Below are 70906 nucleotides of genomic sequence, written 5' to 3'. Positions count from 1 at the left end.
GAAGGCATTTTGAACGTGTTTGCTGTTGCTTCTCTAGTTCTTTTAATTGTGATGTTTAGGGTGTCAATTTTAGATCTTTTCTGCTTTCTCTTGTGGGCATTTAGTGCTATAAATTTCCCTCTACACACTGCTTTAAATGTGTCCCAGAGATTCTGGTATGTTGTGTCTTTGTTCTCATTGGTTTCAGAGAACATCTTTATTTCTGCCTTCATTTCGTTATGTATCCAATAGTCATTCAGGAGCAGCTTGTTCAGTTTCCATGTAGTTGAGCAGTTTTGAGTGAGTTTCTTTTTTTTTTTGAGACGGAGTCTCGCTCTGTCACCCAGGCTGGAGTGCAGTGGCCGGATCTCAGCTCACTGCAAACTCCGCCTCCCGAGTTTACGCCATTCTCCTGCCTCAGCCTCCCGAGTAGCTGGGACTACAGGCGCCCACCACCTCGCCCGGCTAGATTTTTGTATTTTTTAGTAGAGACGGGGTTTCACCGTGTTAGCCAGGATGGTCTTGATCTGCTGACCTCGTGATCCGCCCGTCTCGGCCTCCCAAAGTGCTGGGATTACAGGCTTGAGCCACCGCGCCCGGCCTTGAGTGAGTTTCTTAATCCTGAGTTCTAGTTTGATTGCACTGTGGTTTGAGAGACAGTTTGTTATAATTTCCATTCTTTTACATTTGCTGAGGAGTGCTTTACTTCCAACTATGTGGTCAGTTTTGGAATAAGTGTGATGTGATGCTGAGAAGAATGTATATTCTGTTGATTTGGGGTGGAGAGTGCTGTAGATGTCTATTAGGTCCATTTGGTGCAGAGCTGAGTTCAATTCCTGGATATCCTTGTTAACTTTCTGTCTCGTTGATCTGTCTAATGTTGACAGTGGGGTGTTAAAGTCTCCCATTATTATTGTGTGGGAGTCTAAGTCTCTTTGTAGGTCTCTAAGGATTTGCTCTTTGAATCTGGGTACTCCTGTATTGGGGCATATATATTTAGTATAGTTAGCTCTTCTTGTTGAATTGATCCCTTTACCATTATGTAATGGCTTTCTTTGTCTCTTTTGATCTTTGATGATTTAAAGCCAGTTTTATCAGAGACCAGGATTGCAACCCCTGCTTTTTTTTTTTTTTTGTTTTCCATTTGCTTGGTAGATCTTCATCCCTTTATTTTGAGCCTATGTGTGTCTCTGCATGTGAGATGGATCTCCTGAATACAGCACACTGATGGGTCTTGACTATATCCAATTTGCCAGTCTGTGTCTTTTAGTTGGGCCATTTAGCCCATTTACATTTAAGGTTAATATTGTTATGTGTGAATTTGATCCTGTCTTTACGATGTTAGCTGGTTATTTTGCTCATTAGTTGATGCAGTTTCTTCCTAGCATCGATGGTCTTTACAATTTGGCATGGTTTTGCAGTGGCTGGTACCAGCTGTTCCTTTCCCTGTTTAGTGCTTCCTTCAGGAGCTCTTGTAAGGCAGGCCTGGTGGTGACAAAATCTCTCAGCATTTGTCTGTAAAGGATTTTATTTCTCTTTCACATATGAACCTTAGTTTGGCTGGATGTGAAATTCTTGGTTTAAATTTCTTTTCTTTAAGAATGTTGAATATTGGCCCCCACTCTCTTCTGGCTTGTAGAGTTTCTGCTGAGAGATCCGCTGTTAATCTGATGGGCTTCCCTTTGTGGGTAACCCGACCTTTCTCTCTGCCTGCCCTTAACATTTTTTCCTTCATTTCAACTTTGGTGAATCTGACAATTATGTGTCTTGGAGTTGCTCTTCTCGAGGAGTATCTTTGTGGTGTTCTCTGTATTTCCTGAACTTGAATGTTGGCCTGCCTCACTAGGTTGGGGAAGTTCTGGATAATACCCTAAGAGTGTCTTCCAACTTGGTTCCATTCTCCCTGTCACTTTCAGGTACACCAATCAGATTTGGTCTTTTCACATAGTCCCATATTTCTTGGAGGCTTTGTTCATTTCTTTTTACTCTTTTTTCTCTAAACTTCTCTTCTCGCTTCATTTCATTCATTTGATCTTCAATCACTGATACCCTTTCTTCCACTTGATCATATCAGCTACTAAAGCCTGTGCATGTGTCACGTAGTTCTTGTGCTATGGTTTTCAGCTCCATCAGATCATTTAAAGACTTCTCTACACTGTTTATTCTAGTTAGCCATTTATCTAATCTTTTTTCAAGGTTTTTAGCTTCTTTGTGATGGGTTCAAACATCCTCCTTTAGCTCAGAGAATTTTGTTATTACCGATTGTCTGAAGCCTTCTCTCACCTCGTCAAAGTCATTCTCTGTCCGGGTTTCTTCTGTTGCTGGTGAGGAGCTGTGTTCCTTTGTAGGAGAAGAGGCACTCTGATTTTTAGAATTTTCAGCTTTTCTGCTCTGGTTTCTCCCCATCTTTGTGGTTTTATCTACCTTTGGTCTTTGATGATGGTAACATACAGATGGGGTTTTGGTGTGGATGTCCTTTCTGTTTGTTTGTTTTCCTTGTAACAGTCAGGACCCTCAGCTACAGGTCTGTTGGAGTTTGCTGGAAGTCCACTCCAGGCCCTGTTTGCCTGGGTATCACCAGCGGACGCTGCAGAACAGCAAATATTGCAGAACGGCAAATATTGTTGCCTGATCCTGTCTCTGGAAGCTTTGTCTCAGGGGGCACCTGGCCGTATGAGGTGTCAGTCAGCCTCTACTGGGAGGTGTCTCCCAGTTAGGCTACCTGGGGGTCAGGGACCCACTTGAGGCAGTCTGTCCATTTTCAGATCTCAAACTCCGTGCTGGGAGAACCACTACTCTCTTCAAAGCTGTCAGACAGGGACGTTTAAGTCTGCAGAAGTTTCTGCTGCCTTTTGTTCAGCTATGCCCTGCCCCCAGAGGTAGAGTCTACAGAGGCAGGCAGGCCTTGAGCTGCGTTGGGCTCCACCCAGTTCGAGCTTCCCGGTTGCTTTGTTTACCTACTCAAGCCTCAGCAATGGCGGATGTCCCTCCCCCAGCCTCGCTGCCACCTGGCAGTTCGATCTCAGACTGCTGTGCTAGCAGTGAGCGAGGCTCCGTGGGTGTGGGACCCTCCAAGCCAGGCGTGGGATATAATCTCCTGGTGTGCCATTTGCTAAAGCCTTTGGAAAAGCGCGGTATTAGGGTCAGAGTGTCCCAATTTTCCAGGTACCGTCTGTCATGGCTTCCCTTTGCTAGAAAAGGGAATTCCCAACCCCTTGCACTTCCTGGGTGAGGTGATGCCCCGCCCTGCTCCATGGGCTGCACCCACTGTCTTACAAGCCCCAGTGAGATGAACCCAGTACCTCAGTTGGAAATGCAGAAATCACCTGTCTTCTGCATTACTCATGCTGGAAGCTGCAGACTGGAGCTGTTCCTATTCGGCCATCTTGGAACCTCTGTCTGGCATTTTCCAAGTATAAAGTAACCTACCAGTGTTGACCTGGGATATACATGAATGGTAAGGGGATACATCAAAATACTGGATTTCAAATGTTTCCTCTTTTATGGGATTTATAAAAGAATTGAATATATTTGAGAATAAAGTTTTATTTCATATATTAATTTGTCTCCAGTTATTATCAGATCCACTCCAAATGTCCACCAGGAATTGGGTTCCAGAAAGTAAAAATAACAATAATTTAAAAGGACTATAATGAAACATGAAAATCATTGGCTTTAGCCATATATATAACAAATTAGTAAAATCCTAATTTTACTAATTAAATTTTACTAAAATTGTGGAGATTTTTCCTGTATGTTAATTATGTGGTTATTTATATTAAAAGGCTACATTCAGAGTTAGCATTGAAAAAAGTAGCAACATGGAATAGGTGTTATTTTCAACATACTCCTAGAAATAAGAAGCATATCTCTAATCGTTTGTTTCTCAGAGGAATGATGAAGTGGAATTCCATTTTAGAATACACAGAGACAAAATTACTGCCTTTGATTTGGGGAAAATATAAAAAGAGTCACTTGAAATTCCAATTTTCAGCACCAGGCGCGGTGGCTCACACCTGTAATCCCAGCACTTTGGGGAGGCTGAGGCAGGCAGATCACGAGGTCAGGAATTCGAGACCAACCTGGCCAACATGGTGAAACCTCCTCTCTACTAAAAATACAAAAATTAGCCGGGCATGGTGGCATGCACCTGTAATCCCAGCTACTTCGGAGGCTGAGGTGGGAGAATCACTTGAACTCGGGAGGAGGAGGTTGCAGTGAGCTGAGATCATGCCACTGAACTCCATCTTGGGCAACATCTCAGCGTGGTGGAATAGGGAGGAAAGTAATTCTAACTTTCAGGTTTTTTGAAGTAAAGTCCTATCCAAAAGCTAAAGGTAAAATCAGGCAGCTTTTGTAAATTAAAGGGCTTTCAGCTGTGACCAGTAAATTGACAGCTGTTACGAAGATTCCCTAGTTAAATTTAGAAAGTAGAGTTATTTTTCATGAATCTTGTGGAAACTCAAGTGAAAAATCTGTTTATCTTATTCTGTAAAATCTCTAACTTGATATTAGGTAATTGGATAAAATTGTAGAATTTTAAAAGACTGGTCAAATTGTCCAAGTTTTCATATCTTTTCACTAGCAAAACTTTAGATAATTTAACATACATTAGTGCTCAAAACCATTTTTCTTTCACACTGTTGTATTAGATACCAAAGAGCACTTAGCTATATCAACTAGAATATATAGATAATTAATATGTTTAGAGATAACCAGAGATTTGAAAAGTTGTAAATACCATAAGATAATCAGCAAAAACAGTGGAACTAAAAATTCCCAGTTGGCTCTGCCTGATGCCAGTCTATACTGGTCAAAGGAGAGATAATATGTGTGACTCAGAAACTCAATATAACAAGTAATTTCTCTCTTAAAAAAGAGATCTCAACCAGTAATATCTATATATGGGCTTAAGTACTGCTTTTTCAGTATTGACCATTGTTACTTATTGTCAAATACATATGTGGCATGTAGTAGTAACACGTTTTAACATGTGGGCAGAACAATGACCTAAAATGTCCTGTTGTCATCTGGATCCTGTGATGTGTTGTACATGACAAAGGGAAGTAAGGCTGCAGATGCAAGTAAGATTATTAATTAGCCGACTTTAAGATTAGGACCTTATCCTGGATTATCTGGCTGGGCTCAATCTAATTACATGAGTCCTTAAAAGTGGTAGAGGAGGCAGAAGAGAGAACCAGAGAAATGGCACTGTGAGAACTCAACACACTCCTGCTGGTTTTGAAGACAGAACAAGGGACCGAGAGCCAGTGGACAGCCCCCAGAAGCTGGAAAAGGTGGGAAACGGGCTCCTAGAGCCTCCAGAAGGAATGCAGCTTTGCTGAAACCCTGATTTTAGTCTACTGAGATCTGTGTCAGACTTCTTTTTTTGAGACAGAGTCTTGCTCTGTCACTCAGGCTCGAGTACAGTGGCACAATCTTGGCTCACTGCAACCTCCACCTCCCGGGTTCAAGTCATTCTCCTGCCTCAGCCTCCTAAGTAGCTGGGATTACAGGCGTTCGCCACCATACTCAGCTAATTGGGTTTTTTTGTTGTTGTTGTTTTGTTTGTTTGTTTTTTGTGAGATGGAGTCTCACTCTGATGCCCAGGTTGGAGTGCAGTGGCATGATCTTGGCTCGTTGCAACCTCGGCCTCCCGGGTTCAAGCGATTCTCCTGCCTCAGCCTCCTGAGTAGCTAGGATGTAATTATGGGCATGCACCACCACATCCATTTAATTTTTGTATTTTTAGTAGAGATGGGGTTTTGCCATGTTGGCCAGGCTGGTCTCAAACTCCTGAGGTGATCCACCTGCCTTGGCCTCCCAAAGTGCTAGTATACAGGCGTGAGCCATTGTGCCCAGCCTTTTTTTTTTTTTTTTTTTTTTTCGTAGAAATGGGGTTTCACCACATTGACTAGGCTGGTTTCAAACTCCTGACCTCAAGTGATCCACCTGCCTCAGACTCCCAAAGTGCTAGGATTACAGGCATGAGCCACTATGCCCAGCTTGGCTCATCTTTAATATCTGCTATTTAAGAATGCAGGCTCTGAAGGGCTTTCTTTAAAGCTTTACCGCACAGGCCTAGAGTGAAGCATTTATCACGGTGTTTGGCACAGTCAAGGTTTGCTGCTGCTGCTGGTAGTGCTGTCATCTAGCAGTGTGTCATGATGCACCTTTGTTAGTAACCTTACCCTGACTTCGTTGTAATAATCTGTCGTTTTACTTCATTCTACTTTCTTAATTTATTTTTATTCCTCTTCTATTGATGTCTGTAACCTGCCTCAGTATTTATTAGAATAAGGCAGGCCATAGGTCGGCTTGCTAGTCAGGGGACACTTGATTGCAAATGACAGAAACGTAAACTAGCAAAAGTACAAGAAAATGGAAATGAACTTACACAGTTGAATACTCCAGAAATGTATTCAGGTGAAGCTGGATATGCTTTCTTCTGGGTTGGCATCGGGCTCTTCACACATGAGGGCAAAGATGGCCACTAACAGGTTTATCTAGGTTTATCTAATTTATGTAATTCTTTGAGTTACTAATTCTAGAAAAAAATCTTGTAACTCCAGCAAAACCCCGGGGAGGACTCTGATTAGGCAAGCCTAGATGATGGGCCTGGGCTCCACAAACACCCATGAAGTGAAGGGTGGCCAGAGAACAGGAAACCTGATTCTCCAGAGAGAAGCAGAATAAGCAGGAGGCATTTTTCCCTTGTTTTATAATACAAAGGCTTTGTTATACAGACTTTAATTATGTTTGCATACATAAACATATGCAGATATATATGTATACACACAAAATTTAGAAACACATTCACAGTAAGGTCACTAGCTTTGACTTTCTAAAATGCTGCCAACACTGTCAGATGCTTCAGATGTGAAGGATTCATTGATGCCTCTCTCAAACACACGCATATTATCCTGAGTAATTAGGAATGGTTCCAGCGCTCACTAAGAATTACTGGGAAGTAGGGGCACAGGCAATGTTAAGAGTTGGGTATATGACTGCTTATTTGACCTTTTTATTTAGCAATAGCTTTATTGCTAATATGTTAGGTATATATGATCTTTTCATTTAGTCTAAAATATAGTCTATATGAGTCTTAAGTCTAAAATAGTTTTAGACTTACAGAAAAGTTGCAAAAAATACCATAGGAAGTTAATGTCTGCCCTTCATTGTGCTTCCCCTAATGTTAACAACTCCTGTAACCATAGTAAAATTATCAAAACTAGGAAATTAACATTGGTGCAATACTATTAACCACAAATCTTACTCATTTTTACCAATTTTCTTCCTAATATTCTTTTTCTGTTTTAGGATCCAATCTAGTAGCCCACTTGCATTTAGTTGTTGTGTTTTCTTCATCCTCCATCCTTCATCTGTGACAGTTCCTCAGTGTTTTCTTGAGTTTCATGACTATTGGCATGGTAGTGAATTGTTTTATCTTGACATTTGATGAGTATTAATTGATTATTTTGTATCTTCATTTGGATTTATCTGATGTTTTCTCATTAGATTGAGCTATACATTTTTATGAGTACCACGGAAATAACGTCTCTCTTAGTACATCATACCTGGGGATAGTATCTTTTACAGGTCATGTTATCCTTGATCACTTTGTTAAGGTGACTTCTGCTGGGTTCCTGCACTATGAGGTTAATGGTTTTCCTTTGTAATTGAGGGAGCTCTTTGAGAGTATACAAATACACTGCTCCTGAAACATTTGCTCACTGGTTCTAGTATTCATCAGATCTTGGCTGAAACAGTTATTCTTGTGGTGTTTGCTTAATGATGATTTTGTATGTCTCTCATCCCTTCTATATTTATTACTTGGAATTTTTCTGTAAGGAGGAGCCACACCTTCTCTGTTTATTCAGTGTTTTATATCGGTATGCACTTGATGTTTATTTTGTTCTGTGCATTACAATACTATTCTTTTCTTACTTCGTTGCTCACATTTTTCCAGCATTAGCCATTAGGAGCTTCTTCAGGTTGGGGTCTGTGTCCTTTTGAAAAAGCCATTCTTTTTTAAGTTCTTATTTTCTGGCATCACAGGATATTTTTGGCTCATCTTGTACATTCCCTGCCCCAGCACTGGACTCCACCACTTCAACAAGCTGTTTCCTTTTACTGGAGAGTAGTATTTAGAAACGAAGACCTGGTCAGTAGGTTTGCTTGTTGCTGCTGGAGTTGGTCTTAGGCTCTCAGTAGATATAGCTGGGAAATATGTGTGTGTGTATTAATCCAAGCAAACAGACACACCTATATTTGTCCCTGTATTTATAGCTAGTCATCAGTGCCATATATATGTGTGTGCTCATACTGATACTTTGAATTTCTGTCCCTTATTTCTACCTTATAAGAGTAGTGAGAAAACTGGCTCACATTATTCACTATTTATTTATTTATTTGATCAATCCTACTATACAGTAAAGTCATTACAGCATTGCTAAACCATGGCCCTGTGAGAAACAGATTTACTAACTGGAGTACATCGTTTGTGTACAGTTCTTTTGTCTTTTGCTCTTTTGTCTGAATGTGCTTAGGTTATGTCTTTTATTCCTGATCCACTCAGGGTGGCTATGTTACACATTTGTAATGTCGTCTCCTAGAGGCTGGGGGATCCTTCAGTCTGTATGTGTGACATTTCATGAGAATCTCATGCTGCTGCTGATCTAACAGTATGCAGACCTCAGCTTCGCTAGCTCACCTGCTGCTCACCTCCTGCTGTGAGGCCAGGTTCCTAACAGGCCATGATCTGGTACTCCTGTGGGGTTGGGGGACCCCTGCTATACATAATGTCTTCTTTCTCTGGCTGCTTTTAAGGTTTTCTCTTTATTACTGGCTTTAGGCAATTTGATCGTGATGTGCTTTCACATATTTTTCTTCATGATTCTTGTGCTTGGAGTTTGGGGATGTTCTTGGCTCATGGGTTCATAGAAACTGTTCCACATGCTGGTTTTTCACATATTTCCCACCCACCTTCCTCCGGGGCTCCAGTTACACCTTGGAGTTGCCACTTGGAGTTGCCTCATGGCTCTCTGATGCTTGGTCCTTTGATTGTTTTTAAGTTCTGGAATGTAATCGCTACATCATTTGGAAATCATTTGATCCTGTTAGTTCTTGCTTTTAAGTTTTGTTAGGCAGCACCAGAATAGCCTTTGTAATTTTTACTGACTACAGAGAGGGCCTTACCCTTCTCATTATGCTCTGATGTTCTGTGTATTTCAAGATTTTTCCACTATGGTTGGTGGGAACTGGAATTGTTCCCAGTCGGATGTGAGCTCTTAGGCTGTTTTCCCTTGGGTAGCGTCCTTAGATGTGTGGGCTGAGACTCAAGTGGGACCCTCTGTGATCTCTCAAGTGCATTCTTTGCGCAGCTCTTTCCTCTCTGGTACTACGCCTGCCAGCGTTCACTGCCTGGCTTCCCCAAACTCTCTTTGGGTTTCCTTTCTCTGTCTGTGGTCTGCAAACTCCAGGCAGTGAGCAGTTCTCGCACTCTATTTGTTACCCTGCTATCCGGGGTCCCTGCACTTCTTGTGGTCCACTGTGACAACTATTGTTTCATACATTTTGTCCAGTTTTTTAGTTTAAGATGGGAAGGTAAGCCCAGTCCCTGTAACTTCATCTTGGCTGGAAGCAGGAGTCTTATGTTAATAGTGAATTTTTAGCAGTGTTGACCAGGCTTTGATTGTTATCTTTAGCCCTACTGTATATGCAATAAAGCATTTGGCCATTTTCTAATCTCTTCCATTGTTTAACCTAATGTCCCTCTAGATTGAGGTACCCTGGGAGAGGAATGATTTTCCATGCTACCTATGACAAATTAGAAATACAGATACACTGGACTACAACTTTTGAAGAAGGGAAGCCCGTAGTAGTTGCTAAGGAATCTCTTACTTAGACCCAAGGTACAGACAGGAAAATCATTAGGAGAGAACCTGCCTGTAGGTGTGTGCCTCACTTCAGCATTCTCCAGAGAACCGTGAATTTCTAAAGCATGTGAACTTGAGAAATAGGCTTTGTCTTCTTAGGAAAATGTATCCTTAGGGAGTGTTGAGAAAATGGCGGTGACAGGGGCCTCTGGCCCTGCCTCCTTGCAGTCAAGCTTCAAAGAGAAAACGTTGGTAAGACAGACTCCTGCTGAGCCTGATGAAAGAGGCGTCCCAGTTGCCAACCAAAAACATGCAGCCAAAGTCCACAAGCTACAGTAGAAAGGGTGGCTCAAGCCAGAGAGTCCCTGGGTATGGAGGGCGAGTGATGGCTGCAGAAAGATGCAGGTTCTTCTCCCCCACTGTGACTGGCTATCGCCTAGTGCAGGATGCACGGTGGCCCTGTCCCAGGGCTGTGCTGGCATCCACCCTTCCCCACTAGCTGTGCTGCTCTCATATGGCACGGCCTCTGGCTGCCAGGCCTGTGCTTGGGCCTGCATTTCCCTTGTGCACTTCTCTCCACCCAGCCCTCAGGACTGCCTGGGCTGCATTTTGTCCAGAGTCCTTTGTCTCCTTACTTGCACTGCAGCTGAGGCAAGTGTCCCTTGTTCCGTATGGCTCCTGTATTGTGGCGCTCATGTTATTGAGAGTTTTAGAGGTCACCCCTAGATTCACCAATTGAAGGTCAGGGCTTGTTGATCTAACACTGTCTTGCACATAGGGACACAAGTGTCTGTTAAATGAAGAAAGTAGGGAGGCCAGGCCACCCAATGGAGTGTATCTCCTAGAGTTCAAGAGGGGCTAATCAAGTCAAGAGAATGTGTGCCCTCCCCCATCATCTCACCCAGACCCCTCTCAGAACACTTGGGGCCCCCGCGCAGGTGGTAGGCATGCTGGCCCTGAGTGCCCTCCCAGCCTGTGTTAGAAGAACCTGTGGATGACCTCGCTGTCAGCTGTCTCCCCTTCTCTGAGCTTACTGCAGGTGGCAGCAGCCTCTCAGCCACAGACTGTTCCCTTTCCTAGGAGGAAACGTTGGTCACTCAGCAATGCTGTGTGCTCGCAGCTTCCACCACAAAAGAGACAGCTGTGGCTGCAGCACCAGGGTGGTGATTCTTCCCCCTCCAAGGGCAATGGTGCATTCCTTAGCGCAAGTATAAATTTACTGTTGCTAAGTTATTGGAACAGGATAATACAAGAAGGAACCATTGCAAGTGAAATCCAGCCACCAGTAATGCCCTGAGAGGCCAGGCCTGTGCCTCCCAGAACCTGCTCCTCCCCAGGCTTCCCCAGCCCATCTCCAGAGCGCCCTCCTCTCACCACTTTACATAAACGAATGTACCCAAGATCCCCCATCAGTTCTCCATGCAGCTGCCAGAGTGACTGCCCCCAAAGCAAACCACGTCTCTAAGGACTCTGGCCAGGCCCTCACAGCCTCCTGCCAGGCTCTCGCTATCCATCAACAGCAAGACCCCCAGGCCATCTCAATCCCCCTAAAGAACCCTGTTCCCTCCAGCCCCACGGCTTCTGTTCACCTGCCGTGCTGTCCCCGCCTCTGCCCACCCACTCATCCTGCAGATCTGGAGCAGCATTCCAGGGCCTGGTAAGTGTGCGCCATTTTGGGTTACTACGGGTCTCGCCAGGCGCGGCGGCGAGTTTTGCCCCCAACGCTCCCAGCGCCTGCACCTGGGCGGAGAGGTAGCTACAGCTGGGAGATCTTAGCCTTTTGCAAGGCAAACACCAGGCAGGCATGCCGAGGACCTCGGAGGAGGAGGAGGGGAAGATCCCCAGGTGGAAACCAAGATGCTGCTCACGCTGAGTCGTCTAGGAGACCCTTCCTAGTTTAAAAAGTGTTTATTTGCTCGGAGAACATTTCAGGAGTCATCCCTCGGAGCCCAAGTGTGCCGCCCCCCGGGAGGGGCCTGGAGACGCCCGCGCGGCCCCCCTGCAAGGTTTTCTCAGCCCTGGGCGCCCCCAGCCCTGGCACCCACCCGGGGAGCCGCAGTGGGCCGGTCCGCGCGGCCGCCGCCTCCCACAGCGCCCGCGCCCGTCCCGCCCCCGGCGCGTCTCCTCCGGGCCGGCGCGGCGGCGGGCTCAGTCCTCAGCGGGGCGCGGGGCGAGCGGACTCGGCTTGGCACCGCTGTGCACCATGGCCCGGGCCCTGTGCCGCCTCCCGCAGCGCGGCCTCTGGCTGCTCCTGGGTGAGTAGGGCCGGGGGTCCCGGTCGAGCTCCCGTCCCCCGGCCAGCCGGTGTCCTCTAGGGGAGAGAAGGGGAGGGGCGGGGGGAGAGGGGGAGCGGACGCCGCGGGCGCACGGATCTGCTGCCCTTGAACGCGGGCTGCCCCGGTTCCAGGCTGGAGGCCCCAGGGCACAGGAGAGGCGGAGGGCGCGGACCAAGGTTGCGCTTCTCGTTGGGGAAGGGGCGGCTTTGGGGACGTCGGGGAGCGGGCGTTCTGAAAAGCTTGGGGCAAGTCAGCCCTGCACATTGGAGAACTTGTTTTCAGAAGGAAAAAAAGAACGCGGGGTTCCCCAGCCCCGCACCTCCGTTTCTCAGGCTGTGCGCCGCAGTGACCGCCAGCGCAGGCTCCCTTCCCTAGGCCGTCCCGCGTTGCAAAACCTGCAGGCAGGCACCTTGCAGAAGACGCAGTGTTCGGGAATCAGAACCACAACCCGTTTGTATGGAAATTAGTCAACACTGACAATCTGTCGCATTCAGCAGTTGCTTGTTTGCAAATCATGTCTTTTTGGGACATTTCCATCGCTTTTTTTTTTTTTTTTTCTTTTTTCTTTTGGTTTGCTTGTTAAGTTGGCACTTTTAGCTAATAGAAATTTGAAGAAGGACGGGTCCCTTGGTGAAGTGGTGGAACATGTTTGGCTTTCCACTTGGAGAGAGAAGTGGAGATTATCAACAGCCCAATGGCCACAGGAACTGGCCAGACACTCAGCAAGAAACGGTCCTGTTCACTTCCCTTGTCTGTAATGTGTTCCTAAAATGCTAACTCAAGCCCCTTCTAAGCCGCTTTGGTTATTGCATTATTCCGTGTATTTACCTCCCTTTTAACGGAAACGTAATAGGTTCCTGGCATGGGAGAACCCAGTGCCCCTGGGAAGGCCGGAGCAGTTGCTTCTGGTATGTGCGGCCTTTCCCCAGAAACAGTGATGTTGGTCAGAGGCACCTGCCGCACAAGACCCCTTGGCACTGGCACTGGGCAAGCAGTGACCACCGGCGCTGTTTTTGTAGCTGGAGGAGCAGTTCGTGCCCCAGCAAGGAGAGGGGCCAGGGCTTCTTGGGAGCCGTGGATTTCTGGTCCCTATTTGTAAACCTCTCCAAGGGGTGCCAGATCTGCCTAGAATCCTCAGAGGCCAATATAATATAATCTGAAAGCGGGTCTTGCCACTTTAGAGTTTTGGCTGAAGTTGCGTGGAAAGCAAAATCTCAGAGTAATTTTATTCTCTCCATTTGGCTTGACATGGCCTTCACTGTTTTTGTTTCCTAAGAAACAAACATTTCTTTGTTAGCAAGGCAGAGAGCTGGCTTGTGGAATATTTTTCATATAAATAACCAAATAAATAAATATTCTTTACTAGTGTCCAGAGGCTGCACCCCCTAAAGCTTGTGTAAATAAAACACTATGTCACAATCACATATAAAGACCTTACTTGTTTATCAAGAAAACTAGTCATGTTCTGCCGAAAGTCCAAAGTCCTGTAATTTTAACATTATTTTGAGTGGCCTGGCTAATGTTATATCTTGGAAGAACAGACACAACTTTATGAGGTTATCAGTAAATGAATGTCATTGGAGCCCAGCTGTAATTAGTAGAATTACTGAGCACAGGCTGTTTCCTTCCCAAGCTGCAGCACTAGCCAGATCTCCTTGGTGATGAAGATTTTGCTACCCAGAATGGCAACATGGAATTTTTTTTAAAGTACTCTAGTTTACAGGTTTGAGAACTTATCTGTGACAATTTTACAATCAAGTTATTTGTCTTAGGTAGTTATTAAGAATCTCACCATCCGGCCAGGAATGGTGGCTCACGCCTGTAATCCCAGCACTTTGGGAGGCTGAGGTGGGTGAATCACCTGAGGTGAGGAATTTGAGACCAGCCTGGCCAACATGGTGAAACCCCATCTCTACTAAAAAATACAAAAAAATTAGCCAGGCGTGGTGGCAGGCACCTGTAATCCCAGCTACTTGGGAGGCTGAGGCAGGAGAATTGCTTGAACTCGGAAGACAGAGGTTGCAGTGAGCTGAGATGCCACTGCACTCCAGCCTGAGTGTAAGAGTGAAACTCTGTCTCAGAAAAAAAAAAAAAAAACTTAGGATCCATATATAGTTCTTTTCCCTCTGAGCATCCTGTGTACTCTTCTGTTTACAGGAGACTCTACATGCATCCTTAAAGGTATATGTATAGACACCGAAAAGCTGTTTGTTAATCAGGAAAGAAGGATGCGTTAGAAGCGCCTGGTGTTTTGAGTCCATCTTCACTCAGGGAGTGCCGGCTGGTGCTGTCACACATGAACTCCGTCATCTGTCCTGGGAAACGCATGCCTGGCCTTGTCTGTCATGTGGGAGCTAGGGGTTTTTTAATGGCTGCAACATTAATTGAAATATATGACTTTATATAAATACAAGTAGAATTGGAATGACGGGGACATCACAGGAAATGCTATGTGACTGCTTCAGATGCCATGTGGTTTTAAATCTGGACACAGTTCTCATGCCAAAGTCCAAATCTGAAGGATTCTTATTTGCTAATCAACCCAGTGTGTTTGTTTACCCTCTCTGTGTGTTTAGCTGCAGGAGGAAATTTCTGGATTTTTATCTTCCTTCCATAGGCGCATGCCTGTCAGTGTGCCTATTGCCAGTCCAAGGCCAGGGCCCTTGAGAAACATTTCTATCCGCAGTGCGAATGGTAGATTCAGCTCCGGGAAGTGTTTGAGGTGGAATCTTTACTTAAGGCTAGTTGGAAAAGTCTGTCCTGATTTTTCTCCCTAGAATGCACCCATTTCTTAGCTTCTAATCGGTTACAACTGGCATCTGGCTGACTGTGTGATGCAGGTGCCATGTGTAGTGTGAATTCCAGTGGAAATGCTGAGCCCAGAGAGTGAAGCCCCTCAGGCTTGCCTGACAGTGCCCCCGCCCCCAACTCAGGCCTAGAACCCCTCTTTCCTGATGGTCCTTGTGGTATGGTGGGCTGGCCCTCAGTGGGCCCTGAGCCAGGCCTGGCCATCCAGATGGTCCCAGGGAGGAGACTGGCCGCAGGCTGGACAGTCAGTGTTCTGCTGGAACCACGGGGAAAAACTGTGTCTTTCCTCCAGGCTGGATCTGAGTGGGGCTGCCACAGTCTACCCTGTGAGCCACGGGGGAGCACCTGTCGGTGACACAGACAGAGCCCTCCTGACGCCTTTTGAGCCCCTAGATCGAGCTCATGGGGTACACATTTCCATCATGTGACCCATAACGTTTGAGATGGGTGTCTGTCCCTTGCAGGGACGGTGTCTGGTAGACAGCAGGCTCGGGGCTCCCAGAATGGCGTACGTGGGGGACTGTGGGAATCCTGCCTAACAGCCTCCTCCTCCACTGGGGACCCAGGGGGGCCTCCTGAAGGAGGAGGCGCTGCAGCCAGGAAGACAGTGGGAGCTGGGAAGGGGACAGGGAAGCCCGGGCTTTAGTGGCCCCGGTGGCTCCAGCATTTGCTGGACCATGTGTCCACTACCCCGCCCATCAGTTTCTAGGTGACAAATGAAGAGGCAGAGATGGGGCTGCCAGGGCACTGTCCAGTTCCCAGCCTGCCATACCCCCTGCTTACCTCTGACACATCCCACAGCAGACACACGAACCCCCGAGGGATGTCCTTGTCCCCAGCCCTCTCCGCTCCGGAACAGGAGGACCCCCAGCTGGGTGATGTTCCCGGAGGACCTGTTTCTCCTTGTTGAGGAGGGTGCATCAACATGGCCACCATAGGAGAGCTCCCAGCCCAAACAAAATCGTGCTCACTTCACCGAATGATGTTCTTGTGTTCAGGAAAAATATTTTTTTCCTAAGATGGTTTATTTCAGTAATTTCTGCGGCATCCAAAAGGCATCACTTTAACCATCTTTTAAATCACGGGTTCTGGGTGGCTTTCTTGGAGCAGGGTCCACGGGGACACACTAGCCAGACGTGGCTGGGGTGCAGGGCTATGGGCCTGAGTCGCAGCCCCCCAGACGTGGCAGGGGTGCAGGGCCATGGGCCTGAGTCGCAGCCCCCCAGACGTGGCAGGGTGCAGGGCCATGGGCCTGAGTCGCAGCCCCCCAGACGTGGCAGGGTGCAGGGCCATGGGCCTGAGTCGCAGCCCCCCAGACGTGGCAGGGTGCAGGGCCATGGGCCTGAGTCGCAGCCCCCCAGACGTGGCAGGGGTGCAGGGCTATGGGCCTGAGTCACAGCCCCCCAGACGTGGCAGGGTGCAGGGCTATGGGCCTGAGTCACAGCCCCCCAGACGTGGCAGGGGTGCAGGGCTATGGGCCTGAGTCGCAGCCCCCCAGACGTGGCAGGGTGCAGGGCGATGGGCCTGAGTCACAGCCCTGCCGACTCTGCGTTCTCAGCTGTCTCAGTGACTCCTCACCGTGCTTCAAGAGTGCTTCACTCCCTCCCACGTGCAGTCACACGGTGGATTTTCTGGGACCAAGAACCAGAACCCCGAAACCCCAGGCCCTGGCCGTCCACTCTGCCCTGCACCAGGGTTAGCACCACCTCCACCCCTCATAGGGGCAATGCCCAGCCTCCCAGAACCCCCACCCCACCCACCACCCCAGGGACAGGGGTGCCCCCAACAGACCCTCAGGGTATGTTGGTGTCACCCCCACACATGCCATGTTCAGGCCCCCATGCCTTGGCTCCGAGGAAGCAGCTCCTGAATTAGCTGAGAGTTCTGGAAAACCATGGGGGAAGGAGGGGAGGCAGAGTGACCTGGCCCATGGCCTGGGCCAGCTCACTCCAGGGGGTGGGGTACAGCTGGCCCAGGAAGCCCTGCCCCCGTTCTCCCAGACCACATACCCCCACACGAGTCTCAGGAAGGACTGTCTTGAGTCTGACACCACCTGGGAGGAGAAGTCAGTGTTTTGCCCAACCATGCAAGTGTTTGCCTCGTAAGGCCTGCCGCTGTCGGGTACCCTGGCCCCAGGCCGGGAGTGGAAGAGGCCTAGAAAGCACTGCCTCTTCAGCGGACGCTTGGTGACTGACACCCGGCTGGGCTCTCTCTGCAGGGATTTTCTTGCCTCTGAAGGAGACAGTTGTGAGAGGGAAGCGGGAGAGGTGGACGGATGAGGGAGTGCAGGGAAAGCACTGCACCGTTCTCCTGGAAACACCCATCTGCCACCTCACACACGTGGGACGCACAGGGTCAGGACTCACACACGTGAGACGCACGGGGTCAGGACTCACACACGTGGGACGCACGGGGTCAGGACTCTCACACACGTGGGACACATGGGGTCAGGACTTTCACACACGTGGGATACACGGGGGTCAGGACTCTCACACACGTGGGACACATGGGGTCAGGACTTTCACACACGTGGGATACACGGGGGTCAGGACTCTCACACACGTGGGATACAGAGGGTCAGGACTCTCACGTGGGATGCACAGGTCAGTACTCAGAAGGGCAGAGGCCAGGGGTGCAGAGCAGCCTGCTATGGTAGGGTGTCCTACACACAACCCAGGGCAACCCCCCAGAGGATGATCCCACACCAAATGTCCACAGTGCCAAGGCGGGGCAGCCCTGCTGCATGTCAACCATCTAGACATGTGGTGCCACTTAAATGCAGCAGGAATAAACAGGAGACCACGGAGCAGAGCCCTGAGGAGCAGCAGCAGCACAGTCAGAGGGCAGAGGGCAAGGACGGTTGTGCAGAGGCCCTGCTTTTTGGAAGTTCCTAGAAGCCTTTTTGACTGAAGCATGGTGGGGAAGAGGGGTTTGAGCTGAAGCTGGTGCTGGAGGAAGGACCCATTCTCTAAGGATTCAGATCTCATTCCTAGGGCAGTGGGAAAACCTTGAAGGACATTAAAGGGGGTGACAGGACAGAAGGTGTGGTTTAAAGGAACCCTCAGCTGTGGCCCCCAGCATGGGCAGGAGGCCAGGCAAGGATAAGAGTGGGAGGGTTGCAGGGAGTCCCAGAGGCGAAAGCGATGGACTCCAGTCCCTGGGCCTGGATGCAGGAAGTGAGCACTGAGGAATGAAGAACAGCACCTGGCAGAGCTCCTGGGGGAGCAGGAAGGGCAGGGCAGGGGAGAAGAGAGGAGAGGAGGGGAGGGGCGGGCAGGGGAGAAGAGGAGAGGAGGGCAGGGGAAGGTAGGGGAGGGGAGATGACATCGCAGGCCACAGCCAGGGCTGCCAGGAAACATGGGAGCCCCAGGCAAACTGGAATTTCAGATAAACAAGGAGTATAAGCCTGTCTCATACAGTATCGGGGACATATATCAAAAACCACCGTTTCTCTGAGATGCAGATTTCACAAGGCATCCTGTCATTTGCTGCACCTGGCAGCCCCATCCTCAGCAGCCACATGGGGTTCAGCGTTCCCCTTGGATGCTGAGGGGTGATGGTACACAGGCAGGAGTCTGTGCAAATCTAGGGCTCAGAAAGAGGTATGGCCAAGATAGGTGTTTCTGGCAGCAGCAGGGCCTGGACGATGTCAAATCCTTGCTTGGAGGGGTGGCCAGTAAGAGTGGGTGGACACAGGCCCAGGCTCCTAGTGACTGGCCAGAGAGGATGGCCAGGGAGGACAGAGAAGGAAACAGGCCCCAGGCACCACTGGGTACCTTGATGTGATTGGTGGTTGGGGGAGGCAGATGGCAGGGTCCTTTGGGTGGCTGGGGGAGGCAGATGGCAGGGTCCTTTGGGTGGCTGGGGGAGGCAGATGGCAGGGTCCTTTGGGTGGCTGGGGGAGGCAGATGGCAGGGTCCTTTGGGTGACTGGGGGAGGCAGATGGCAGGGTCCTTTGGGTGGCTGGGGGAGGCAGATGGCAGGGTCCTTTGGGTGGCTGGGGGAGGCAGATGGCAGGGTCCTTTAGGTGACTGGGGGAGGCAGATGGCAGGGTCCTTTGGGTGGCTGGGGGAGGCAGATGGCAGGGTCCTTTGGGTGGCTGGGGGAGGCAGATGGCAGGGTCCTTTGGGTGGCTGGGGGAGGCAGATGGCAGGGTCCTTTGGGTGGCTGGGGGAGGCAGATGGCAGGGTCCTTTGGGTGGCTGGGGGAGGCAGATGGCAGGGTCCTTTGGGTGGCTGGGGGAGGCAGATGGCAGGGTCCTTTGCGGAAGCGGCAGCAGCGAAAGCTGCCCTTAGGAGGCAGCGAGGAGGTGAAACCAGAGACCATGCATGCCTATGGAGGTTTCCTCCAGTGCCTTATGGTTTTAAATACGCAAACCTTTGATGCATCTGGAATTTACCTTCATTTCCTAGCAATTTTTATCAATGGCTAAATATTTGGGGGATTTTCATGGTAGTTGCACTGAAAGTATTAACTGGTCAGGGAGGGTTAAATCAAGACCACCGGCTCAAGAAACAGCGGTCTGTTTTTCCACCCCCACATCTGCATCCAGGCCCTTCCACAGAGATTTCGTTTCTCCTGCAGATGACTCATTCAGTGTCTAGGAATCTGGTGCTTTTTGGCCATGACGGTGAGTGGGATATTTTCCCCCAGTTTATTTTCTAGCTGGTCGTTGCCGGCTAGGAGGAAGCTCCCCTTCTGCGAGTTTGTTTGGTGACTGTTGTCACCCTGTGCCTATTTTTTTATTTCAGTTGTTTTGCTTCCTGCTTGGCTTTTTCAGGCTGGTCATAAGGTCGCCCGTAACCTAGGGTGGTCCTGCCGCCTCTTCACAGTTTTCTGTGTTTTGTTCTCCAGTCTTACTGTGTTGGAGAGCGACTCACTGCCGAGTAGGGGAGTGACAGCAGCTGCCTTCCTTTGCTACTGGTGATGACAATACAAGTGACCCTTGAACAAAGCAGGGGTGGGGCGCCAACCCCCGACATGGTCAGAAATTCGAGTGTAGCTCTTGACTCCCCAAAAGCTTAACTACTAATAGCCTACTATTGCGCAGAAGCCTTACTGACAACATTATCAGTCGATTAACCCATATTTTGTATGTTACAAGTATGTATACTATATTCTTTTTTTTTTTTTTTCTTTTTTTGAGACTGAGTCTCCCTCTTTTGCCCAGGCTGTAGCACAGTGATGCGATCTTGACTCACCACAACCTCTGACTCCCGGGTTCAAGCAATTTTCCTACCTCGGCCTCTCCAGTAGCTCAGATTATAGGTGCCCACTACCATGCCCAGCTAATTTTTGTATTTTTGGTGGAGGTGGGGTTTCACTATGTTGGCCAGGCTGGTCTCAAACTCCCAACCTCAAGTGATCCACTCATCTTGGCTTCCCGAAGTGCTGGGATTACAGGCGTGAGCCACTGTGCCCGGCCTATACTGTATTCTTAGAATAAAGTAAGCTAGAGAAAAGCAAGTGTTATTAAGAAAATTAGACCCAGCATGGTGGCTCACGCCTGTAATCCTTGCACTTTGGGAGGCCAAGGTGGGAGGATCGCTTGAGCCCAGGGGGTGGAGGTTGCAATGAACCAAGATCACACCACTGCAATCCAGCGTGGGCGACAGAGTGAGATCCCATCTCAAAAAGAAAAACCCACAGAAAATATATATACTTTTCATGAAGTGTAAGTGGATCATCATAAGGTCTTCATGTTGAGGAGGCCAAGAAGGAGAAGGAAGAGGAGGGGTTGGTCTTGCTGTCTCAGTGGCAGCAGAGGCAGAAGAAAAGCTTCATATAGGTGACCCACAGTTCAGAACCATGTGGTCAAGAATTAACACCTGAAACCTTCTGTCTTTCTCCTTTGGGGCCAGATGCTTTTTTTTTTTTTTTTTTTTTTTTTTTTTTTTTTTGAGACAGTGTCTCACTCTGTCGCCCAGGCTGGAGTGCAGTGGTGCAATCTCAGTTCACTGCAAGCTCTGCCTCCTGGGTTCTTGCCATTCTCCCGCCTTAGCCTCCCAAGTAACTGGGACTACAGGCACCCACCACCGCACCCAGCTAATTTTTTGTATTTTTTTTTTAGTAGAGACGGGGTTTCACTGTGTTAGCCAGGATGGTCTTGATCTCCTGACCTTGTGATCCGCCCACCTCAGCCTCCCAAAGAGCTGGGATTACAGGCATGAGCCACCGCACCCAGCCGGCCAGGTGCTTTTTCATTGTATTTTTGCAGGGGTGGGGGTGGGAGAGGGATGGAGAATGCGTCTTCTTCCCGTGTATAAAGTAAGCTTTTGTCATGTGAAGGAAGAACCGTTCGATGTAACGCAGCAACCCTCCCAGCTGGGCATTGCCTCGGTGCTGGCAGGCCGCTGGCACTGGCGAGGCTCTGACACAGGAGAAGTGGTCAGAGACTGCAAACCTACCATGTTTCTGGGATGAATGGAGTGTTCCTTCATTCCTGTGCAGCCTTTCCGCAGCCTCGGGTGTCTGTGGGCCACTGTTTGTTCTAAGTGTGGCTTCGTTCTTCCTGAGTGAGCTTGCTCTGTACTTTCCCTTAGGCGTTTTATTACCAGCATTGGGTTTTCTTCCCAAGATACGGGTTGTGGACCTTTATTCTTTCCCTGTGTGCTAGGACAGTCAAGGTGATGGAAATAAGCAGTTCCTTGAAGATCTACACCGTGGCCAGGTTCCTTTTCATGGTATAGATAATTGGCAACCTTTTCAGAATCTTTCTGGTGTTATTGGTCCCTTTGGGTTTTCCTTTTTTTTTTTTTTTTTGGACGGAGTCTCGCTCTATCGCCCAGGCTGGAGTGCAGTGGTGTGATCTCGGCTCACTGCAACCTCTACCTCCCAAGTTCAAACGATTCTCCTGCCTCAGTCTCTCAGGTAGCTGGGATTACAGGTGCCCGCCACCACGCCCAGCTAATTTTTGTATTTTTAGTAGAGATAGGGTTTCGCCATGTTGGCCAGGCTGGTCTCAAACTCCTGATCTCAGGTGATCCACCTGCCTCGGCCTCCCAAAGTGCTGGGATTACAGGCGTGAGCCACTGCTCCCGGCTGGGGTTTTCTGTGTCTTGTAGCAATGATGTTGTCTTACATTTTCCTCTGAAATTGTTCATTTTATCCAACATATCATTATGTGGACAATTATTTTTCTAATTCCCTCTACATCTGTGAACATTTGTCCTTTTCAGTGCAATTTTGTGACTTTGTATTTTCATGTTATTTCTTGATCAGAATGGACAGTGGTTAATCTGTGATTAGTCTCTTCCCCACTGATTCCTGCCCACCTCCCCCCCCCCAGAAAAACCAGTTCTTGAGTTTACTTATTCGGCACTTTTTCCTGAATGCCCAACGCATTTGTTTTTGTTCTCTCTGGCGTGGGAATGAAACGTCATCAGTTCTCTGCTTGGCAACTTGGCTGGATCCCCCGACTTTTCCTCTGCCTTGTGCTCCTTGTTATTTTCTGGATTCTCTGTGTTTGTGGTTTCTGTGTCCTCTGTAGCACGTGAATTGTTTGGAAGCAAGTTTTGACAAATCTCAGGGGCTCGGGCTTTTTGGTTTCTCTCCCGATACTCATTGCTGGTTTTATTGCACTGTGGTTGGGGCAGAACAGGAACCACAACCACAGCTTAGTGTGCATTGCGGGTTCTTTCTTGTCTTGCAAATTTTTCCTGTTGTAAATGACCCATAAGCCCATGGGAGGAGTGTGGTGTTTTTATGCATCCATCCTAGGCATCATATTAAATTTAATACTTAGGGCCTCCATATCCTTATTTTCGTCTTCCCCATCTGTGCACATTGTGGGAAAACCCTGCACTGTGTTTGTGATCCTGCCTGCTTTCCCTGGGCACATGTCGCTGTGCGTTCTGTGCAGGGGAGAAGATGGGGGATTCCATATGTGACCCTGACAGTCACAGCTTTGTAGTGACTTCTTATAGCATAACCTCTGTCCCAGTCAGGCTTTTTTAATTGCGGTAAAGTATACACAACATAAAATGTACCATCTTACCTATATTTAAGTGTACAGTTCTGTGCCACTAAGCACACTCACACTGCTGTACAACCATCGCCACTATCCATCTCCAGAACTTTTCTCATTTTGCAAAACTGAGACTTGTCCCAGTTAAACTGTAACCTCCTGCTGATTTACCACCTCCCCCAGCCCCTGGACCCACGATTCTACTTTCTGTCTGTGAATCCGACTACTCTAGGAACCTGTATAAGTGGAATCATACAGCATTTGTTCCTTTGTAACTGGCTCATTTCACTTAGCCTGATGTCCTTAAGGTTCTTCCGTGTTGTAGTGTGAGTCGGAATTTCCTTCCTTTTGAAGGCCGAGTAATATTCCACTGTTGTGGCTAGACCGCCTTGTGTTTGTGCATTCGTCCATGGACACCTGGGCTACTTCCACCTCTGGCTGCTGTGAATCAGTCTGCTGTGAACATGGGCGTGCAGATGTCTCTTTGAGACCCTGCTTCCAATTCCTTTGGGCATATGCCCAGAAGTGGGATTGCTGGATCATCAGGTGGTTCTGTGTTTAATGTTTTGAGGAACCGCCACCGCGTTTCCCTCGTGGCTGTGGCATTGTGCGTTCCCACCAGCAGTGCACAAGGCTCAGGTTCTCAGGGGCCGTGTGAGGCTGCCTCTGCCACGCTGCCGGCTCCCCGACACACGGTGGGGAAGCCAAACTTGGAGAGCCGAGCCGGCAAAGAAAACCGTCTCCACAGCCTTGGCAAAATTTGTGATTTTGTTTTCGAAGGTGGCCATTCTAACAGGAATGAAGAGCCATTCGTTACTTCATACGTGGACAGCAGCAGCTTTGTCAGGGACAACATGGTGGTTTCTCATTGTCTAGTCTTTTTCCTGTGTCATGTCCCGCCACCCATCTTTTGGATGTTCCCCTGAGTCACTTAGCTCTTTGACCTGGTTTAGCATCCGGTTTTATTGTGGGTTTTAGGGACATATTAATGTTGTTTACCAAATCCCGGCGCCTGCCCTGAGGGCCTGGTGACCGGGGCAGGCCACTTCCCGTCCCGTGCAGCTCTGATCTACAGGACGGGGCGGTATGGGAGCACCCATGTCCCAGCCTGAGGACTCTCCAGGCCTCGGTGGGGGTGGTGGCAGGGCCTGGCCCACGCGGCACCCTGATGCTGCTCACCCGCCTTTCTGGCTTCAAGGAGTAAGCTTGGAGCTCTTCTGACATCTTATTTTCCATTTTCTTTTCTTAATACTTACTGGGGCTTCCTAATTTTTCTCCAGGTCTGTATTTTCCTTGTTCTTCTCTGGTAATTTGGAAGGTAGACAGTATATTTTTAGTTCAACCTGTGTTTCATTTTATGACTTAAAAAAAAAATGAGGATTTCTTGGCTTGTCAACTTCAGAAATGAGGAGTGCCTATTGACAATGCATAGAATTTTACTGAGTGGCAGTCGTAGACAGGACCAAGGCTGGGGAGGAGGATGGAGGGTGCTGTGTGCAGTCAGGGGTCTGCCACCAGGTTCCTGAGGTTGGAGGTGAGGCTGGAGGCTGCCACAGTTATCTGAGTGAGGACTTGGAAGGGCCTGGGCATTCCCAGTAAGAGTGGGCAACACAGACGCAAGACAGGAACAAAGAACTGTGCACAGCACCCCCCTCTGGCACAAAGCAGGCACTTCGTCGGGGCACAAGAGAGGGGACGGTGGGCTGGAATGCAGTGCTTTGCTATCTTTGAGGACCAAAATCAGGTGACAGGTGGAGGAGAATCTACTTGGTGGAGCCTTTGGCGGGGTAAGCAGCTGTGTGCGTGGGAGGGGAACGGCCCGGCCCTGGCCCACGACCCCAAGGACCTTTCCTCTTCTCGCAACCGCCCCGGCACTGGATGCTCAGAGGTGTCAGCGGATGGCGGGGAGTTTCTCAGCCTGGGCTTGAGAAGTTGGAATGAGAGGGTCTTGCTGGAGGAAGGAGAGCACCTTGGGGCTTCAGCCAGCTGACCCCTAGAGAGACAGGACTTTAGACAGAGCAGGGGCAGGGAGAGGGGGAGCTCAGACAGCTGAGTGCTTTCACTCTAGAGGATGTCGTTTGACCTGGAGGGAAGCACTGGGGAGATATCCCGGCCACACAGGAAATGCCAGGCTGTGGATGACACCTCATGCAGGCACTCGCATGCCTGAAACGGACCAGGCCATGCAGGGAGCAGACGCTCACCAGGGGCAGAGGCCTCGCAACCCACCAGGGACAGATCGTGGCAACTGAAGGGGCCCTGTTCGGGAGAGCCAGACATCAGGGAGGCAGGAGCAGGTGTTTCTGTGGGCTGGGGAGCTCCGGGTTCCTCCACCACACCCCTGCCCCAACTCCTTTGGGCCCTGGGTACTTTCACCCTTTGGAACAGTCGTCCCCAAGTCTCTTGTTCCTGCCCCTGCCAGTAAGACAATCTGGACATGCTCCTCCGGAATTTGCTTATAAATTAGACCCCTGTGCCACTGCGCTATGTGTTATAAAATGTATGCAAAAACAGGCTTCTTTAAGCCCAGGAAGTCAAGGCTGCGGTGAGCCAAGAGAGTACCAGTGCACTCCAACCTGGGCAGCAGAATGACACCCTGTCTCAAAAAAAATAAAGAAAGAAAACCGCTAGATATGGTGATGGTTGTACAACTTCGTGAATCTACTAAAAATCATTGAATTGTCTGTATAAAATGGGTAAATCTGTGGTATATAAACTATACTTCAATAAAGGTGTGTTTTAGAAGAGAAAAAATATAGGCTTCTTTGAAAGGAGAGATGCTGAGAATAGTTTACTACAGTCATGACCATCTTTCCGCCCTCCTGCGATGGTATCGTCCATGTCTTAAGGACGGTAGCGGTTCTCAGCGGGGGCTTCAGGATTGAGTGTGGATCGAGCCTGCGCTTAGATGGACAATGCCAGCCCCTCAGCCCTGGAGGGCCTCGCACGGGGAGGAGAGGCAGCTTGGCAGCCTGTTCTCAGCCTGCCCTAGTGCTGCCAGAGGCACCTCGTGCTCTCTTCAGTCCATGCCCCTTCGCAAAAGTCGCCCACTCAGTGGCAGTGACGATGGCCACACACCCAGTCTCCCAGGGCCCCTGTACTGCTGGGCACTAGTGTGGAGTGGCCAGGTGACTGTCCAGGTGGTGGGACTCACGTGTGCCCAGTGAGAGCCCCCGAAGCCACTCCTGGGAAGCCTGAGGGAGGCAGACACCCTGAGGAAGCCTGCCTTCAGCCGGGGCTCCTGGCCCAGGGTCTCAGGGCCTCCACAGACACGGGTCACCCACAGCCTTTGGGGCTGCTGTTGGGGTCTCCGCAAGAGGTCACTGACCTCGTCATGCCTCCCACGTGTTCTGAGATAAGCGTGCCAGGGATTGCATCTGGGCTCTACCACTCCTGGGCTGTGTGACTCTTAACCTGTCTGAGCTCCTCTGTCCCTGCCATAAGGGTTAGTTGCGAGGATTAAATAGGCTAATAGTGGCCAGGCACCATGGCTCACACCTGTAATCCCAGAACTTTGGGAGACTGAGGTGGGACGGTGCCCAGGAGTTCAAGACCAGCCTGGGCAACGTGGCGAAACCCCATCTCTACAAAAAATAGAAAAATTAGCCGGGTGTGGTGGCATGTGCCTCTGGTCCCGGGTACTCAGGAGGCTGAGGTGGAAGGATCGCCTAAGCCCAAGGAGATCAAGACTGCAGTAAGCCATGATTGTGCTGCTGCACTCCAGCCTGGGCAACAGAGCAAGACCCTGTCTCAAAATAAATAGGCTAATGGATGTAAGGGACTTAGGCCAGGACATGGCCTGTGAGCTGAAGCTATCAGCATCCTGGACTGGCTGCTGGGAGGGAGCAGGGAGGCTTCAGGAATTTGCATGAACTTGTCCTAGAACCCGACCTGCACTCTCCGTTTAGCCACCACCCCAGCTGGGAGGAGGACAGTGATGGGGTCTGAGCTTCTCTCTCTACAAACCTAAAATACACAGCCACAGAACTGGCCTTTCCTGCCCCATGTGGCACAGAGCAAACACGGACGTCAAGTGCATTTGCTGAGTCTGAGACCCATCAGCTCTATGCCCCTTGTCTCCTTCGTCCAAACGTCTGATGAGCAGTGTCCAGGGGTCCCCTATGGGGGGCCCGGCTGCCCCGTAGTTCTGTCCCCACCCTGTCACTTTGCTTGAGGGGCCCTCCACCTTTGGGGTGCCTGCTATGTATGCTCTTTTCAGGGGCGCTGGCCTGCTGTGGAGAGGGAAGCCATTGCTCTGAACTCCCTCAAGCAACACTGAGTTCCTAACTTATGCACAGCTCGAGGAAAGGTTCCTGTCTTAACATGCCAAGTGCGGAGCGAGGAATGCAGCCGTCTACCCAGCAACCTCTGCACACGGCTTTTTAAAGACATGATTTATGAATGATTACATTTGCAGTCACACAGAGGAATGGGACCTATTTGGCCCTGAATGGTTTGTTTTAAAACTTTGGCAATTTATTCTGTTTTAAAACTTTGATGTTACCTCTCTCTCCAAGGAAAGAAACCACATCAGTCTCGTTTAAGAAAAACCCAAGCATTCTTCGCCTGTACCTAAAAAATGAAACAGGTTTCCAGATTTGCCTGAATGGCTGCCCCTGGCCTCATCCCAGCTGTGGGACTCTGGGCTCGTATAGGGCGGGAAAGAAAGGGCAGCGTTGGTCAGGGAGGGCTCTGTCCCTAAGGAGCAAGGGACAATGGGCTGGGTATGGTAGTCCCGCCCCTTGGGAGGCACAGTGGCTGTAAGAGAGGTGGGGGATGCAGCATCCAGGAGAGACCAGCCCAGAGCCAGGCCAGGGTCAAGGCCACCGGACTAGCCCTGCAGCCAGACCAGGACAGAGGGCTGCATGGGTGGTGGAAGCTAGAACTGGCTGGGCTGCAGGACAGGAAGGCCCAGTAGGTTGGGGGCAGGCAGCTGCTCTGGACAGCCCAGGGGACTGCAGGAGACTGACATGAATATGACAGAGAAGGACACCCTGTGGCCTGCAGTGAAGGGACCACTGTCATTGTTTCTGGCCCCTGCACCTGCACTCCCTTCGCCTGTTGGGGACCCCACCAGAAGGAGCAGCTCAGCCTCCCCACAGGGACTGGCTCTGCAGGGCGGTTGTGCAGACCCCACTTCCCAGACCCTCCTGGGGAGTTGGGAGCCACCAGGGTCCCTTTACCAGATCCTCCACCACTCACACCAGCCCCAGTTGGTTTCTGTTGCGTGCACCCGAGGATCCTGACTGAGGCACAGACGTGCCTGTTCATCTTCATTCATCCTAAAAGCGGCTCTTCCAGAGGAGGAGGGGAGTCCGCAGTGGTTCGTGACCCTGGCACCCAATCTGTCCACTCCACGCAGGACAGCGTGAGGCACACTTGCTTCACTCCCAGGCAGAATGGCCACTGAGAAAGCCAGATATGGCTGTCTTACTTATTTGCTGCTTCATTTGACAAATACTAATATGCAAAGCCGCTGGGTGCCAGGGAGGATGTATGCATGAGTCAGAAAGGAGTGGGAGATGAGAGGGCAGCCAAGAGGGTTCTGAGAAAAGAAAGAGACCTTCCACCAGCCCTGAGAGAGGCTCTGAGGAAATGGGCTGGGGGACAGGGTGGGGGATGGCTTCCCACAGGTAGGGTCAGCCGGGGGCCTCTTGGAGGACAGGGCAGCAGAGGAGGGCAGGTGGGACTGGGACCTGGGATTCACCAGAGAAAGGCAGTGAGCAGGGGCGGGATGCCAGGAGCAGTGAGGGGTGGGGGACAAACAGAGGGACGATTCTCCAAGTGCAGCTGTACAGGCAGACTGGAATTCCTTCCATGAGTTGACGAGTCAGTGTCTGAGCCCTCCTCAGCTCCTAGGAGCCCCGGGGCATCACTGTCCCCATTAGGTGGGCTTTCCTAGGGGACATTGTGATGGGGCAGGTGTCAGAAATAGCTGTTTCTCCAAGGCTGCCCTGACTGGGTGAAAGAAGCCCCCAGGGTGGGAGTGCATGCGCAGTGGGACCAGCCGGCCCCAGGGTGCATTCACGGTGCTGGTATGGACACGGTGGGGACACACCTGTGCTGTCAGGAAACAGCATGGCCTCAGGTGGGTACAGAGACTCCTGAGGGGTCCCTGGGGCCCCGGAGGGAGACTGTTCTGCCCTCAGCTTTCGCAGGGGCAGGTGCAGCTCCCTCTGTGGCCACAAACTCCAGTGCTAGGCGCTCACGCCAGGGGTTGAGGGTGGGTGACCCGCTGGAGTGGGGGGCGGGGGGACTCTGTCTCACTTGCCAGCAGGTCCTGTCCTGAGCTCCTCCAAGGGGCTTTTTCCAATCCCAGCCTTCCACGCAGGCCAACCGCACCCACATTCCTCCCTGGCTTCCTGGGCTAAACGTCCCTGATCCAACACACCTGGCTCTTTGGGACCCACTCATGGCCTCGGCCCAGGCCAGGGCTCAGCCTCCCTGGTCAGCACTCTGCTCTCTCTAGCAGCTGTGGGCCAGGCCAGTGCTCAGGTGTGCAGTGTGTGGGATCCGTTCACCCTGACACCAGTCACTGGGCCTGGAGTGGTGCTCTGTGACAGCACCGCCACCCCACCCCACCCCTGCATGGCCACCTGCTCGCCCTCCCTCAGGTGCACCTCCAGGGACATCAGGCCCTTCCCTGTGTTTCCCGCCTCCCACCTGGTGCCCAGACCACTTGGTCTGCTCTCTGGTCCACACCACTTCCAGCCATAGGACCTGGGGCCCGGTTCTGAACCCCAAAGCCTCAGTTCCCGCATCTGTAAACTGCCGATCGCGGCCAGATCCACTCTGAGGTGGCTGCCGGTGAAAAGCTCCGGGGCGCCCGGCACATCAGGGCAGCTCCAGTTCCTCTGCGTTCTACTCCGCAGCCCGAGGGGCCTCTCGAGCTCACAACCCTCCCTGGGCCACATGCCAGAGACTGGTACTGCAGAACCCCACCCCCAATCTGCCTGCCCAAGGGCGGCCACCTCTCCTTGGGTGGGCTCCCTGGGCCGGAGGCTGCAAGGGGCAGCTTGGTGTCCTCACTCATGAGGCCCAGGGTGGGGCCAGGTGGCAGGCTGCAGGGGCTGGATGCCCCCAGCGTCTCCCAGGGCAGCCCTGGCCTCCCAGCACCAAGCTCCTTCCAGGAATTCGGAAGGGCCAGGCCAGTAGGGGTGGGGCTGGGGGTCACCCCGGGCAGAGGATATGCAGCATGGCCTGGGGGGAAAAGGAGGGGGGTCTGGGGACGGTGGGAGGGCCAGGAGCCAAGCTGTAAACAGGGAATGCAAACCCCCTGCCACCAGCTGCCCTACAGATGGGCCAAGAAAGCTGGGCTCAGCCTGAGGAGGAAGAAGAGGCCTGGTGGGTGGGGGACCAAGGTCCATGCTCTCCCCGCCCACCCCCAGCCAGTGGCAAGCTACAGGGTAAATGAGTGAATTCTGATTCTGTGCGGGGCACCTCTGGGCAGGTCACTTTTGCTCTGCTGTATGGCTCGAGGCAGGAGGAGGGAGCACAGTTCGTGATTCCGTTTGTCAGCTCGGTTCATAGCCCGCAGATACTCAGACAGGAGATGTGCCTGCAGCTCCTGGGCTGGGGGACACAGCCCAGCCCAGCCCATGCCCAGGTGCCAGCGGAACAGGGGCAGCCAGGCCCCTCTCATGCCACCCATGCCTGGGGCAGCCCAGTGGCATTGTGGGATGGGAAGTGCCCTGGCCCAAGCTGGCATGGGCACTGAGGGCCAAGCCACCTTTAGCAGACAGGGAGGGCCTTTGCCAGGTCACAGAACGATTGATGAAGAGCATCCGCTTGGAGCCACAGTTGCTCTCTCCAGGGGTCTCTCAGAGGCCCCATTCTCGTGGAGCCTGGGCTGCGGGGAGTGGGTGGGCCGGCGGTGACGCCCCTAGGCCTCTGCTGCAGCCCGTCACCTCTTCATGGTTATGTCTATTGCAGCCCGTCACCTCTTCGTGGTCATGTCTATTGCAGCCCATCACCTCTTCATGGTCATGTCTATTGCAGCCCATCACCTCTTCGTGGCCACTGCCTGCCAGGAGGCTAACTACGGTGCCCTCCTCCGGGAGCTCTGCCTCACCCAGTTCCAGGTAGACATGGAGGCCGTCGGGGAGACGCTGTGGTGTGACTGGGGCAGGACCATCGGGTGAGTCCCATGGCCGCTGGTGGGCAGGACGCGGTTGGGGAGGGAGGGGGGCAAGCGGGGGAGGAGCGGACCACATGGGGGCCATGGAGGATGCTCTCTAGACCCCGGAAGGGTTCTTCCCCGGGGTGTGCCGGGATGAAGACAGAGGAGGGGGCCAGTGGCAGGTGGATGTGAAGAGTGGCGGTGGGAGGAGGCCACGGCCTCAATAATCTCATCTGGGTGGATGGTGGAGCCCTAAGGCAGAGGATGCGGAGGGTTCAGACTGGGCCGTGTCCAGCCAGAGATGCCCATAGCCTCTCCAATGGCAGGTGCCTGGGGAATGACTGACAGTAGGGTCTCATGCCCAGGTGGCCAGGTCTCTGACTGGAGCGTGGCTTCAGGGACATCCCTGCTGGTTCCCTCCATCCCCGTGGTCAGGCCAAAGCTGTCCTTCCCGGCCCCACCCTGTCCAGGGCTAAGAGCTTCTGGTAATGGAGCAGGCTGTCACTACCCACAGTCCCCAGCAGGATGACTTCAGCCAAACCCTTCCCCGCCTGGCCGGGTCCTCCTGCCCGGCCCTTCTTCCCACTTGAGGAACTCCCTCATTGCCTCCCTCAGCCTCCTGGGTACTGGGCCCCCATCAGCAAGCCTGGGGGTTCTCCCCAGCAGGCCCAGGCTCCTCTGCCTCCAGAGCAGGGATCAGAACTCGGCATGTCCCCAGTCGACTTTTGAGTCCTTGTTTCTGCCTCCGTGGGAGGTGCTGGGGTGTCCTGGGGCTGCAGTGGGTGAGTAGTGGGTCCACAGGGGGTGCGTGGAGCTGACGGCCACTGCCTCTGTGCCACGCGACCTTCGCATAGAGATCCGTCTGTCGGTTCACAGCGCAGCGCAAGTCCTGGTGCCCCACTGATGACAAGCGCTTTCCCCAGTGCCTGAGAGAAAGGGAGCCCTGGGGACCGGTAGGGAGGGCCGGGGCAGGGAGGAGGCCCTGGGGCGGGTCTTCACGGAGGAAAGGTTGCACCAAGGTCCCACACCAAGAGTGCATGTGGCTGTGGTGTCCCCTGAGGGTCCAGGACACACCTGGCACATGTCTGTGGGATCGAAGATCCCTGGTTGGGCTCATCACCCCTCCCCTGTGGGCTGCAGGCTGGTGTGAGCACAGGGAGAAAGCCCATGGCTGGGTAGCTCCCACTACCCCTCTGGGCCTGGGTTTGGGCCTCCCTGTACCCTGAGAGCCCCGCTGGCCACAGCCTGCCCTCTTCTCCCTTACTGAGGCTGGCAGATGAGTGGCCTCTGTTTTCTCCCGTCGGCTGTGTGCTCTCTGCCCGCTTCGTCCACCCCGGAGGACTTCTTCGGTCCCAGCAGAGTCCATGCTCAATGCACTGTTGTTGAGGCAACTCTCTACCTTGGGAGCCCAAACTTTTTAAAAAGTAGGAAGGCATGGGGTATATGCAGGTGTGCATCCTGGGATTTAAACAGCGGAAACTCCACACCCTCTGCCCCGGTTTGGGTGGGAGAGGCCAAAGTCACGGCTCCAGCCTCAAAGGGCCCTGATAAGACACAGTGAACCAGGGAGCCCACCCCACCAACCCTCTGGGGTCTCTGGGGGCCTCCCTGTGCCCTCAGCAGGGTCTCCTCACTCTCCTGTACTCAAGGCTTCTCCAAGATTTCAGGGTCTCTTTTTCTAAGCTGAAAAATGAGTTGAGCAGGGAGAGGTTGTTAAAAATCAGAACAGCCTGTTCTTTAGGCTAATTGGCTTTCTGCCACAGCTGAGTCATTTGTATTTAAATTAAGATTGCATTTTATTACTAGCCAGGGAAGGCACAGTGGGGGGCCCCTGGAGAAAAGCATTCTCCCCAGCCTGCTTTGTGGAAGTGATGGTTGATTTGTATAGATTGATTGTGAACCAGAGGCCTGGCAGAAGACAGCAGGGTAACGCACGCAATGTTCTACAAGCAGCCATGGCGGGGTGTCCTTAGAAATGGAAGCCACCACAGATGGCTTCCGACAGTGCCAGAGCGCAAAGAGGAATAATTAGCACTGAGGCCAGAGAGAGTTCGCCATCCTCGGGGGAGCCGAGTGGCAATAGCTGGAACTAGAGGAATTTTCTTTCTTTCTTTCTTTTTATTATTATTATACTTTAAGTTCTAGGGCACATGTGCACAATGTGCAGGTTTGTTACATATGTGTACATGTATGTGCACCCATAATGGGTGCAGCACACCAACATGGCACATGTATACATATGTAACAAACCTGCACATTGTACACATGTACCCTAGAACTTAAAGTATAATAATTTTTTTAAAAATCTAGCCAGGCACTGTGGCTCACACCTGTGATCCCAGCACTTTGGGAGGCCAAGGCGGGTGGATCAACTGAGGTCAGGAGTTCCAGACCAGCCTGGCCAACATGGTGAAACCCCGTCTTTACTAAAAATATAAAAATTAGCTGGGCGTGGTGGCACGTGACTGTAATCCCAGCTACTCGGGAGGCTGAGGCAGGAGAATTGCTTGAACCCAAGAGGTGGAGGTTTCAGTGACATGAGATCGTGCCACTGCACTCCAGCCTGGGCGACAGTGAGACTCCATCTCAAAAAAAAAAAAAGCTGGGCGACGTGGCGAGCATCTGTAGTCCCAGCTACTGGGGAGGCTGAGGTAGGAGAATGGCGTGAACCTGGGAGGCAGAGCTTGCAGTGAGCCGAGATAGCGCCACTGCACTTCAGCCTGGGTGACAGAGCGAGACTCCGTCTAAAAAAAAAAAATCAAGATATTTTAGGAACCAAGAAGGAAAAGTCCACATCACAACAGCATCTCAGCACATCGGCCCAGGCCTGCCAGCCCGTGGGGTCTGCATTTGGCAGAATGATGCCCCCCAGAGATGTCCATGCCTAATTCCTGGAACTGTCAGTGCGTCACTTACACAGTAAAGGGGAATGAAGTCACAGACGGAACTGGCAACACTAATCAGGTGGCTTTGAGATGGGAGAATCCGGATCATCCAGGGGGCCCAGTGCTATCACAAGGCCCCTTAAGTTGGTCCCAGGCTTGGCTATTGGAGAGCCTTTTCTGTGTCTTTTTGACATTGCCCCTGGCTTTTTTTGAGCACTTTCTTCCGGTACCACAAGATGTTCCAGGCTTATCTTATACATTTTGTGCCCCAGCCCCGAAGTTAGTCATTTCTCCAAGGAACCCTGGTTCCTTTTGTTAGAGAATGGTATCTAGAGACCAAGCCGTGTATGTGTATGTGTGGGTATACACCCACCCCAGGGATTTAGATGGAACCCACGGAACCGTATAGGTGCTAACAGAAAACATGGGTGAATCCCTATTTAAGCCACGGTATTGAGAAAGGCTGAGTAAAACAATATTGTTTCAAAAAATTGGCTTGCCTGATCGCGGGGCCCAGCGGGCCAGCAGGCTGGAGGTTCTTGGGAGGTGATGCAGGATTCCTGAGGCAGAATTTCCGAACGCGCGGGTAAGGCCTTCCCGTTGGCTGGGCGAGGCCCCACCCCCAGCATCAAGGATTATCCCCTTAAAGACAGCTGATGATAGATGTTAACCACGTCTCCCAGATACTCCCACAGTGACATCTAGATGAGTGTTTGACTGAGTCACTGGGTACTGTACTCTTGCCAAGTTGGCACATAAAGCTAATCATCACACTGGTTCCAGGGGCAGAGCTGTCTGCGCAAAGGTGTGTTCAGACAACTGGCACTGTCCCTCCTCCTACTGCCCCTTCCCATTTCTCTCATTCCTTTCACCCTCTTCCCACCCAATTCCTGTGGGCAACTTATCTCATCAGTTTCTGGTCTTTCTTTCCTGTATATCTTTTGCACAAATGAGCAGATGCCTGCATTTTTTTCTTATATCCCCTTCTTTCTTGTATAAAGGGTTGTATACTAATGACACTCCTTTGTACTTTGGTTTTTCTTCACTTAACAGCATAATCTGGAAATCTCTCCTTGTCAGTGCAGAGAGAGCCTCCTCCTTCATTTTTACAGCTGTATAGTACTCCGCCGTGCAGAGTTTTTCAGCCATTTTCCTTTTAGCCGGGGCAGAAGCCAAGCGAGCGGAGGCACTTAGGTTGTGGCCAGTATTTTCCCATTTCAGCATCAACGTGAGTGGCCTCGTGCATCCGTGTTTTCCCAGCACTGGAGCTGACTGTTCAGAGTAGATACCTGGAAGTGGAGTCGCAGGACCAGAGGTGAGACCAGGAGGAATGTGTTAGGTTTTGCAATGTCCCTCCAGAAGGCTTATGCCAGTTTGCGTTCCCACCAGCAGCGTGTGGGGTGCCCGTTTCCCCAGACCCACCAACAGACTGTGTTGTCATACAGTAGAAGTGTCGCTGTCTGATAAGTGAAAACGATGTCTCAGCGGCATGTGAATTTGCATTTCTGTACTTAGGAGCGAATCTGAGCATCTTTCATCTGTTTACAGGTCGTTCTTTTATCTTTTTGGCAAATTGTGTCTTTTCCTATTTTCTATCAGGTCCTTTTTAAAGAGTTCTTTGGGTGTGAGATGAGAGGTTAGGCCTCTGTCTCTCATGTACAGTAGATATTCTCTCCTAGTTTGTTGGGTGTCTTTCAACTTTGATTTTTGGTGTTTTTGTTGCCACACAATTTTTTTAATGTCGCCAAAACCATCCCTCTTTGATCGCCTCTGGAGTGGAGTCATAACGGAAAGCCCCTTCCTTCCCACGTTAAGGGAAAAGAGGGATTTGCCAGGTTTTCTCTATCCTGTGTGATCCCGCTGGTTCCATCCAAATCCTTGGCCCGTCGGAGTTTATTCCAGTTTATTCTTGTGTATGGTGTGAACTATGATTGAAATGTTACCTTTTTCTGGATGGGCTACCCACTTGTCCCATTTATGCAAACGTCCGTCTCTGCTCCTGGTGACCTGAGATGCCACCTTCGTCATGCACTAAGTTTCCCTGTGCACTTGGCCCGTGCCTTCTTAAATCGTCCCTTTCCCAAACCTTCCTCCTCTCACCTGAATCTCATATTGATTTATTCTCCAAACTATCAGTGAGTCCTCACCGCCTGCTGAATGTTTACCTAATTATCCCTTAACTTATTCCAAGAAACGCGTTTACTGTAGCTGGCGTTTATTACCACGTGCTGGGCTTTGTGTCGAGCACGTCACTTACATTGACTTACTCAGGTCAGCAGCAGCCTGGCGGAGGTGGAGCTGTTGTGACTGCTGCTTCACCTGCCTGGGCTCGCACAGCTGGTACCCATGGCTCCCTCCTGGTTACCAGCGGAGGTGGAGGGATGCCCTGCCTCCATATAACTGTGGCCTCCTGAGATGGGGATACCAGCCTTCAGGTGCTGCCTCCACCCTGGCAACGTCCCCACCAACCTGGTGCGGTCCATCACATTGAGACACTGCCAAGCCTGGCAGTGGGCCAAGGGCAGCCTTCCAGGGGTCTCCTATAGCAGTGAGGGTCTGGGGTTCTAGGGTGGGCACATTTGTCCAAGTGATTGGTGGAGCAGAAGAGGGCCCTGGAGAGAACACAAAGGCACAAATAGGGTGAGAGGCACTAGGCTGCCTGCAGGCAGGCCATCACCAGGTGTGGGCCATCGCCAGGTGTGGGCAGGTGGCACTGTGTCTGCTGGATGAGCGGGACCCCAAAGTGAGGCCGACCAGCAGGCAGCCAGACAGCCGGCTGCTCTCAGGGGCTGTTCCCAACCGAGCAGGGTCCCAGCTGGTCTCAAGGACTGTGAGCCAGGCAGGTGACCTGATGGGGGACGTAGGCTCTGGGAAAGGCCCTTCTCTAAGCCAAGTGCAGTTGAGGCTTGGCAGCTGGGGCAGAAGGCAAGCAAGCAAAACCAGGCAATTATTGGGGTCTGGTATCCAAAACCACGCTGACATGGAGGGCAGGGGACTCTGAAGGCAGGAGCCTCAGGCCAGAGCCGCCACATGCCTGCTGCTGCCCAAAGTCACAGCTGTCCCAGGGCCCTGGGCTGGGCCTGCAGGTATCTTGGTATATGGCAGAGGGAAGCTTCCAGACTCTTCTGAAATCAGAGATCTCATTTAACAACAGCTGTGTGTCACAGGGGACTCACCTTCCCATGAGTGACACAGACAAATGCAGCCGGCCAGCCTTTTGTGGGATACACACACAGGAGTAAGTGGGGACTGAGACATGCTCATGCCAGCTCCTGGTGCTGGCCTGGCAGGCTTGCCTCCTCTATCAAAGCAGATGGGAAGGAGGGCCCCTGTGACCCCTGCTTTACTCGGGACATTGAATAGAAGTAAAAAGTGACGGGAGGCTGAGGCAGGAGAATGGCGTAAACCCGGGAGGCGGAGCTTGCAGTGAGCTGAGATCTGGCCACTGCACTCCAGTCCGGGCGACAGAGCGAGACTCCGCCTCAAAAAAAAAAAAAAAAAAAGTAAAAAGTGAATGGAAGACTCCTCATGGCCTGGTGCAGTGGCTCTCGCCTATAATCCCAATACTTTGGGAGGCCAAGGCAGAAGAATTAGTTGAGCCCAGGAGTTTGGGAACAGCCTGGACAACAAAGTGAGACTCCATCTCTATAAAAAAAAGTAAAAATTAGTTGTACATCTTGTTGCACACCTGTAGGCCCAGCTCCCTAGGAGGCTGAGACAAGAGGATCACTCAAGCCTGGGAGGTCAAGGCTGCCGTGAGCCACGATGGCACCACTGCACTCCAGCCTGGGTGATAGAACCAGACCAGGGCCTGTCGTGGGGTAGGGGGAGGGGGGAGGGATAGCATTAGGAGAGATACCTAATGTAAATGACAAGTTGATGGGTGCAGCACACCAACATGGCACATGTATACATATGTAACAAACCTTCACATTGTGCACATGTACCCTAGAACTGAAAGTATAATTTAAAAAAAGAGAGAGACTCCTCTACACAGAGTCATTCTTGGGTCCCTGCCCTGGCTGTGGGTCTGCTTTTTTTTTTTTTTTTCTCTCATTTAGGGTTTGTAGCCACCACACTTGCCCTTGGACCTTAGGTGCCCGGTGTGGGTCTGCACGCAGGTGCTTGCTGGGCTCTGACAGCCCTTGCCCTGACCGTGACCCCACTCCTCTGCTCATCCTGTTGCTTTATTACCTGGTTGGTGGATTTTGTCAGGTTGTTTGTTGTGAGCAAGGCTTGGGGGTGATTCCTGAGCCCTCTCTAACATGTGTGGGGTGTCTTCCACTCGGCTGCATGGAACAGGTCCAAGAAAAGTGGCCGAATAAGCTCAGGGGGGCCAGGCTCCCCTGCAAGCTGGTTGGTGTGTCATTTACCAGGGGTTATCACCTTATTAAGCTGCAGCCTTGGTTTGCTGATGGAGGCATAATGTGATTTAATGTATTAACTGGGGCTGCAATCTAATTTGAGGAGGTATAGAAAACATGACAAATGTGTCATCAGGAACTCTCATTTCCAGAGACCTTCCTGTGGGTGTAGGAGAGGGAGAGAGAAGGCAGAACAGAGAAGAGAAGAATCTGGAATGTGCTGGACTCAGCTATAAAACATGGGTTTTTAGAAGGCTCACATCAGATTTCCTCACCCAAACAAGAAATGCTCGGTGGATTTAAGAAGGAAGTGGCCACGCCTATCCCACCCCACCGATACAGCTGCAGGGTCTGAGCGCCATCTTAGGCAGGGGAAAGGTGTCCTGGGGGAAGATGCCAGAGGGATGGGGCCACAGCCTGCCCTGCTAGGCATCCGAGGTCACTGGGCCCCAGAGAACCAGACTTCACTTCCATACCAGCTGGGATGCCCCCATCTGTCTGCCCTAAAGCTTCCAGTTGTAAATACTGACCATGGCAGCCTCAGGTCACCTCAGCTTCGGTTACCTGAGGCTGCCACTGTGGATCCTGCCCTGCCCTGCTGACCCCGTGCTGGGCAATGATGGGCCCTCCCCCAGCCCCAGGAGCTGCCCAGAGGATGGGGCTCCAGGCCCCTGGGAGTGGGGCTGCAGCCCGGCATGGTAATTGCAGGACAGGAGACAAATGTCTGCAGTGCCTGCTGTGGTACTGCGGCTCAGCATGGCCAGCGCCAGGCATGACATTCTGGGTCCACACGCTGTTGACTTGGGCAGGGTACACCAACACCTCGGGGTTCTTCCCAGCCTGCTGCATCTCCCTCCTGCTGCTGCCTTTGTGTCTCCTGCTAAAAGAGTCAAGTCAGGAAATTCTTCAGAACTCAGCAGCAACATGGGAACAGCTGCTTGTGTTTTGAATTTCAGCAGGAACTGAGAGGCAGGCTTCTTCTGAAATCACGAGGGCTCTCTGGACTGAGGGCATGGCGTCCTTCTGGATTCCTGCTGAGCTCGATACCCCGCGAGGTCTCAGGATGGGCTGTTCACAGAGTCCTGCCCGCCGCCTGCCCCTGCCCGGCCTGGCACTGGAGCCCCCGCACCTCCCTGAGGCCTGTCTTGCGCATCAGGAGCTCCCAGCACAGCATCTGGGGCTGCCTCGGTGCCCGCGTGGGTTTGTTCATGGAGGTGTCCGCCCTGGAACTTGCCACGTGCCCACGAGCACTGGGGCCCCTCTGTGCTCTGCTGGTGGCTGTGGTGCTGTCGTCCCTGTGTGTGCTGATGGAATAGCGTAGGCTCCACGAAAGGCCCGCAGGCGCGGACAGGACAAATGGCAGTGCCCAGCACAGCCAGGTCTCAGAGGATCCAAAGGTGAGCACTGCCCAGGCCGAGGCTGCCCTTCCTGCCCACCACCCTCCCTGCCCACCGCTACACCATCTCTCCTGCCATGCCCCTCTCTGTGTGGTCTGCACTGGGCGGGAAGCCAGTTCTTGTGAGGAAAGCCCTGGCTGGATGCCTGTTCCCCCACCCTCTGTGCCCCCTGGGTGGGAGAATCTTTCCAGGCATCTCCAGAGCACACCCCAGGAACACAGAAACCCGGCTGCTGACCCCTGACCTCCCGGGGCCTTCAGCGCTGACAGCCAGCCCAGCGGGAGGTGGAGGAGCAGGAAGAGCCCCTGGGAGCCGGGTCCTCGAAGACTCCAAGCTGTGGCTTACAGGGGAGAAGGGGGCGGAGGAGGAGAGACGGAGGTGGCTGTGCCAGGAAAGCCATCCAGCTCGCGCAGTCTGGCTCCCGTGAGGATGCCACTCCTGAGGCCTGTGCAGGCATCAGCTGGGGTGCCCGGTCCCCGTGGGGAAGGGCTGTAGACACAGCTGTCCAGAGCTGGGCAGGGCGGGGCAGTGGCTGGGGATAGGCCGGCCCTGCCCAGACCGCCCCTCGAGGGTGTCATTCCACCTTCCTCGAGTCTCCCTGGTGCGAGTGGCCGCGGTTGTGCAGGGAGCACCTTCTGCTGGTTTTCAGCACTGGGGAAATAAACCAGGGCTCAGAGTCCTTGGCAGCCGCCCCTGGAATGTGTTCAGGTCAGGGTCGCCTCACTTAACATGTGTGCTCCGTGGCGGGTTCTGACAAGGATCCCCAGAGGATCTGATGACACCTGCCTGCTGGGCAGGGGGGCTCTGGGATGGGGAGGAGGAGCCCCGTTACCCTTCTCGGAAAGCTCTGGGAGAAATGCATCTGTGAGGACCCACAGCAGAGGAGCCCTCATGCTGCGGATGCTTGGAGGCTGGGGCTGGGGCGGGCGACTGCTGGCCTCACCCCTCCACACCCAGGGACCACTGTGTCGTCCTCGGCACCTTTTTATCTGAAGTCTTCTGGCCCTGCGGGGGAGGCACAAATGGAGAGACCTTCTCCAGACCCTGGGGTGACTTAGTGCTGAGTGTGGCACTGAGCCCACCGTGACGTCTTTCCCATCAGGTGATTAACTGCCTGGTTTCACATCCTCCTGAGTTTGGGGATGAAATCAGGCCTGTGCGTCAACATGAAAGGTCAGACATGGGGTGACACTAAGCAGATCCCGGCAGTGAGTGAAAGGGTGGACAGGTGGAATGTGTCTGGTGGTGGGGGCTCGTTGCAGCTCAGCATCCATCCCCGCCTCCCCTGTGGACACTCGACTGCGGTAGCCATGCCCCCAGAAAGCCGTAGAACCATCCAGGCTGTGCAAACAGGACTTGGCTGTCCTGGGACACAGGCTAGCTTGTGCACACGGGGCTTCACTGAGCCCCGAAGGCGGCCTCCTGGGCTGCCTATGGGGAAGGGGTGGGGGTGGGGGAGAGAGGATGAAGATGTGCCCTTGTGTGCAGCACCTCTGGCTGTGGGTCCTGTGTGGGGAGGGTAGCGGGTGGAGGATGGAGCAGATGCCCCTTCCTAATGCTGACCTTCACTCCAGCCCCCAGGCTGGGCCATGGCACCTCCCAGGATCTATCCATTCATCACTCGGATGGTAGCAGATGGTAGACATCTCCCAGGCACAGGCAGGGCCAACAACATTCTCGGTCCCCTGTGGGAGGGCCTCCAGGGAGCAGTGGCACCTCGCAGCCTTCCCCGTGCATAATTCGAGGACACTGAGTGTCTTGTGGGACCTAAGCACAGGGTGCCCTTTGGGCTGCGTCCTGGGACAGGCCTTGGGTCTGAGTCCACTCTTGTTTCAGCTTCTTGTCTCAATCAAAAAATGGAACATGCACTTTCTGAAAAAGAGACTGAGTTTACCCTCAGTGCCCAGGCAGTGGAGGCCACCTCCCTCCAGGGCAGGCCACACCGGCCCGCTGTGGTTCCCTACTCCTGCTCGAGTTAAAGCCATTTCCCAGGTCTTGCTATTAGAAACTATGCAGCCAGGTGCAGTGGCTCACACCTGCAATCCCAGCACTTTGGCAGGCCAAGGTATGTGGATCGCTTGAGCCCAGGAGTTCGAGACCAGCCTGGGCAACATGGCGAAACCACGAAGCTACAGAAAATGTAAAAATTAGCTGAGTGTAATGGGCACACCTGCAGTCCTAGCTACTGAGGAGGCTGAAGTGGGAGAATTGCCTCAGCCCAGGAGGTAGAGGCTGCGGGAAGCTATGGTCATGCCACTGCATTCCAGCCCAGGTGACAGAGTGAGACCCTGTCTGAAATAAATAAATGACAACACTATAGGAACTTGTGTACATATATCCTTTGTTTTTTTTTTAGATTAATTTTGTTGTTAAACATTCCTGGGAGAAATAATTCATGTAAGTGGGCTTACTGTAGCATGTACCATGAACATTCTGTGACTTTGGGGGGTTTTCTTGAGATGGGGTCTCACTCTGCCACCCAGGCTGGAGTGCAGCGGCACAATCTCGGCTCACTGAAACCTCCGCCTCCTGGGTTCAAGCGATTCTTCTGCCTCAGCCTCCCGAGTAGCTGGGATTACAGGTGCCCGCCACCACACCTGGCTAATTTTTCGTATTTTTAGTAGAGACAAGGTTTCACTATGTTGGCCAGGCTGGCCTCAAACTCCTGATCTCGGGTGATCCACCCACCTCTGCCTCTCAAAATGCTGGGATTACAGGTGTGAGCCACCGTGCCCGGTTCAAGAACCCATTCTGTGGTTCTTGATAGATTTTTGCCAGTTGTTCCTCTAAAGAATTTTACTAGTTTATAATTCTATCAGCAACATATGAAAATGCCTATTTCCTCATAGGTTCATGAGTATTGAGTTTGCAGAGATTTCATTTTTGCAGGTCAAAAGGAGATTTCCTCTTTGGTTTTAATTTGCATGTCTTTGGCAATTAGGAAAGTTGAACTAATCTCTGACAGTTATTTGGAATTTGTGTTTTCTCAAGTGCAAGTTACGTCACCATGACCTTTCCTATTTGTCCTGTGAATCATTGTGCTTTTTTCCTTTTTTTAAGACTTTATTTTTTAGAGCAGTTTTAGGTTCACAGCAAAATTGAGAGGAAAGTACAGAGATTTCCCATATGTCCATTGGAGGTATTTTTAATCTTCTTTTACAAATTCTTTTTTTTTTCTTTTTTTTTTTTTTTTTTTTTTGAGACAGAGTCTCCCTCTCTTGCCCAGGCTGGAATGCAGTGGCACAATCTCAGCTCACTGCAACCCCTGCCTCCCGGGTTCAAGTGATTCTCCTACCTCAGCCTCCTGAGTAGCTGGAAATACAGGTACCCGCCACCACGCCCAACTAATTTTTTGTATTTTTGGTAGAGACGGGGTTTCACCATGTTGGCCAGGATGGTCTCAAACTCCTGACCTCAAGTGATTCATCCGCCTCAGCCCCCCAAGTTTACAGGCAGGAGCCACTTTGCCCGGCCACAGATTCTTGAAGAATATATATATTAACTGTTTGCCATTGTGCTCTAAATATTTTCTTGTTTCATTTGTGTTTCTTTTGATGTTCATTTTCCACATTGTAGTTAATTAGCTAATCTGTGAACACATGGATGCTCCGATTCACCCCTCATCAGTCAGTGGCCGTGTGATCTCTGCATAACCGTGACTGTCCACAGACTCCATTGTCTCAGTTGTGAGAGTCATATGCCCACAAGATTATGTTCTGTGATTTTGTAGTTGTTCTGTGTTTTGAAATGATATTTATCTTCTTAACCCAGTGGATGGACAGAAATGTATTTCCTTCCCACTCCAATTATCCTAACAGAATTTGTTAAATAATGTTGCCAACCTCCATTGTTTTGTGTTGCTTAATTTAACACATAATACCTTCCTATGTGCATTAGAGTCTATTTGAAATAAATTTTACTTACATTTTGGGGTCGTACCACGTCATTTAAATTACCACAACTTTACAATATTTCCTACAGTTGAGAAGGCCTCTCCTACCGTGTTTCATTTTCATCATATTTTACATTATGTTTTGCATGCTTTGATATATTTTCTGCCTATTTTTCCAAAAGAACTTAAGAATCATGTTGCTAAACTCCATAAAAAGTCATTGCAGCCTCGACCTCTTGGGCTCAAGCAATCCTCCCACCTCAGCTTCCCAAATAGCTGGAACTACAGGCATGTACCACGACACCCAGCTAATTTTTATTTTTTGTAGAGACGAGGTCTCCCTATGTTACCCAGGCTGGTCTTGAATTCTGGGCTAAAGTGATCCTCCTGCCTCAGCCTCCCAAAGTGCTGGGAGGTTTGTTTGATGGGTTGTTACCTGATACTGCTTTTTAGCGAATAGTAGGCAAGCTACCATGGACTGGGGGGACCAGGCATGCAGTGCCAAGTGGGGCCCGCCTGCAGGAACCCCGCTGGCTGCACCCCTACTTCAGTGCTGTGAGCCTCTGTGGCCTCCGCAGTACAATGGGTATAGAAAATGATGAATAAGGAAGCTCCGGATTCTCCTCTTTGTGTTTCCTTAATCAGGTTGTAGGGTTAGGATCATGTTAGCCTAATGGAATAGATATGCTACCTGACCATTAGAATCAAGGGTGGGAAATAATTTTTTTTTTTTTTTTTTTTTTTTTTTTTGAGACATGGTCTCACTCTGTCACCCAGGCTGGAGTCCATTGGTGTGATCTTGGCTCACTGCAGCCTCTGCCTCCTGGGTTCAAGTGATCCTCCTGCCTCAGCCTCCTGAGTATCTGGGACTACAGGCATGCACCACCACACCCAGCTAATTTTTGTATTTTTGGTAGAAATGGGGTTTCACCCCTTTTTTTAAATTGCTTCTTTCCTAAGATATGATTTAAATCCTTAGTTCATCATTTTTCTCACTTTTCTTGAACATAATAAAGGCATTCAAGGCTGTGATGTTTTTCTCTAAGGACCTTCCTCATTCATCACTTTCTATAGATTTTGATATGTTAGTTTTTTCATTGTATTCTCTTTTTTTTTTTTTTTTTTTTTTGAGACAGAGTCTCGCTCTGTCGCCCAGGCTGGAGTGCAGGGGCGCGATCTCGGCTCACTGCAACCTCTGCCTCCTGGGTTCACGCCATTCTCCTGCCTCAGCCTCCCGAGTAGCTGGGACTACAGGCTCCCGCCACCACACCCGGCTAATTTTTTGTATTTTTAGTAGAGATGGGGCTTCACTGTGTTAGCCAGGATGGTCTCAATCTCCTGACCTCGTGATCTGCCCGCCTTGGCCTCCCAAAGTGCTGGGATTACAGGTGTGAGCCACCATGCTTCACCCATTGTATTTTCTGAATAGACAGCTATTGTCTTCTTGACTTTCTTCGTAAGGCAATTTTTTCCTTAGGTAAGTATATTTTAAAATATACTATTTCTATTTCTGTTTGTTCTTTATCTCTTTTTTTTTGCCATAGGGAGGAAATGTAGCCTGAATCATTTCTGCTTTTGTATTTTTATGGAGATTTTATTTGAGACTAGTATATGATGACTTTTTGTGAACATACCATGAATACTTGAGAAATAATAAATTATCTGTTTATTCCATGTAATCCCCACCAAAACAACCATTAATGTTATCTTGTTTTGATCTTTAACTCCTTTATGTGTTGCTGAATTTCTTATGTAGTTGATAATGAAGTATTTTATTTGTATAATCATATTTTTATCATTTCTACTTCCTTTTTCTTGGAGGTATTTGCATATATGTTTTGCTCTGTCTTTATGGCATTTAGATTCCATGTAATTATGCTGCCATCACCCATGCCTCTCATCCTGATACCTCTCCTTATCACATGTAATCATTTTTGCTTTAAATTATTTTTTGCTTCATATTAACATTGAAATCCCAGCATTTCAACTACTTGAAGTTTACTGATAACTCTTTTTAGTCTTCTATTTTGTTTTAATGACCTCTCTCGCCTACAGCTTATTGCTGGATTTCATTTTTTCTTCTGGAGAATGGCGAGCCTTTTAACAAAGGAAATTAAGTTGTATTTTTTCAGTCTTCAGGCACTCCAATTTTTGTCTTCTTAATTTTTATCTTTCCATGCTGATTACTTTTCTTTCAATTGTTGAAACACCATGTGTTTTTTCTTTTCTTTCTTTTTTTGTTTTGTTGAGACAGGCTGGAGTGCAGTGGTGTGATCATGGTTTGCTGCAGCCTTAACCTCCTGGGTCCAAGTGATCCTCCCACCTCAGCCTCCCAAGTAACTGGAACTACAGGCATGCACCATCTCATCTCGCAAATTGTTTCTATTTTTTGTAGAGGTGGGTCTCACTATGTTGCCCAGGCTGGTCTTGAACTCCTGGGCTCAAGCAATCCTTCCATGTTGGCTTCTCAGACTGTTGGGATTACAGGTGTGAGCCACCGTGCCCAGCCTGTGTTTTCTCTTTTATTATTATTGAAATATTGGGAAGCTATTTTTCATTCAAGCAGCCATGAAATGTGAAGCGAACAGATGTTCTTATCTTGTATTTATTACTTTACATTGTCCAACCACACACTTTGGCCTCTGCTGTGTGAGAGAACAGGAATCTCTGGGTTTTGGGCTTCCTCTTCCTCTCTCTCCCTCTCTCTCTCCCCCTCTCTCTCTCCCCCTCTCTCTCCCTCTCTCTCCCTCTCTCTCCCTCTCTCTCCCTCTCTCTCCCTCTCTCTCCCCCTCTCTCCCCCTCTCTCCCCCTCTCTCCCCCTCTCCCCCTCTCTCTCCGTCTCTCTCCCTCTCTCTCCCTCTCTCTCCCTCTCTCTCCCTCTCTCTCCCTCTCTCTCCCTCTCTCTCCCTCTCTCTCCCTCTCTCTCCCTCTCTCCATTCTTCTCTCGCCTCCCCCACTTCTTCCTTCTCCTCATTGATTGCAATTAATGTTCTAAAACCTACTTTGTCCTTTCTGTCTTCTATGTAATTTGGTTTTTAATTTTTACGCTGTTTTTCTGACAGTTGCACTATTTGCATACTTTCATCAGTAATAAGCCTCGCTCTGATAGGGCTCTTGTTTACTTATCTTTGCAAATAGGTTGTTAATTCAAGCATGTGTTATTTTTAGCATCATTCCCTTTTACATGTTGCCTTTTAAATTCAGGCGATTATTTCAAGTGGTTCCTAGAAATAAGCCATGTGATTAATACATTCTCAGGATTCAACAATTTCTAAGGAGCTCTCTGTCGTCTTTGCAACATGAGTGACAGCTTGGCAAGATAATAAATCTCCAAGGAGCAACTTTGTTCTGTGAAGTTCGTGTAGCTGTTGTTCCATTGTCTCCGGGTGTTTGGGATGTCATCAGAGAAGGCAGAAGGGGTTGTGATTTATGTATATTTTTAAAATCTGACCTCCTCCTTCCTGGCGTGGTTGCTTGCAGTATTCTTTTTAGTTTAAACATTTTGTGAGAACCTGTTTTGCTGATGGCCTCGTTGAGCCTGCAGAGGCTTTGGTGTGCAGAGTGCAGTTTCCTCCTCGGACTGCTTTCTCCAGGACCGGACGCTGACATTCCCCAATAGCTGAGGTTTCCGAACCTGGTTCCTCCAGCCCCTCCTCTAGCCCCTCCGTGCTCCACTGGAATTATTTTTGCCTTCTTTCACTTCTTTGTCATGTCTTGCACTGTTTCTACCTGTACATGTTGCATCCTCTTTCCGGATACATTTTTCCAGATAATCTGTTTTTATTTTCTGCAATGCAAATTCTGCTTTTTACTCTTTCTAAAGTAGTTTCAGCCGGGTGTGGTGGCTCACACCTATAATCCCGGCACTTTGGAAGACCAAGGCAGGTGGATCACTTGAGGTCAGGAGTTTGAGACCAGCATGAACAACATGGCAAAACCACGTCTCTACTGAAAATACAAAAATCAGTCGAGCGTGGTGGCATGCACCTGTAGTCCCAGCTACTCGGAGGCTGAGGCAAGAGAATTGCTTGAACCCAGGAGGTGGAGGTTGCAGTGAGCCAAGATTGCGCCACTGCACTCCATCCTGGGCGACAAGTGCAAGATTTTGTCTCAAAAAAAAATAAAATAAAAATAAAAATAGTTTCTTTTCTTTTTTCTTTTTTCTTTTTTGATACAGTCTTCCTCTGTCACCCAGGCTGAAGTGCAGTGGCGTGATCTCAGCTCACTGCAACCCCTGCCTCCCAAGTTCACATGATTCTTGTGCCTCAGCCTCCCTAGAAGCTGGGACTACAGGTGCATGCCACGATGCCCAGCTAATTTTTTGTATTTTTAGTAGAGACAGGGTTTCGCCATGTTGCCCAGGCTGGTCTTGAACTCCTGACCTCAAGTGATCGGCCCACCTTGGCCCTTCAAAGTCTTGGGATTACAGGCATGAGCTGCTTCGCCCGGCCTAAAGTAGTTTTTAATTAGGATAGTGTGGTTTAAACTAATTATACGGCAGTGAATGAGAGTTTCCTTTATCCCCAAGCCTAATGGACATATTAACTCACCTCTTTACAGGGAGGCTGGATTTCTGCCATTGTGGGAAGGAGGCAAGAGGAGCCGGGGGCAGTGCTGGGGTGGGAGCTAGGCCAGGGCGAGGCTGTCTGTGGAAGGGCCCTTTGAGCAGCTCGCAGGCCATATGTCCTCAGACCTGGGGCAGCCAGGACAACCAGGGAATGTTGCTGACAGGCAGCGCCAGCTCCTGAATCCCCCGCCCGAGATAGACCTGGCTGGGGGGTGAGACCCCCCTACCACCCCTCCATCCCAGAAACCAGGCGGGCCTGAGGCTCTGTGGGTCCCCAACACACTTATTTCTTGGCATCTTCACCCTCCTGGTGCACTGTGGCAGTTCCAAGGCCCAGGCTGTGCAGGGCGGCTTTTGAATTGTGGAGAATACCCTGTATGGCTGGAACCTTCTCCCCTGCTTGGGTGAGGGTGGCTCCCCGTGGTGCACAAACACGTTCTGAGACTGAACAGAGGGCCACGGGTTCACAGGAGGTGAGATAAAGCGTTGCCAGCCCTGGGGAACAGGGGTGACCTGTTCCTGCTCCTGTCTGGTTGTGGTTCTCCTTTGACAAGTGAGGTGAAGGCACGTTGGTAGCAGGGTACTCCTCAGGACCCAGATACCTGACTCAGCTCAGCAGCCATTTGCTGAGGACTTAGCAGACACCTGGCCAGTGGTGCCAGCCACTAAGGACCCAGTGCAACAGGACATCCCCCTCCCTCCTCGAGCCACAGCCCCCCACTACTGTGGCCTCTGGAGCCCCTCGCCCTCCCTTGAGGTCAGCCCTATGGTGGGGATTGTAGAGCGAGTCAGGAGCGAGACAGGAAGCCACGTGTTGCCTGCCTGTGTGGGACTCCCATCCAAAGATGGGGCAGTGCGAGTCACATGCCCACCCCCTGCTGTGCAAAGAGGTCCTATGGGGAGTCATGGGCTCCCATCAGAGAGCGGCGTGGTAGTGGCCCTCTGAGGGAGTTCTCACCACGCTGCTGCTGTGAGCCAGGGATCACTGAACCCATTTTAAAAGTGAAAACACCGAGGCTCCGTAATTGCCAACTCCTCGAAGCCCCCACAGTGAACACCCCATGGTGGGACGTTTCCTGGCCTGGCCCTTTCCCCACACTCAGTGTTGCCCTGAGCTCCAAATGTGGTGAGATTAGGGCAGGAGGGCAGCGGTGGCAAGGCTGCCACCCGGATGGAGGCGGCCAGTTGGTGGGATGCCTGTGTAGGGGCCAGCATGATGCAGGGCGCCCCGTGGGTGCGCAGGGTGGATTGTTGAAGGCTCGTGAAGCCCAGCGGGGGGCCCTGCAGAGTCCAGTGGCATCAGGGAGAGAGTGCTTTGGGCCAGCTGGTGCTGAGACCAGGGGTGGGTGGGAGGGCAGAGCCCGTCCAGCCTCCAGGCCAATGTTGCTTCACAAGGACAGTGTGTTAGTATCCAAATATAGCATCCCGGCTGTCATGCTTAATCCTGAGACTCGGACACATGTCACACCCATGTCCCCATGAGGTGGGAACCCTGGGGCCTGGGCAGGCCTGAGTGTGGTCTCAGCCCCATCACACAGCTGGGCAGCTAGACCCGGGTGTCCCCACAGGGGTCCCAGGACACCTCCCAGGGGTTGTAGCGAGCCCGTGGGGTCACATGCGCCCAGCCCACAGTGGGCACAGCTCGGCAATCTCCCAGGATTCCCTGATCCCCGGACCCTGGGACGCAATGCACCCCCTGCTCAGGCCCAGATGCAGCCAGCATAGGACAGTCTGTGACTTTGCCTGGGACGCCCACTGCATGGTAAAATTGCACTTCATCTGGCAGCCCCAGAGCCAGGGAGCTGCCCAGGCCTGTTCTCAGAGGAGGCATTGTGCCCGTCTGCCCACCCGCTGTGGCTGCTCTGTGGGGAGCCTGGCTTGGCAGCCCCCAGGCTGTGTCTGGTGCCAGACCTGGCTGCACATGGAGCCAGGGATGGATTTAGAAAACTCTCACTTCCTCCCAGCATCGTCAGAGGCGCCCAGATTCCTTCCCGGCCTGGGGCCACCATAGCAGGAGAAGAGGAGGGAAGCAAGGAAGCCAGGCCCAGGGAGGGCCCTGAGTGGAGGAGGCCAAGCAGTCCCCAGCAGACCCCTGGACCGCTCCCCACTCTGCACTGCTGCCTCGGGGACCTCGCCATCACCTCAGCAAGCGCCCTTGTCCATAAGGAGGGGATAAGAACGCCTGCCCTAGGGTCACACTCAGTCGGGGAAACAGGTCTTAGTATTTTCTTAGACTTTTTTTGTTTTGTTTTGTTTCGTTTTTAAGGCAGGGTCTCCCTCTGCCGCCTGGACTGGAATGCAGTTGCATGATCTCAGCTCACTGCAGCCTTGACTTCCTGGACTCAAGCAATCCTCCTGACTCAGCCTCCCAAGTAGCTAGGACTACAGGCACACACCACCACTCCTGGCTAACTTTTTAAACTTTGTGTAGAGATGGGGGAGACTTTCTGTATTGCCCAGACTGGTCTGGAACTCCCGGGCTCAAGTGATCCTCCCGCTTTGGCCTCTCCAAGTGCTGGGGTTGCAGGTGTGAGCCACTGCACCCAGCCTCTTAGACTTTTGGACAGCAGAGGGGCCAGGCCTTTAAATGTCCTGGGGGTGTGGTGTGCTGTCCGTGGGGATGGTGGGGTCACCTGCCCCAGCCTCAGTGGGTCCCTTTTTTACATGCCTGCAGCTCACCAGATGCTCCGTGTGGCACTCTTAGCTATCACAGGGTGTCCATCAGTCCAGGCAGACCCCAGAGCCCAGCATGCAACCACAGGCACTGCCTGGGCCTCAGCCTCCATCCCAGGAATGGGAAAACCAGCTATACTTCAGGCCAGGAAAGAGGGAGACTGAAAGAGCAGATGACATGGGACAGGACAGAGCCTGAGGCCCAGACAGGCCATGAGCGAGGGGAGGTGAGAATGAGGCCACAGGTGCTCCCGTGTCTGCCTTCTCTGCTCAACATGCAGAGAGGGCTGGCCTTTTTCTCTGGCTTTATTAGCATGCTGTACAGTCACTGCAAGTGTCACAGGAGGAATTGTGGCCTCCTCCACAGCAGTGAGAACACTGGGCCCATTTTCATCTATCTTGTCCTGTTTCCTCGAACCCTCCCAAGATTCTTTCTTCAGTGCGTTATTCACATTGTTCCTTTTCCTGCAAGAGAGAGGCCTTTGGCCTCCTTTTCAGCAAGCACCTAGTCACTGGTGAAGCGCAGTATTCAGCTGGTCGCAAAGGTGTGGAATGGAATTAGCTTCCATGATTTGGCGAAGTATTTGCAAGAAGCCTGTGGTGAGGCTTCTTGTTTACAGATCCAAGAGTCTTAGCGGAAACCTCAGAAACACATGCTCACAGCTGCTGTCATCCTTTTTTTGGGGAGGAGGGGTGATTTTTTTGTGTGTTTGTTTCTTTTTGTTTTTTTTGAGATGGAGTCTCGCTCTGTCTCCCAGGCTGGAGTGCAGTGGCGCAATCTCGGCTCACTGCAACCTCTACCTCCCAAGTTCAAGCGATTCTCCTGCCTCAGCCTCCTGAGTAGCTAAGATTACAGGCACACGCCACCACACCCAGCTAATTTTTGTATTTTTAGTAGAGACGGGATTTCACCGTGTTGGCAAGGCTGGTCTCGAACTCCTGACCTCGTGATCCACCTGCCTCAGCCTCCCAAAATGCTGGGATTACAGGCATGAGCCACCGCGCCCGGCCTTTTTTTAAATTTTTTTTTTCTTTTTGAGACTGAATCTCACTCTGTCTCCCAGTCTGGAGTGCAGTGGTGCAATTTCGGTTCACTGCAATCTCCACCTCCCCAGTTCAAGTCGTTCTCTTGCCTCAGCCTCCCGAGTAGATGGAACCACAGGCGTGCGCCACCACACCTGGCTAATTTTTGTATTTTTAGTAGAGACAGGGTTTCACCATGTTGGCCAGACTGGTCTCGAACTCCTGACCTCAGGTGATCTGCCCACCTCAGCCTCCCACAGCGCTGGGATTATAGGCTGAACCACCATGCCTGGCCAGATGCTGTAATTCTTTGGAGAGGAATGGAGTTGGCATTTCCCCTTGTGCTCTTGGGAAAATGGCTTTGCTAAGATGTCAGAAGTCCCTGTTAGTACAGCTTAAATAGATAAACCATAGTCAGAACCTGGGGAAAATTCCTGTTTAACATATTCATTTGCATGCAATGATGACACTTATTTCAAAGCATTCCTGTCTCCGCAGTGCGGTACGTCAAATGTGTAGGCATCCCTGGGCCGGTACAGGTACATAGGACTTGTAACGCTTGGCCCTTTTCCCTAGTTTGACTGTACTCTCTGACCAGTCTGATTTAGGAAGGGTTTAATAGCACAATATCTGCCTTTCCCGGCGTGTGCTGCAAGTCCCAGGGGTATGGGAGCAGCCACTCACCCAGTAGGAGTTCCAGGTGTGCACAGCTGGCTCAGAGCCTGCTGGCCCAGCCCACATTTCCCAGGCCAGCAACAGTGTGCTGAAGTGTTTTTCATCAGTTAACAAGACTTCCTTATACATTTCCCCAGTGTCAAGAAAAACAAAAGGTGCCCAGTTCTCTGCTGCCTCCAGCAGTGCTGGGCAGAAGTGAGACAGGAAGCCAGGCTCCCTACTCACACAGGCAGACGTAGATGGGAAGCTACAGCACATGGGCTTTCATATCCCCAGGGCCTGGGCTGAGGCCTCTTAAAGACAAGCCGGCCCTGCGCTTGCCCACGCCTGACGCACGCCAGGCCACAGCATGGCTCTCTGTCCACAGAGGAAGTGGCACAGTAAGTGGCCAGCCCCTCCCTGCTTTGGAAAGGTCCCGCTATTCACGGAATCTTGGGTGGGAGCCCTGACACCAAAGGCAGAAACCACAAGGGAGAAGCCAGCCCCGGCCGCCTAAATGCAAAATAAGCCTATTGCTGGATGCCATGAAAATGCCCCTGCGTTCCAGTCCTAAATGGGATGCATGCTATTGGTTTGAGAGAGAGATTTTTTTTTCTTTGAGACAGGGTCATGCTCCGTTGCCCAGGCTGGAGTGCAGTGGCGCGATCTCTGCTCACTGCAACCTCCGCCTCCCGGGTTCAAGCAATTCTCCTGCCTCAGCCTCCTGAGTAGCTGGGACTATAGGCACACACCTCCACACCCGGCTAATTTTTTGTATTTTAGTAGAGACGGGGTTTCACCGTGTTGCCCAGGCTGGTCGCAAACTCCTGACCTCAGGTGACCCTCCTGCCTCAGCCTCCCAAAGTGCTGGGATTACAGGTGTGAGGCACCGCGCCCGGCCGAGAGAGAGATTTTTATCACATTAAGAAAATAGTCTCTTTCTGTGTTTCCAAGGTTATGGCTTTTTTTAAAAAAATCAGAAATGAATGTTGAGTTTTCTCAAATGCCTTCTCAATGTGTACGAAAATGATGATGTGTTTTTTTCCCATGGTGTATTAAAGTGTGATTTTGTAGTAACAGGTTTAAAGCATTCCTGAGATTAGCCCTCCTTTAAATAAAATATGCTATATGGCTAGATGAAATTTGTTAGCATTGGATAGAGGACTTGAGTGTCTATTCATAGGTAGAAGTGAAGGGCATCGTTCTGTCCGTGTGCGCATGCGCTGAGACACATGTCATGCCATCTTAAGAGGCGTGGGGTCAGGGTTTCTTCACTTTTTTAAATGAACTGGGAAGCTCCACATCTTTTTCTTTCACATTAAGAATTTGCAGTGGCTCATGCCTCTCACTCCTGTAATCCCAGCACTTTGGGAGGCTGAGGTGGCATCATTTGAGCCCAAGAGTTTGAGACCAGCCAGAGCAACATAATGAGACCCTGTCTCAATTAAAAAGAAAAAAAAAAAAGAATTTGAAAGAACTGCCTGGGATCTAGTGCCTTTTGAGACAGCAATTCTTTAATAACATTTTCCATTTTTCTTCTTGGAATTCCTCCTTTTTAAGTCAATATTTGATAGTTTATAATTTTCCAAAAAGTATCCCAATTCACAGAGGATTTTCCAATTTTTAACAAACCTTTTTTACACATTAATCTCTTATAATTTTTCTTTTCTTTTCTTTTTTTTTTTTTTTGTATTTATTTGTTTGTTTGTTTGTTTAGGACAGTGTCTGACTCTGTTGCCCAGGCTAGAGTGCAGTGGCACGATCTCGACTCACTGCAACCTCTGCCTCCTGGCTTCAAGGGATTCTTGTGCCTCAGCCACCCAAGTAACTGGGACTACAGGTGTGTGCCAGCACGCCTGGCTAATTTTGGTATTTTCAGCAGAGATGGGGTTTCGCCATGCTGCCCCGGCTGGTCTTGAACTTCTGACCTCAAGTGATCTGCCCACCTTGGCCCCCCAAAGTGCTGGGATTACAGGCGTGAGCCACCGCGTCTGGCCAATATTAGCTTTTAATAATTATTGATGGACAAATTATTTGCCATTTGGAGAGATTTATTCTTTTTAAAAAAATCTTGCTTTGGATACTTATTTTGTTTATTTTCATTTATTTTTGTTTAATAAGATCATTTACAAATGTTAATTTTTCTCAGAATCCACTTTTGCCCCATTCCATTCATTTGTACACATAGTATCTTGCCATTCTTGTTTCTTAATATTTTGTAATTGAATTTTTACCTTCTCGCATGACTTCAAAATTATGTAAACGATCTTTCATTTCTAAGAATTCCGTTTTTTTAAATATATCCTTTTGTAAAAACTAATTTTTAGTTTTCAGTATTGTAGCCTAAGAATATTGACTTACGATTTATTCTCTGGGGATGTGATGAGTCTCTTTTTGCTGCCTAATACGGACCCAGGGGCCTTGGAAAAGCTGGCTGAGTCTCTGTGGAATAGAACCTTTTTCAGTCACTGCATCAGTTTATGAACATTATTTTTCATAATCATTTCATGCTACTGTTTATCTAGCTAGCCTTGGGAGGTGTGTTTAAGTCCCCCACGATCTTGCGTTCCTGGCAGCTGTGGCCGTCTGTGCGCTGCGGCCTGGTGCTGAGTCTGTTCTAGGTGGAGTATCCTAGACAGCCCCACGGATGGCCCTTCTCACTGGCCTGGGCCGGGTCTGCTGGGAAGCCTGCACCCCTGCTCACCTTCTGTCTGCGTCTCCTGGGCACAGCCCTCTCTCGCTGTCTTCCTTAGCCTTTGTGTCACTTTGCCTTGGAGGTGGCCGCTGTGAGCAGAGTAAGTGGGATTTTGGCTCTCACCCTCCCTACCCTGGTAGTATCTGCATTTCTGGTTGTTGAGACCAACAGTGATTCAATAATCACATGAATCCATGGACAGGCACAAAGTAACACACATCTAGGAAGGAAAACCCCACTTTGCTGGGGGAGCCAAATATGATTGAAGCATCCAGAAAGGCCTCTTTGAGGACATGACATTTAAGTGAAGGGTGAGCATAGGGTGGCCCTGTGAAGATGAGGCTAAGAACTTTCCACATAAAAGGAACAGCACGTGCAAAGGCCCCGAGGCAGAATGCTGGCCACTGTGGCCAGAATGTGGCTAGCAAGAGGGAGGGGACCCAGGTGAGCGGGGAGTATGGCTAGAATGTGGCCAGCAGGAGGGAGGGGTCCCAGTTGAGCAACCCACACAGAGGCTTCTGAATCCGGGACAGGTGCAATGGTGAGCCCAGAAGGCATGAAGCAGGGGTGGGAAGGTGTGGACGGTGGGTTAGGGCAGGTGCCAGGGTATGGGATGTGACCTGGAGAGCCCGTTGTGGTTGAGCCCAGCATGCAGAGTGGAGGGGAGTGGAGGGATTTGATGGCTGCCCCTGACTAAACTGGAGGAGGCAGAAGAAGGGGTGCATAGATGCCAGGCCTCCACATACTCACTCACTGCAGAAAGGTGGAAGCTGGTATGTGAGTTGTAATAACCCATCCACCAGGACAAGTCACTTCTGCCCCATCCTGGGCACAGTAATGGGGCCTCAGGAGGGGAGGGCACCCTTAAGGGAAGGGGAGCCATGATAACTCAGGGGATAGGCATGGCTTGGGGGCCCTGAGTCACACGTGTTCACAACCAGAAGTGAACGGCCTACGCTTCAGGTGGAGGAGGGAGAATGGGGAGCTCACAGGTGCAGCCCAACGCCAAGAGAGAAGGAGCGCTTCGCCAGGGATGCCTCTCCTCCCAGGGCTGGGAAGGGCGGGGGGCTTAAGTCAGTGAGGATGCCCCACTGCCACCGGCAGCAAGGCTGGAGTGAGGATGAGGAGGGGCCTGGAGCAAGGACGAGGTGGAAGAGGGAGGGATCAGGAGGAGGAGGAGGGGCTGGGAGGAAGAAGAAGGGGCTGGGAGGAGGAGGGAGGGATCAGGAAGTGGAGGAGGGGCTGGGGATGGGAGGAGAAGGGAGGGTCCAGGAGGAGAGAGGGATCAGGAGGAAGAGGAGGGGCCAGAAGGACAGGGAGATGGAGGAGGGAACAGGAGGACCAGGAGGATGCAGAAGTCCCTGCAGAGGGGGTCGGGGGGACAGAGCAAGGAGGAAAGTGGGGTCCTGCCCCCAGGGCCCACTCTGCACCCCACTCACCCTCCCACAGGGCCCCTTCCTGCCTCAGAGTTGTATCCCGCAGGGCCCCCAATTCCACACAGGAGGCCACTGAGACTGGAGAGGCCCAGTGCCCTGTCCCCGCTCCCTGTCTGCACTGCACGCCTGCCCTGTGAGCCACTGTCACCAGAGGGTCCCAGCCCTACCTGCATATCAGAGCCTTCTGGTGGGAAGACCCAGGCTGCCCCAGACACCAGGTGCGGTGGCTGCACATGCAGTAACGTCAACATCTGGTTTCCTGTGAGCCTTCCTGCTAAAATGAGCTGTTAAATATAATTATAAAAAGTATGTATGCTCAAGGTAGAAAACCCAGAAAATCCAAACAAGTTGAGAGAAAAGTCCTTTGTGTTATCACCATTCTGGTGAGGATCACCCCTGTAACATTCTGGTGTGTCCCCTTCCCATGTGGACCATTTTACCCCAACCCAGGCTGTTTATGGTATCTGGTCTAACCTGCTGCTGCTTTTTAAAACTATTTATTTATTTAGCAGAGAAACTGGGTCTCACTATGTTGCCCAGGCTGGTCTTGAACTCCTGGCCTCAAGCGATCCTCCTGCCTCAGCCTCCCAAAGTGCTGGGATCACAGGCATGAGAGCTGTTCTTTTGCCCAGCTTTAGAACATAAATATTTTTCTACGTCTTAAAATTTTCTTCCTAAATATAATTTTAACAGCTACATAACAGAGCCGCTCATAAATAATTTCTGTGACCACTGTCCTGTTGTTTGCTGTTTTTCATAATTATAAATCTGCAGTGGACACCTTCTTAGATCACTGTTATCTATATTTCACATTATTAATTCAGGATAAACCCCAGTAATGGAATTACGGGGTCAAGAGGCATCTATGAGTTTGACATTATTGATACATATTGCCACATTGTATTTCAGAAAAATTGTACCAGTTTATCTTCTGTGAGGAATGCTGTGAGCGCTTGCCTCAGTGTCCTACACCTTCACTAGCATTCAGCATTTCTTTCTTTTGAGACAGGGTCTCACTCTGTTGCCCAGGCTGGAGTGCAGTGGCAGGAACACAGCTCACTGCAGCCTCAATCTCCCACCTCCCTGGGCTCATGTGATCCTCTGACCTAAGCCTCCCAACTAGCTGGGACTACAGGTGCACGCCATAAGGCAAATTTTTGTATTTTTTTGTAGAGACAAGGTCTCACTGTGTTGCCCACACTGGTCTCAAACTCCTAGGCTCAAGCAATCCTCCGGCCCAGGCCTCCCACAGTGCCGGGGTTTCACGTGTGAGCCACCGCGCCCAGCCTAGCATTCTCATCTGTAAGAGGAGCGCCGTCTGGATGTGTGGTCTTCCATTTCACATGCCTGGTAGTCATTTGTATTTCTAGAAGAAACAGTGATTTAAATGCCTCATAGGGATTCCTCTCTGTTTTGTAGCCACCCGTACACCGCCCTATCTGAATCCCTACCCCATGTCTGCCTGGCATTGGGACAGGCTCCCTGAGCCAGCCTCAAGTGGCTCACCCACGCTGGCTGTCAGGATACATGGGGTGGCACCTCCCGCCCCAGCAGGTAATGAAAGCTGCTGGAAGCCACCAGGCTGAATCCTCCAGGGTAGAGGGAGGCAAATACTGATGCAGATAAAGTGAACTGAGGCTGGGTGTGGTGGCTTATGCCTGTAATCCCAGCACTTTGGGAGGCCAAGGCGGACAGGTCGCTTGAGCCCAGGAATTTGAGATCAGCGTGGCCAACATGGTGAAACCCTGTCTGTACTAAATAAATTAAATAAATAAATAAATAAATAAATAAATAAATAAATAAATAAAAGTTTGCCAGGTGTGGTGGTGCACGCCTGTAATCCCAGCTATTCTGGAGGGTGAAGCAAGAGGATCACCTGAACCCGGGAGGCAGAGGTTGCAGTGAGCCAAGATCATGCCACACTGCAGTCCAGCCCAAGCAACAGAGCAAATCCCTGTCTAAAATAAATAAATAAATTGTAAAAAGTGAATTTAAAGCCAAAAGTGGTTTCCCCTCAGATTTTCTGATGATTTAGACACACATTGCCTGGTCACCTTTTGCTTAAGTATAAATTCAAAAAGGATGAGAAATGTATACTTCATGAGCCAATCGAGTGAGGACCTGTCTCTTCATCTTAATAGGAGACTAAGGCTTGAACAAGCAAATGAGGTCTCCAGGATCACTCTGGGTAAGAGGTGGAACTGGGATTTGAACCCAGGTCTGTGGGTGACAGGGCCCAGGCTCTGATATTTCACATTAGGGCCAGCCAGGGGTAGCTGGGGGACAACTGCAACCTCAGGGTGTCCCCAGAGTAGACGACTCACTTGTGACCATCAGCGATCACACTTTCTTACCAGCAGGTACACCACCATGAACTGTGGTGCCGGGCCTTGACGTAGGACCCAGATATGCTGGAAACTCCCGCCATAGGATTCAGGAACATTCCGAGCAAAGTTTGCTTCGAGCCCCAGAATAGAAAGTCCTAGCCAAAAAAGGATAATTGCTCAGTGACATGAGAACTGAAACTTTCGGGAGTTCGAGTCAGGGTGTATTTTTCATGACTATTTTGGGTCCTTCAGTCAGTTCTATGTTCTGTTGGGCAGAAGAATGTACTCTGAGGGGAATTTTTTTTATCACATCCTCACTGACGGAGCTCACAACATTTATTGAAAGTTTCAGCTGTCACTTCTGTATAAATAAACAGGATGAAGTGGGCAGCCAACAGCACATTAGAGATATTTTTAGACGTGGGTGGCGCTGCAATCCAGAAGGCTAACGTATCAAGGAGAGAGTGCCTGGTCCCAGAATAGCCCACCCACACACGGCCCTATCTGCCTCAGCATGGCCTCAGCGTGGGTTCTGTGGTGGCGTGGCTTCCTGCATCCGCTCCTTCCTGTTCTGTTTGGCCGGTGCAGAGATGGCAATAGCTCCTCCAAAAAATGCCACAGCTCCGCGCCTCAGAGGACAGGGGGCAGTGTTCAGGATCATGTATCACTGGATCTGCAGAACACCAAAACCTAAACTGCCTGTGGGTTTGGAGGGTCTGAGATATGGGACAGGATCATCATTCAAAGCAGCATTCACTGGGCAGATGCAGTGACTCACGCCTGTAATCCCAGCACTTTGGGAGGCCAAGGCAGGTGGATCACCTGAGGTCAGGAGTTTGAGACCAGCCTGGCCAACATAGTGAAACCCCGTCTCTACTAAAAATACAAAAATTAGCCAGGTGTGGTGGACCGTGTCTGTAGTCCTAGCTACTCTAGAGGCTGAGGCAGGAGAATCGCTTGAACCCAGGAGGTGGAGGTTGCAGTCAGCTGAGATTACACCACTGCACTCCAGCCTAGGTGAGAGAGCGAGACTCAGTCAAAAAAAAAAAAAAAAAAAAAAGAGGCAGCATTCTTACTGTTTAGCCCTGTAGCTGAGAAGCCTAGACTTGGTTTTCAGCAACAATAACACGTCTAACATTTACCGTGGACCAGCCACATAACGTATTCATTTGTTTTTTTCCCCACGATGAGACTCAGACTGTCACGACTTCCTGTGGCTTTTTCCACTTCTGTTTTCTTCTTGAAACATGAGTCCTTGCTCACCTGGAAAGACCACATACCCCAATGCCCACAGGCAGGGCACACCCTCTGCTGCCTGTCCCTCCTCATGCCTCATCTACTAGGCCTCTTGCATGGGCTAAGGGAGGCGTTGTGCACTGAGGGCAGTGACCTAGAGGGCGGCCAGGGAGGAAAAACAGTGACCGTATGATAGGGCTGGGGTAGAGGGGCACTGGGATGCTGGAGAGGCCCCTACTTTTTCTGTATAGCCTCTTAAAGCCCCCGAGGGTCTCCTCACATTTGATTTATGACCTCTGATCCATTTACTCACTGTCTAGATTAAGTATAAGGAAAAGTATCCTTCTATTACCTTCATTTTCACTGTTTTTGGAGCCCGTCATCTATTCATGTGGATCTCAAATTCTTTCTTATGACTGAAGAACTTTCTTTGACATTTCTTGTAGCACAGGTCTGCTGGCAATGAATCCCGTCAGCTTCTTTTTTCTCAAAAGGTTCTTATATCAACCTCTTTTTTTGTTGTTTTTGTTTTTGTTTTTGTTTTCTTCAAGACAGTCTTGCTCTGTCACCCAGGCTGGAGTGTAATGGCCTGATCTCAACTCACTGCAACCTCTGCCTCCCAGGTTCAAGTAATTCTCCTGCCTCAGCCTTCTCAGTAGCTGGGATTACAGGTGTCCGCCACCACACCCAGCTGATTTTTGTATTTTTAGTAGAGGCGAGGTTTCACCATGTTAGCCAGGCTGGTCTCTAACTCCTGACCTCAAGTGATCCGCTTGCCTCAGCCTCCCAAAGTGCTGGAATTACAGGTGTGAGCCAATGTGCCCAGCCTCAACCTCATTTTCAAAAGGTATTTTTTTCTAGGTATAGAATTCCTAGAATATAGAAAATTCCTAGGTGTAGAAAACAAGAATGTGTTTCCCCTCCCCCCAACCCCTAATACTTTCAAGATGTTGCCCATTGTCTTCCCGCAGGACAAGCCTCTGATAAGAAATTAAGAAATCTGCTATAACTCACTGTTCTTCTGTATGCCTTTTTTCCTCTGACTTCAAGATTTCTTCCTTTTTCTTTGGTGTTCAGCAGTTGGACTTCGATGTGTCTATGTGGTTGTTTGCTATTGTAGCTGCTTTGTTTTCTGTCCTGTTTTAGGTTCTCTAAGCTTCTTGGATCTGCAGTTTTATGTCTTTCATCATTTTTTTAAAAGCCTCAGCCATTACCTCTTCAAATATTTCTTCTGCTCCATTCCCTCTCCTCCTTCTGGGACTCTAACATTATGAGTTGAGGTTGATGTCATTTACAGGATTGTCATGTTACACAGGTCTTGGATGCTCTAGTCTTCCCCCACTTTTTTTTTCTCTTTGTGTTTCAGTTTGGTTAATTTCTACTGACATATCTTCAATTTCTCTCTTTCCTCAGTCTTCGTGTCTGCTGATGGGCCCATTGAAGGAATTCTCTCTGATGCTATGTCTTTTTATTTCTAGCAACTGTCTTTGACTTTGAGTTTCCACCTCTCTGCTTAAATTCTTCATCTGTTCATGCATATTGTCTACCCTTTCCACTAGACCCATTATCATACTAGCCATTCTAACATACCTGTCTGACATCTAGGTCATCTCTGAGTCTAATTCCATTCATTGTTTTGCCTCTTGGCAATGGATTGGTTGTTTTTTGTTACTTCTGAACAAAAAAAATATATAATTTTTATTGAATACTGAACATTCATGTATAGAACAGAGGTGACTACAGTCAATAGTATTTACATGTGGAAATGGGTAAGCCTCTTCTGTCAGACTGTTAATGTGGGATTTTAGTCAATCTTGTTAGGAATTGAACTGGGTTTGGGATTTGTCATTGTTATGGTTATCTTCAATGTACCATAGGCCTCAAGTACCTCTAGCAATGAGCTGCCATTGCCTTGTGCCCAGGGTTGGGACTAGGGCACTGGAGGAGATTTCTCAGTGTGGTGCCCCACCCTCTGCTTTCAGCTTTCTCTTGCCTGCCTGTGCTGCAGCATGGATCTCGCCCCACTTTCTCTTGGCAGTAGATAGGTACTGCTTGTTATTCTATACCAAGGTTATGTTCAAAGGCTTGGGGAGGGTTCTCTGTGTCCTGATCCAGCCTCAGTTTAGACAGGCCCTTCCCTGTGCCCTTTGCCTCAGAATTCCTACCCCTTTTTCCTGTGGCAGACAAACTCTGCTGGGGTCTTGGGTGCGACTGTCCTGTCCCTTCCCCAGCGAGAAGAGATCACTGTTTTTTGTTTTTGTTGTTTTGAGACAAAGTCTTAGTTTTGCTCTGTCACCCAGGCTCAAGTGCAGTGACGTGATCTCAGCTCACTGCAACCTCCACCTCCCGGGTTCAAGCGATTCTCTTGCCTCAGTCTCCTGAGTAGCTGGGATTACAGGCACCCGCCACTGCACCCAGCTAATTTTTGTATTTTTAGTAGAGACAGGGTTTCACCATCTTGGCCAGGCTGGTCTCAAACTCCTGACCTTGTGATCCACTAGGCTCGGCCTCCCAAAGTGCTGGGATTACAGGCATAAGCCACCATGCCCAGCCAAGGCCTCTGTTTTGTATGGTGCAGGATCCTAGGCCAGGATGGTTTCCTGGTGCCCTTCCAAAGAAAAAGAGTTCCTTCCTATCCTTCCACCAGCCATGGTGTGTCTTTGCCTGTGCCCTGGGGTGACAGGCTATGCTGTTCCTCCCTCAGCAGCCTAAGAAATCTGCTTCCCAGGAGAGAAGAGTCTGGGATGGTGGAAAGGGCTTTGAGCCTGTTCCTACCCTGGTTGCAGCCCTGGTGGTACAACTGCCACGGCAAGCCTGGCATCACACTGGCATCATGGGTACGGGGGTGAAGGGGACTTGACAACTGCCCTAGAGGCACTCAGGCTGCCCCTATGGGGCAAGGGCTCATTCAAGGCTTACTGGCTTATGGATGCCCACTGTGGCCTCAACCCCCAGTGAGTGCGACTTGGACCCAGACAAGGAAGTGTCCAAGCTGTGGCCAGATTTGGCCACCAAGGGAGAGGGACAGTGGTGAGGTGTGAGACCTGTGCAGTCACACCCTGGCCCTCTCACCTGGAAGCCCTCCAGTCTTCCTAAACCTCTGTTTCCCTGTCTATAAAACAACGGGTAACAGTGGTCCTCAAGCGTGAGCGAGATCACACACAGGCCCTGCTGAGCCTGTGCCTATCATGCAGGGGCACCCAGTGGATCTTCATGATAACAGCAGTTATCATGGAATGGTGACAACAGTGAATGCCACCAAGACCCCTCAGGCAGTCAGTCCCTGAGAACAGGCTCTGAGCCCCATGCAACACCAGAGGGGCCTTTCTTCCTGAGTCTCGGGGCTGTTTTGTGAAGCAGGGGGTTGGGAGTTGGGGGAAATGCAGGGCTGGAGGCAGAATGATCTGGCGTGGTCTGGGTTCTACCCATGGCCAGTGCTGTCTCAGAGCCTCAGTTTCCTCTGCTGGAAGAGGCACTTGGCACCCATGTACTGGGTTGGAAGATGACACGGAAAAGCACCGATGGCTGAGTCCACTTGGGTTTTGTCCACTTCATTTCAAAGGGCAGCCTGTGGCCTACAAACCCCTGTCTATGGGAAAAGTTGTTCAGAAACAGATGGCGTTTGCTCTCCCCAGAGAACCCTGGGGGAGCAGAGTCCTGAGAGCACCTAAGGGGCAGGGTGGGAATGAGCTCATCTGCTGCGACTTTGAGGGTTAGAATTCCTGGAGCAGAGGGGACTCTGCAATGGCTGCTCTCCAAGCCAAGCCCAAGGAACACCCCAATGGCACACCCTCTGCCCATGCCCCCCGGGCCTCTGGCTCAGCACAGCCACCTCCACTCCCTTCCCTCTAGCCTAGTGGCAGCCATAACTGTGGGTAAAGGCACCTGTAGCCATGGCAGGATAGGGTCAGGGGCCCTGTGGTGAAGTCCACACACACAGTCACACACACAGAATAACACAGTCACACACAGAATAACACAGTCACACCCGCACAGTCACACACACACACAGAATAACACAGTCACACCTGCATACACAGTCATACAGAATAACACAGTCACACCTGCACACACAGGTTCACACACAGAATAATACAGTTACACCCACACACAGGTACACAGAATAACACAGTCACACCACTCACATACAAATAATAACAGTTACACACACACGGACACACACACAGGATAACACAGTTACAAACCCACAGAAAATAAGTTACACTCACAGGGATACACACACACAGAGAGTAACACAGTCACACACAGAGAATAGCACAGTAACAGTCAGAATAACTGTTACACAGTCACACACAGAATAACACACACAATCACACACAGAGAATAACACAGTCACAGTCACACAGAATAACACAGTGTTACACAGTCACACATAGAATGTCTCACACACACAGAATAACAGTCACACACAGAGAATAACAGTCACACCCACAGTCACACACAGGATAACACAGTTACATATACATATAGTCACACACACAGTAACATAGAATTACAGTCACACGCAGAGAATAACAGTTACACACAGTCACACAGAACACAGTCACACAGTTACACACAGAATAATAGTCACACAGAATAGCACAGCTATTCACATACAGTCACACACAGGGAATAACAGTCACACACAGAATAACAGTAACACACAGTCACACACAGAAAATAGTCACACACACAGTCACAGAAAACAGTCACACACAATGTCACACAGTCACAAAGAGAACAACAGTCACACACAGTCACACACAGAATAACGCAGTTACACACAATCACAGAGGATAACAGTCACATGCAGATAATAACAGTTACACAGTCACATAGTCACAGAGAATAACAGTAACACACACAGTCACACAGAAAATAGTCACACACACACAGTCACATATAGAATATAACAGTCACACAGAGACAATGTCACACAGAGTCACAAAGAGAATAACAGTCACAGTCACACACAGAATAATACAGTTACACAGAGAATAAGTCACACATTCACACACACAGAATAACACAGTCACCCACACACAGAATAACAGTCACACAGTCACACACAGAATAGACACACACAGTCACACAGAAAATAGTCACACAGAATAGCAGTCACACAGAATAACACTGTCATACAGTGAATAACAGTCACAGTCACACAGAATAACACTGTCACAGTGAATAACAGTCACACAGTCACACAGAATAACACTGTCACAAAGTGAATAACAGTCACACACACAGTCACACAGAGAATAATAGTCATACAGTGAATAACACACACACAGTCACACAGAGAATAACACTCATGCAGTGAATAACAGTCACATACACAGTCACACAGAGAATAACACTGTCATACAGTGAATAACAGTCACACAGTCACACACAGAATAACAGTTACACATAGTCACACACAGTCACACACAAAGAATAACGGTTACTGTCACATACAGAATAACAGTCACACACAGATGCGACACCAGCCCGTGACCTTGCCTGGGGTGGCAGAAGGAGCTGGTGGCGGAGAAGCCGGTGGCAGAGGTGCAGGCTTCATTGGCCACCCAGCCTGGGTCGTCCTTCTGGTGCAGACAGAGCTGTGAGAGGCCCCACAGCCACGCCAGGGCTTCCTGCACCACGGCCCGCCATGCAGGTTGCCTGGGAGTCCCCCTGGAGCCGTTGGGACCCTGCCCTCCTGGATCCAGGGCCACTGCCTCGGTACCGGGGCTTTTCCAAGCCAAGCTCCAGGGCCGCGTGAGGGGCCACGGTGCAGCACCCCTGGCTGGGGTCCCGCGTTGGTTCCCCTGCCTGCCCAGGGTCTCACCACCTCCTCTTCCATCCACAGGAGCTACAGGGAGCTGGCCGACTGCACCTGGCACATGGCGGAGAAGCTAGGCTGCTTCTGGCCCAACGCAGAGGTGGACAGGTTCTTCCTGGCAGTGCACAGGCACTACTTCAGGGCCTGCCCCATCTCAGGCAGGGCCGTGCGGGACCCGCCTGGCAGCGTCCTCTACCCCTTCATCGTGGTCCCCATCACGGTGACCCTGCTGGTGACGGCACTGGTGGTCTGGCAGAGCAAGCACACAGAGGGCATCGTGTAGGCAGGGCCCAGGCTGCTGTGCACCCAGGCTGCAGGGTGAGGCCAGGCAGACCTGGGCGGGGGCAGCTTCTGGATCCTTGGGACAGAGCAGGCCCACAATACCCCCTCTTCTTCCAACCAAGAAGAGCTCACAGGAGTCCAAAGTAGTCAAGGCTCTGGCATTAACCTGGAAACCCCCACTGGCTGGAGGCCACCTCCACCCTAGGAAGGGGTCAGGGACGTGACCCCAACTTACCTCTGGAAAGGGTCCCAACCCAGGCTGCTTACCCCATAGCCACATTTGTGGATGAGTGGTTTGTGATTAAAAGGATGTTCTTGAACTTGAAAAGAGTCATTACCTCTGAGTACCCATCACTGGGAGAAGGGTGGAAACCCAGGCCCTGTGGACTCTCTTTCCTCTGACAGGAGGAATCAGGGGCCTTTGCTCGGGGGTGACATTGGAGGCAGTACTGAGTGCACTGAGGTGCTCCTGGGGATTCTGGGGCCCTTGCTGCCCCCGGCGACACAGAATAACACAGTCACACCCACACACACGGAGTAAGTCACACCCGCACAGTCACACACACAGAATAACAGTCACACCCACATACACAGTCACACACACAGAATAACAGTCACACCCACACACAGTCACACCCACACACAGTCACACACACAGAGTAACACAGTCACCCACACACACAGACACACAGTAACACAGTCACACCTGCACACAGTCACACAGAATAACAGTCACACTCACACACACTGTCACACACAGTAACACAGTCACACCCATGCAGTCACACACACAGAATAACACAGTCACACCTGCACACACAGTCACACACACAGAATAACACAGTCACACCCACACACACAGACACACACAGAATAACAGTCACACCTGCACACAGTCACACACAGAATAACACAGTCACACCCACACAGTCACACAGATTAACACAGTCACACCTGCACACACAGTCACACACAGTCACACAGTCACACACACAGTCACACACAGAGTAACAGTCACACCCACACAGTCACACACACAGAATAACACAGTCACACCCACACACACAGTCACACAGAATAACACAGTCACACCTGCACACACAGTCACACAGAGTAACAGTCACACCCACACAGTCACACAGAATAACAGTCACACCCATGCACTGTCACACACACAATAACAGTCACACCTGCACACAGTCACACACACAGAATAACACAGTCACACCCACACACAGTCACACACACAGAATAACACAGTCACACCTGCACACACAGTCACATCTGCACACACCAGGGCTGGATACACTGAGATCACAGACCAGGAAGGGCTGGGCCCCTCCCCACAGATACCTGGGGCCTCAGATGCAGGCTCTTCCTGTCTGTCCCCAAGGCATCACCGGGCTTGGCCTTCTGTCCCTCACCTCCCTGCACCCCATCCACACTTCTGCCCATGTCCCCACCTGTAGCTGGGCTTCCAGAAGGTCCTGGCTCCCCAAAGGAGCCCCTCCATGGTCCCTCCTGGGTGTCCTCTGAGTTCAGACCCCTCCTCTCGGGCCCCTGCAGCCCCCAGGACCTGTCCCTTCTGCAGTGACTGAGAAGAGTGTCCACTCCCTCATCACCTTCGACTTGGCCTCTCCCTCTGCCCCACATGACAGCCCCATCCAAACACGCAGCCAGTGCCGTGGCCTTGTAGTTTCAGCTTCAGCACACCACAGCCACGTGGGGCCACCCACCGCCCGGCCTGGGCTGAGGCCATCAGACGCCAGGCAGCTCATCACAGCAGCCTCCCCACACAGAGCCCCTGAGCCTCCTCCTGGGTGTTGCAGTCCCCACCCCACCCCCACAAGGTGCACCCAAACCTCCCCACCCAACCAGTCCCAAGAGGCATCCCCAGCCTAAGAGACCAGAAGGAGCCCCGAGTGGCTTCTCGGCTTCTCCAGCAGAACCATGGCTGTGGTGTGGGCCCGTTTTCCCCAGAGGAGCAGGTGTGGCTGTGCCTTCCACTGGGTTAGGAGAGGAACCCAGGGTTGCTGACAGTGGGCGGTGGCCTCAGGGGCTGATCCTCGTCTCTGTGTTGTTGGGAACCGCCGGGACTCCACTGTCCATGACCCAGTCTCAGCCTTGGGCCCTCAGTGAGGGTCTGGTCAGTCTACTGCGCCAGGCCCCAGCTTCCTCCGCTTCTAGGATGTGACCGTCTATGAGTAGAGAAGCCGAGGGTGCCCTAGGGCCAGTGGTTTGGGCCACAAGGAAAGAATAAGTATGACAAGAACAGCAGTAGAGTTTGCGTGAGCCGGGCACTGCACTGTGAACTTGTATTTATGAAACTCTCAGAGAAGCCCCTTGAGGGAGGGCCTGTCCTTGTCCCCATTTCACAGAAGAGGAAAACAGAGTTCAAGTCACTTGCCCGAGTTCCCTCAGAAATCTGTCCAGTAAGATTCCTTGAGATACTTCAATACACAGGACAGATGAAGGCAAAGAGGGGCCGGGATGCGCCTCCCCCTTCTCTCCTCTATTCCCCCCTCAGCTTCTCCCCCACCTGCCCCCTGGGCCACAGTGGGGCCCTGCCTCGCCCCTGTGTTCACAAGCTGGCCTTTCCTGAGAGGCCTCAGTGAGGGCGAGGAGACAGGAGGTGGGAGCTTCTCACACAATTTTGACCTGCGGTACTGACAGCATCTCTCAGACAAACTGCAGCTGGGCCAACCTGGTTGGGGGTGCTGTGCTGGGACCTGAGTCAGGGACCACCGGAGGAGGTGGCCCTTGAGCCACCCTGGAGCCCGGGGCCATGGCTGGGTCGGTCGGCTAGGCAGGCCTGGGAGCTTCTGGTGGAGTCCTCCCACATGGGACTGGGGAAAAGAGGGATTCATTGAAAATTACCACCAAAACAGCACCTACAGGGATGGCCCACAGGTCCATTCCAGGAACATTATCAGTGAAGCCAGGCTGGGGCTGTCCTCTTACCAGTAAGCATTTGTCACCTTAGTTGACCATGCTTTTTAAGACACTGTCCAGTCCACAACATTCGCTCTGCCATCTCCACTTCCAGAAATCTCACCCCTCCCTGGGATCCAGGGACCCCTGAGCCCTCAGCCAGCTCTTCCTCCACCTGCCTCCTTTCCTAAGGCCCCAGTCGTAACCCACCTGTACTCTTACATCACAAACTGGTTATGAGAGCTGGAAGAAAATGGGACAATTGTCTCGGCTCATCCCCCACTTCTCCCCCAGAAAGCCAGGGAGCCCTGAGGACCCTAGTGGCTAGCCCAAGGTTACACCGCCAGTGGCAGAGCCCCAGACCCTGGCTCCAGCAGCCCCGCAGCCCCCAGGCCCCCAGGTGGGGGTGCAGAGCCCACTGCTTTACCCAGGGCTGAGCTGCACACGCAGAATCCTTCCAGAATCCATTTTAAGGCTGTGGCATCTTCAAGGACAAGGACCCTCACCTTGCCATGTGCTTTGCCAGCTGTGTGTGCATGCGTGCGTGTGCACGCATGTGTGTACGTGTGTGTGCGTGTGCATGTGTGTGTATGTGTGAATGTGTGCGTGTGTGCGCATGTGTGTGCATGTACGTGTGTGCTTGCGTGTGTATGTGTGAATGTGTGCGTGCACGTGCATGCGTGTGTGTGTGTGTGTGTGTGTAGAAACAGTAAATGTCAAGTGGCACTATCCCCTCCAAAGTTCTATTGTTTTATTCAGTGGTCACGACATGGGGTTTTCGTTGGTTCCAGGCCTGCTGTTTGCTGCTGGTTGTGGTTGTGGAGGGGTGTGTTATACTTTGTGGACATGAATCTCCTGCCACACATCTTTCTAGGTGGCCACTCACAGCTGTGCTACCACCTGCCTCAGATTAATAAGATTTGTTTTGATTAAGGAAAGTAACCTTTCCCAGGACACCAGGACACTGGCTGCTTTTCACATCACAGCACTGACAGACGCTCATGACCACTGCCCCATTATAGGGAAACAGACCAAGGGAAATGAGACATTGAAATTCAGAGGCTGGTTTTATGTAGAAGAAGGTGTTCCCAGAGCACTCTGATTAAAAAGGTCTGATCCAAAAGATTTCACCCAACTTCGTAAACTTCAGAGCGTCAGCTGTTCTGGAAGAAGGACAGTATGCCTATTCTACCACTTGGAAAAGATGACAATAGACATCAGAAATCAATGTGACAGGCCGGGCATGGTGGCTCATGCCTGTAATCCCAGCACTTTGGGAGGCCAAGGTGGGCGGGCAGATCACTTGAGGTCAGGAGTTCGAGACCAGCCTGGCCAACATGGTGAAACCCCGTCTCTACTAAAACTGCAAAAAATTAGCCAGGCATGGTGGCACACATCTGTAACCCCAGCTACTCAGGAGGCTGAGGCAAGAGAATCACTTGAACCCAGGAGGCGGAGGTTGCAGTGAGCTGAGAGGGCGCCATTGCACTCTAGGCTGAGCAAGAGAGTAAGACTCGAAAATAAAAAAGAAAAAGAAAAAAGAAAAGCAAAGAAAAGGGAGGGGAGGGGAAATGCGACAGAAAAGACTGCGCTGAGACCAGGTCTTCCTTACTGTCCCACCTCCACACACTCCCAACTCACGGGGACAATAACGGCTTTCGGCTTTCCTTGTCAGGTCACGATGGGCAGCG

General features: G+C 50.9%; 1 protein-coding gene and 1 non-coding gene across 2 annotated transcripts; both read left to right on the top strand.

Moving 5' to 3' along the window:
- The first annotated feature begins 11934 nt into the window (after positions 1–11934).
- RAMP1 (receptor activity modifying protein 1) lies at positions 11935–66612 on the top strand. Its single transcript, XM_010357962.2, has 3 exons — positions 11935–12112; positions 30906–31044; positions 66030–66612. Exons 1-3 carry the CDS (start codon positions 12061–12063, stop codon positions 66283–66285), a joined length of 447 nt encoding a protein of 148 aa, XP_010356264.1. The 5' UTR covers positions 11935–12060; the 3' UTR covers positions 66286–66612.
- Positions 23557–23635, top strand: LOC115893357. Its single transcript, XR_004053369.1, has one exon. It is a non-coding gene; the product is annotated as a small nucleolar RNA SNORD55/SNORD39 (small nucleolar RNA).
- Positions 66613–70906: the final 4294 nt, after the last annotated feature.

Source organism: Rhinopithecus roxellana, chromosome 14, assembly GCF_007565055.1.
Source record: "Rhinopithecus roxellana isolate Shanxi Qingling chromosome 14, ASM756505v1, whole genome shotgun sequence".
Classification (NCBI taxonomy): Eukaryota; Metazoa; Chordata; class Mammalia; order Primates; family Cercopithecidae; genus Rhinopithecus; species Rhinopithecus roxellana.
This window is presented reverse-complemented; position numbering and strand designations above follow the sequence as displayed.

Bases quoted from the DNA above. Each gene is read 5' to 3' on its own strand.
- RAMP1 (XM_010357962.2), top strand. From the start codon at position 12,061: ATGGCCCGGGCCCTGTGCCGCCTCCCGCAGCGCGGCCTCTGGCTGCTC. The intron at 12,113-30,905 runs GTGAGTAGGGCC...TGTCTATTGCAG, and splicing joins CGGCCTCTGGCTGCTCCTGG to CCCATCACCTCTTCGTGGCC. The intron at 31,045-66,029 runs GTGAGTCCCATG...TTCCATCCACAG, and splicing joins GACTGGGGCAGGACCATCGG to GAGCTACAGGGAGCTGGCCG.